General features: G+C 39.4%; 2 protein-coding genes across 3 annotated transcripts; both read left to right on the plus strand.

The window, feature by feature from the left end:
- Positions 1 to 29,944: 29,944 nt before the first annotated feature.
- On the plus strand, positions 29,945 to 58,451 carry LOC126747329 (uncharacterized). 2 transcript variants are annotated; one of them, XM_050455882.1, is made up of 7 exons: positions 29,945 to 30,121; positions 51,663 to 51,897; positions 52,004 to 52,143; positions 52,734 to 52,859; positions 57,316 to 57,359; positions 57,799 to 58,085; positions 58,126 to 58,451. In XM_050455882.1, exons 1-7 carry the CDS (start codon positions 30,047 to 30,049, stop codon positions 58,338 to 58,340), a joined length of 1,122 nt encoding a protein of 373 aa, XP_050311839.1. In that variant the 5' UTR covers positions 29,945 to 30,046; the 3' UTR covers positions 58,341 to 58,451. The 2 variants fall into 2 exon arrangements, with proteins under 2 accessions (XP_050311839.1, XP_050311840.1); XM_050455883.1 differs by having other exon boundaries at positions 29,949 to 30,121; positions 58,141 to 58,451.
- On the plus strand, positions 35,216 to 37,191 carry LOC126747327 (uncharacterized). The gene is made up of 2 exons (XM_050455880.1): positions 35,216 to 35,926; positions 35,986 to 37,191. The coding sequence occupies exons 1-2, from the start codon at positions 35,255 to 35,257 to the stop codon at positions 37,063 to 37,065; spliced, it is 1,752 nt and encodes a 583-aa protein (XP_050311837.1). The 5' UTR covers positions 35,216 to 35,254; the 3' UTR covers positions 37,066 to 37,191.
- Positions 58,452 to 72,089: the final 13,638 nt, after the last annotated feature.

The following is a 72,089-nucleotide window of genomic DNA, read 5'->3' on the forward strand; positions in this document are numbered from 1 at the left end:
ATGGCTGTCTGATGCACGTCGTCAGTCTACTGTGTGTCTGTGCGGTTAAAAACGATGGCTGTCTGATGCATGTCGTCAGTCTACTGTGTATCTCTGTGGTTAAAAACGATGGCTGTCTGATGCACGTCGTCAGTCTACTGTGTGTCTCTGCGGTTAAAAACGATGGCTGTCTGATGCACGTCGTCAGTCTACTGTGTATCTCTGTGGTTAAAAACGATGGCTGTCTGATGCACGTCGTCAGTCTACTGTGTGTCTCTGCGGTTAAAAACGATGGCTGTCTGATGCATGTCGTCAGTCTACTGTGTATCTCTGCGGTTAAAAACGATGGCTGTCTGATGCACGACGTCAGTCTACTGTGTGTCTGTGCGGTTAAAAACGATGGCTGTCTGATGCATGTCGTCAGTCTACTGTGTGTCTGTGCGGTTAAAAACGATGGCTGTCTGATGCACGTCGTCAGTCTACTGTGTATCTCTGTGGTTAAAAACGATGGCTGTCTGATGCACGTCGTCAGTCTACTGTGTGTCTGTGCGGTTAAAAACGATGGCTGTCTGATGCATGTCGTCAGTCTACTGTGTGTCTCTGCGGTTAAAAACGAAGGCTGTCTGATGCATGTCGTCAGTCTACTGTGTATCTCTGTGGTTAAAAACGAAGGCTGTCTGATGCATGTCGTCAGTCTACTGTGTATCTCTGTGGTTAAAAACGATGGCTGTCTGATGCATGTCGTCAGTCTACTGTGTGTCTCTGCGGTTAAAAACGATGGCTGTCTGATGCACGTCGTCAGTCTACTGTGTATCTCTGTGGTTAAAAACGATGGCTGTCTGATGCACGTCGTCAGTCTACTGTGTGTCTCTGCGGTTAAAAACGATGGCTGTCTGATGCACGTCGTCAGTCTACTGTGTGTCTCTCCGTTTAAAAACGATGGCTGTCTGATGCACGTCGTCAGTCTACTGTGTGTCTGTGCGGTTAAAAACGATGGCTGTCTGATGCACGTCGTCAGTCTACTGTGTGTCTCTCCGTTTAAAAACGATGGCTGTCTGATGCACGTCGTCAGTCTACTGTGTGTCTCTCCGTTTAAAAACGATGGCTGTCTGATGCACGTCGTCAGTCTACTGTGTATCTCTGTGGTTAAAAACGATGGCTGTCTGATGCACGTCGTCAGTCTACTGTGTGTCTCTCCGTTTAAAAACGATGGCTGTCTGATGCACGTCGTCAGTCTACTGTGTGTCTCTCCGTTTAAAAACGATGGCTGTCTGATGCACGTCGTCAGTCTACTGTGTGTCTCTCCGTTTAAAAACGATGGCTGTCTGATGCACGTCGTCAGTCTACTGTGTGTCTCTCCGTTTAAAAACGATGGCTGTCTGATGCACGTCGTCAGTCTACTGTGTATCTCTGCGGTTAAAAACGATGGCTGTCTGATGCACGTCGTCAGTCTACTGTGTATCTCTGCGGTTAAAAACGATGGCTGTCTGAAGCACGTCGTCAGTCTACTGTGTGTCTTTGCGGTTAAAAAGGAAGGCTGTCTGATGCACGTCGTCAGTCTACTGTGTGTCTGTTCAGTTAAAAACGATGGCTGTCTGATGCACGTCGTCAGTCTACTGTGTGTCTCTCCGTTTAAAAACGATGGCTGTCTGATGCACGTCGTCAGTCTACTGTGTATCTCTGTGGTTAAAAACGATGGCTGTCTGATGCACGTCGTCAGTCTACTGTGTGTCTCTCCGTTTAAAAACGATGGCTGTCTGATGCACGTCGTCAGTCTACTGTGTATCTCTGTGGTTAAAAACGATGGCTGTCTGATGCACGTCGTCAGTCTACTGTGTGTCTCTGCGGTTAAAAACGATGGCTGTCTGATGCATGTCGTCAGTCTACTGTGTGTCTCTCCGTTTAAAAACGATGGCTGTCTGATGCACGTCGTCAGTCTACTGTGTATCTCTGTGGTTAAAAACGATGGCTGTCTGATGCACGTCGTCAGTCTACTGTGTGTCTCTCCGTTTAAAAACGATGGCTGTCTGATGCACGTCGTCAGTCTACTGTGTATCTCTGTGGTTAAAAACGATGGCTGTCTGATGCACGTCGTCAGTCTACTGTGTGTCTTTGCGGTTAAAAACGATGGCTGTCTGATGCATGTCGTCAGTCTACTGTGTGTCTCTGCGGTTAAAAACGATGGCTGTCTGATGCATGTCGTCAGTCTACTGTGTATCTCTGCGGTTAAAAACGATGGCTGTCTGATGCACGTCGTCAGTCTACTGTGTATCTCTGCGGTTAAAAACGATGGCTGTCTGAAGCACGTCGTCAGTCTACTGTGTGTCTTTGCGGTTAAAAAGGAAGGCTGTCTGATGCACGTCGTCAGTCTACTGTGTGTCTGTTCAGTTAAAAACGATGGCTGTCTGATGCACGTCGTCAGTCTACTGTGTGTCTCTGCGGTTAAAAACGATGGCTGTCTGATGCACGTCGTCAGTCTACTGTGTGTCTCTCCGTTTAAAAACGATGGCTGTCTGATGCACGTCGTCAGTCTACTGTGTGTCTCTCCGTTTAAAAACGATGGCTGTCTGATGCACGTCGTCAGTCTACTGTGTGTCTCTCCGTTTAAAAACGATGGCTGTCTGATGCACGTCGTCAGTCTACTGTGTGTCTCTCCGTTTAAAAACGATGGCTGTCTGATGCACGTCGTCAGTCTACTGTGTGTCTCTCCGTTTAAAAACGATGGCTGTCTGATGCACGTCGTCAGTCTACTGTGTGTCTCTCCGTTTAAAAACGATGGCTGTCTGATGCACGTCGTCAGTCTACTGTGTGTCTCTGCGGTTAAAAACGATGGCTGTCTGATGCACGTCGTCAGTCTACTGTGTGTCTCTGCGGTTAAAAACGATGGCTGTCTGATGCACGTCGTCAGTCTACTGTGTATCTCTGTGGTTAAAAACGATGGCTGTCTGATGCACGTCGTCAGTCTACTGTGTGTCTGTTCAGTTAAAAACGATGGCTGTCTGATGCACGTCGTCAGTCTACTGTGTGTCTCTGCGGTTAAAAACGATGGCTGTCTGATGCACGTCGTCAGTCTACTGTGTGTCTCTGCATTTAAAAACGATGGCTGTCTGATGCACGTCGTCAGTCTACTGTGTGTCTCTCCGTTTAAAAACGATGGCTGTCTGATGCACGTCGTCAGTCTACTGTGTGTCTCTCCGTTTAAAAACGATGGCTGTCTGATGCACGTCGTCAGTCTACTGTGTGTCTCTCCGTTTAAAAACGATGGCTGTCTGATGCACGTCGTCAGTCTACTGTGTGTCTCTCCGTTTAAAAACGATGGCTGTCTGATGCACGTCGTCAGTCTACTGTGTGTCTCTCCGTTTAAAAACGATGGCTGTCTGATGCACGTCGTCAGTCTACTGTGTGTCTCTGCGGTTAAAAACGATGGCTGTCTGATGCACGTCGTCAGTCTACTGTGTGTCTCTCCGTTTAAAAACGATGGCTGTCTGATGCACGTCGTCAGTCTACTGTGTGTCTCTCCGTTTAAAAACGATGGCTGTCTGATGCACGTCGTCAGTCTACTGTGTGTCTCTGCGGTTAAAAACGATGGCTGTCTGATGCACGTCGTCAGTCTACTGTGTGTCTCTGCGGTTAAAAACGATGGCTGTCTGATGCACGTCGTCAGTCTACTGTGTATCTCTGTGGTTAAAAACGATGGCTGTCTGATGCACGTCGTCAGTCTACTGTGTGTCTGTTCAGTTAAAAACGATGGCTGTCTGATGCACGTCGTCAGTCTACTGTGTGTCTCTGCGGTTAAAAACGATGGCTGTCTGATGCACGTCGTCAGTCTACTGTGTGTCTGTTCAGTTAAAAACGATGGCTGTCTGATGCACGTCGTCAGTCTACTGTGTATCTCTGTGGTTAAAAACGATAGCTGTCTGATGCACGTCGTCAGTCTACTGTGTGTCTCTGCGGTTAAAAACGATGGCTGTCTGATGCACGTCGTCAGTCTACTGTGTGTCTCTGCGGTTAAAAACGATGGCTGTCTGATGCACGTCGTCAGTCTACTGTGTGTCTCTGCGGTTAAAAACGATGGCTGTCTGATGCACGTCGTCAGTCTACTGTGTGTCTGTTCAGTTAAAAACGATGGCTGTCTGATGCACGTCGTCAGTCTACTGTGTGTCTCTGCGGTTAAAAACGATGGCTGTCTGATGCACGTCGTCAGTCTACTGTGTGTCTGTTCAGTTAAAAACGATGGCTGTCTGATGCACGTCGTCAGTCTACTGTGTGTCTGTGCGGTTAAAAACGATGGCTGTCTGATGCACGTCGTCAGTCTACTGTGTGTCTGTGCGGTTAAAAACGATGGCTGTCTGATGCACGTCGTCAGTCTACTGTGTGTCTCTGCGGTTAAAAACGATGGCTGTCTGATGCACGTCGTCAGTCTACTGTGTGTCTGTTCAGTTAAAAACGATGGCTGTCTGATGCACGTCGTCAGTCTACTGTGTGTCTCTGCGGTTAAAAACGATGGCTGTCTGATGCACGTCGTCAGTCTACTGTGTGTCTGTGCGGTTAAAAACGATGGCTGTCTGATGCACGTCGTCAGTCTACTGTGTGTCTCTGCGGTTAAAAACGATGGCTGTCTGATGCACGTCGTCAGTCTACTGTGTATCTCTGTGGTTAAAAACGATGGCTGTCTGATGCACGTCGTCAGTCTACTGTGTGTCTCTGCCTTTAAAAACGATGGCTGTCTGATGCACGTCGTCAGTCTACTGTGTGTCTCTGCGGTTAAAAACGATGGCTGTCTGATGCACGTCGTCAGTCTACTGTGTGTCTGTGCGGTTAAAAACGATGGCTGTCTGATGCACGTCGTCAGTCTACTGTGTGTCTCTGCGGTTAAAAACGATGGCTGTCTGATGCACGTCGTCAGTCTACTGTGTGTTTCTGCGGTTAAAAACGATGGCTGTCTGATGCACGTCGTCAGTCTACTGTGTGTCTGTGCGGTTAAAAACGATGGCTGTCTGATGCACGTCGTCAGTCTACTGTGTGTCTCTGCGGTTAAAAACGATGGCTGTCTGATGCACGTCGTCAGTCTACTGTGTGTCTCTGCCTTTAAAAACGATGGCTGTCTGATGCACGTCGTCAGTCTACTGTGTGTCTCTGCGGTTAAAAACGATGGCTGTCTGATGCACGTCGTCAGTCTACTGTGTGTCTCTGCGGTTAAAAACGATGGCTGTCTGATGCACGTCGTCAGTCTACTGTGTGTCTGTTCAGTTAAAAACGATGGCTGTCTGATGCACGTCGTCAGTCTACTGTGTGTCTGTGCGGTTAAAAACGATGGCTGTCTGATGCACGTCGTCAGTCTACTGTGTGTCTGTGCGGTTAAAAACGATGGCTGTCTGATGCACGTCGTCAGTCTACTGTGTGTCTCTGCGGTTAAAAACGATGGCTGTCTGATGCACGTCGTCAGTCTACTGTGTGTCTGTTCAGTTAAAAACGATGGCTGTCTGATGCACGTCGTCAGTCTACTGTGTGTCTCTGCGGTTAAAAACGATGGCTGTCTGATGCACGTCGTCAGTCTACTGTGTGTCTGTGCGGTTAAAAACGATGGCTGTCTGATGCACGTCGTCAGTCTACTGTGTGTCTCTGCGGTTAAAAACGATGGCTGTCTGATGCACGTCGTCAGTCTACTGTGTATCTCTGTGGTTAAAAACGATGGCTGTCTGATGCACGTCGTCAGTCTACTGTGTGTCTCTGCCTTTAAAAACGATGGCTGTCTGATGCACGTCGTCAGTCTACTGTGTGTCTCTGCGGTTAAAAACGATGGCTGTCTGATGCACGTCGTCAGTCTACTGTGTGTCTGTGCGGTTAAAAACGATGGCTGTCTGATGCACGTCGTCAGTCTACTGTGTGTCTCTGCGGTTAAAAACGATGGCTGTCTGATGCACGTCGTCAGTCTACTGTGTGTCTCTGCCTTTAAAAACGATGGCTGTCTGATGCACGTCGTCAGTCTACTGTGTGTCTCTGCGGTTAAAAACGATGGCTGTCTGATGCACGTCGTCAGTCTACTGTGTATCTCTGTGGTTAAAAACGATGGCTGTCTGATGCACGTCGTCAGTCTACTGTGTGTCTCTGCCTTTAAAAACGATGGCTGTCTGATGCACGTCGTCAGTCTACTGTGTGTCTCTGCGGTTAAAAACGATGGCTGTCTGATGCACGTCGTCAGTCTACTGTGTGTCTGTGCGGTTAAAAACGATGGCTGTCTGATGCACGTCGTCAGTCTACTGTGTGTCTCTGCGGTTAAAAACGATGGCTGTCTGATGCACGTCGTCAGTCTACTGTGTGTCTCTGCCTTTAAAAACGATGGCTGTCTGATGCACGTCGTCAGTCTACTGTGTGTCTCTGCGGTTAAAAACGATGGCTGTCTGATGCACGTCGTCAGTCTACTGTGTGTCTGTGCGGTTAAAAACGATGGCTGTCTGATGCACGTCGTCAGTCTACTGTGTGTCTCTGCGGTTAAAAACGATGGCTGTCTGATGCACGTCGTCAGTCTACTGTGTATCTCTGTGGTTAAAAACGATGGCTGTCTGATGCACGTCGTCAGTCTACTGTGTGTCTCTGCCTTTAAAAACGATGGCTGTCTGATGCACGTCGTCAGTCTACTGTGTGTCTCTGCGGTTAAAAACGATGGCTGTCTGATGCACGTCGTCAGTCTACTGTGTGTCTCTGCGGTTAAAAACGATGGCTGTCTGATGCACGTCGTCAGTCTACTGTGTGTCTGTTCAGTTAAAAACGATGGCTGTCTGATGCACGTCGTCAGTCTACTGTGTGTCTCTGCGGTTAAAAACGATGGCTGTCTGATGCACGTCGTCAGTCTACTGTGTGTCTGTGCGGTTAAAAACGATGGCTGTCTGATGCACGTCGTCAGTCTACTGTGTGTCTCTGCGGTTAAAAACGATGGCTGTCTGATGCACGTCGTCAGTCTACTGTGTATCTCTGTGGTTAAAAACGATGGCTGTCTGATGCACGTCGTCAGTCTACTGTGTGTCTCTGCCTTTAAAAACGATGGCTGTCTGATGCACGTCGTCAGTCTACTGTGTGTCTCTGCGTTTAAAAACGATGGCTGTCTGATGCACGTCGTCAGTCTACTGTGTGTCTCTGCGGTTAAAAACGATGGCTGTCTGATGCACGTCGTCAGTCTACTGTGTGTCTCTGCGGTTAAAAACGATGGCTGTCTGATGCACGTCGTCAGTCTACTGTGTGTCTCTGCATTTAAAAATGATTGCTGTCTGATGCACGTCGTCAGTCTACTGTGTGTCTCTGCATTTAAAAACGATGGCTGTCTGATGCACGTCGTCAGTCTACTGTATGTCTCTGCATTTAAAAACGATGGCTGTCTGATGCACGTCGTCAGTCTACTGTGTGTCTCTGCATTTAAAAACGATGGCTGTCTGATGCACGTCGTCAGTCTACTGTGTGTCTCTGCGTTTAAAAACGATGGCTGTCTGATGCACGTCGTCAGTCTACTGTGTGTCTCTGCATTTAAAAACGATGGCTGTCTGATGCACGTCGTCAGTCTACTGTGTGTCTCTGCGGTTAAAAACGATGGCTGTCTGATGCACGTCGTCAGTCTACTGTATGTCTCTGCATTTAAAAACGATGGCTGTCTGATGCACGTCGTCAGTCTACTGTGTGTCTCTGCGTTTAAAAACGATGGCTGTCTGATGCACGTCGTCAGTCTACTGTGTGTCTTTGCGGTTAAAAACGATGGCTGTCTGATGCACGTCGTCAGTCTACTGTGTGTCTCTGCATTTAAAAACGATGGCTGTCTGATGCAGGTCGTCAGTCTACTGTGTGTCTCTGCATTTAAAAACGATGGCTGTCTGATGCACGTCGTCAGTCTACTGTGTGTCTTTGCGGTTAAAAACGATGGCTGTCTGATGCACGTCGTCAGTCTACTGTGTGTCTCTGCATTTAAAAACGATGGCTGTCTGATGCACGTCGTCAGTCTACTGTGTGTCTCTGCGGTTAAAAACGATGGCTGTCTGATGCACGTCGTCAGTCTACTGTGTGTCTCTGCGGTTAAAAACGATGGCTGTCTGATGCACGTCGTCAGTCTACTGTGTGTCTCTGCGGTTAAAAACGATGGCTGTCTGATGCACGTCGTCAGTCTACTGTGTGTCTCTGCGGTTAAAAACGATGGCTGTCTGATGCACGTCGTCAGTCTACTGTGTGTCTCTGCGGTTAAAAACGATGGCTGTCTGATGCACGTCGTCAGTCTACTGTGTGTCTCTGCATTTAAAAACGATGGCTGTCTGATGCACGTCGTCAGTCTACTGTGTGTCTCTGCGGTTAAAAACGATGGCTGTCTGATGCACGTCGTCAGTCTACTGTGTGTCTCTGCATTTAAAAACGATGGCTGTCTGATGCACGTCGTCAGTCTACTGTGTGTCTCTGCGGTTAAAAACGATGGCTGTCTGATGCACGTCGTCAGTCTACTGTGTGTCTCTGCATTTAAAAACGATGGCTGTCTGATGCACGTCGTCAGTCTACTGTGTGTCTCTGCATTTAAAAACGATGGCTGTCTGATGCACGTCGTCAGTCTACTGTGTGTCTCTGCATTTAAAAACGATGGCTGTCTGATGCACGTCGTCAGTCTACTGTGTGTCTCTGCATTTAAAAACGATGGCTGTCTGATGCACGTCGTCAGTTTACTGTGTGTCTCTGCGGTTAAAAACGATGGCTGTCTGATGCACGTCGTCAGTCTACTGTGTGTCTCTGCGGTTAAAAACGATGGCTGTCTGATGCACGTCGTCAGTCTACTGTGTATCTCTGTGGTTAAAAACGATGGCTGTCTGATGCACGTCGTCAGTCTACTGTGTGTCTCTGCCTTTAAAAACGATGGCTGTCTGATGCACGTCGTCAGTCTACTGTGTGTCTCTGCGGTTAAAAACGATGGCTGCCTGATGCACGTCGTCAGTCTACTGTGTGTCTCTGCATTTAAAAACGATGGCTGTCTGATGCACGTCGTCAGTCTACTGTGTGTCTCTGCGGTTAAAAACGATGGCTGTCTGATGCACGTCGTCAGTCTACTGTGTGTCTCTGCGGTTAAAAACGATGGCTGTCTGATGCACGTCGTCAGTCTACTGTGTGTCTCTGCGGTTAAAAACGATGGCTGTCTGATGCACGTCGTCAGTCTACTGTGTGTCTCTGCATTTAAAAACGATGGCTGTCTGATGCACGTCGTCAGTCTACTGTGTGTCTCTGCGGTTAAAAACGATGGCTGTCTGATGCACGTCGTCAGTCTACTGTGTGTCTCTGCATTTAAAAACGATGGCTGTCTGATGCACGTCGTCAGTCTACTGTGTGTCTCTGCATTTAAAAACGATGGCTGTCTGATGCACGTCGTCAGTCTACTGTGTGTCTCTGCATTTAAAAACGATGGCTGTCTGATGCACGTCGTCAGTCTACTGTGTGTCTCTGCGGTTAAAAACGATGGCTGTCTGATGCACGTCGTCAGTCTACTGTGTGTCTCTGCATTTAAAAACGATGGCTGTCTGATGCACGTCGTCAGTCTACTGTGTGTCTCTGCATTTAAAAACGATGGCTGTCTGATGCACGTCGTCAGTCTACTGTGTGTCTCTGCGGTTAAAAACGATGGCTGTCTGATGCACGTCGTCAGTCTACTGTGTGTCTCTGCATTTAAAAACGATGGCTGTCTGATGCACGTCGTCAGTCTACTGTGTGTCTCTGCATTTAAAAACGATGGCTGTCTGATGCACGTCGTCAGTCTACTGTGTGTCTCTGCGGTTAAAAACGATGGCTGTCTGATGCACGTCGTCAGTCTACTGTGTGTCTCTGCGGTTAAAAACGATGGCTGTCTGATGCACGTCGTCAGTTTACTGTGTGTCTCTGCATTTAAAAACGATGGCTGTCTGATGCACGTCGTCAGTCTACTGTGTGTCTCTGCGTTTAAAAACGATGGCTGTCTGATGCACGTCGTCAGTCTACTGTGTGTCTTTGCGGTTAAAAACGATGGCTGTCTGATGCACGTCGTCAGTCTACTGTGTGTCTCTGCATTTAAAAACGATGGCTGTCTGATGCACGTCGTCAGTCTACTGTGTGTCTTTGCGGTTAAAAACGATGGCTGTCTGATGCACGTCGTCAGTCTACTGTGTGTCTCTGCATTTAAAAACGATGGCTGTCTGATGCACGTCGTCAGTCTACTGTGTGTCTCTGCATTTAAAAACGATGGCTGTCTGATGCACGTCGTCAGTCTACTGTGTGTCTCTGCATTTAAAAACGATGGCTGTCTGATGCACGTCGTCAGTCTACTGTGTGTCTCTGCGGTTAAAAACGATGGCTGTCTGATGCACGTCGTCAGTCTACTGTGTGTCTTTGCGGTTAAAAACGATGGCTGTCTGATGCACGTCGTCAGTCTACTGTGTGTCTCTGCGGTTAAAAACGATGGCTGTCTGATGCACGTCGTCAGTCTACTGTGTGTCTCTGCATTTAAAAATGATGGCTGTCTGATGCACGTCGTCAGTCTACTGTGTGTCTCTGCGGTTAAAAACGATGGCTGTCTGATGCACGTCGTCAGTCTACTGTGTGTCTCTGCATTTAAAAACGATGGCTGTCTGATGCACGTCGTCAGTCTACTGTGTGTCTCTGCATTTAAAAACGATGGCTGTCTGATGCATGTCGTCAGTCTACTGTGTGTCTCTGCATTTAAAAACGATGGCTGTCTGATGCAGGTCGTCAGTCTACTGTGTGTCTCTGCGGTTAAAAACGATGGCTGTCTGATGCACGTCGTCAGTCTACTGTGTGTCTCTGCGGTTAAAAACGATGGCTGTCTGATGCACGTCGTCAGTCTACTGTGTGTCTCTGCATTTAAAAACGATGGCTGTCTGATGCACGTCGTCAGTCTACTGTGTGTCTCTGCATTTAAAAACGATGGCTGTCTGATGCACGTCGTCAGTCTACTGTGTGTCTCTGCATTTAAAAACGATGGCTGTCTGATGCATGTCGTCAGTCTACTGTGTGTCTCTGCATTTAAAAACGATGGCTGTCTGATGCAGGTCGTCAGTCTACTGTGTGTCTCTGCGGTTAAAAACGATGGCTGTCTGATGCACGTCGTCAGTCTACTGTGTGTCTCTGCGGTTAAAAACGATGGCTGTCTGATGCACGTCGTCAGTCTACTGTGTATCTCTGCGGTTAAAAACGATGGCTGTCTGATGCACGTCGTCAGTCTACTGTGTGTCTCTGCATTTAAAAACGATGGCTGTCTGATGCATGTCGTCAGTCTACTGTGTGTCTCTGCATTTAAAAACGATGGCTGTCTGATGCACGTCGTCAGTCTACTGTGTGTCTCTGCATTTAAAAACGATGGCTGTCTGATGCATGTCGTCAGTCTACTGTGTGTCTCTGCATTTAAAAACGATGGCTGTCTGATGCAGGTCGTCAGTCTACTGTGTGTCTCTGCGGTTAAAAACGATGGCTGTCTGATGCACGTCGTCAGTCTACTGTGTGTCTCTGCGGTTAAAAACGATGGCTGTCTGATGCACGTCGTCAGTCTACTGTGTGTCTCTGCATTTAAAAACGATGGCTGTCTGATGCACGTCGTCAGTCTACTGTGTGTCTCTGCATTTAAAAACGATGGCTGTCTGATGCACGTCGTCAGTCTACTGTGTGTCTCTGCATTTAAAAACGATGGCTGTCTGATGCATGTCGTCAGTCTACTGTGTGTCTCTGCATTTAAAAACGATGGCTGTCTGATGCAGGTCGTCAGTCTACTGTGTGTCTCTGCGGTTAAAAACGATGGCTGTCTGATGCACGTCGTCAGTCTACTGTGTGTCTCTGCGGTTAAAAACGATGGCTGTCTGATGCACGTCGTCAGTCTACTGTGTGTCTCTGCGGTTAAAAACGATGGCTGTCTGATGCACGTCGTCAGTCTACTGTGTATCTCTGTGGTTAAAAACGATGGCTGTCTGATGCACGTCGTCAGTCTACTGTGTGTCTCTGCGGTTAAAAACGATGGCTGTCTGATGCACGTCGTCAGTCTACTGTGTATCTCTGTGGTTAAAAACGATGGCTGTCTGATGCACGTCGTCAGTCTACTGTGTGTCTCTGCGGTTAAAAACGATGGCTGTCTGATGCACGTCGTCAGTCTACTGTGTGTCCCTGCGGTTAAAAACGATGGCTGTCTGATGCACGTCGTCAGTCTACTGTGTATCTCTGTGGTTAAAAACGATGGCTGTCTGATGCACGTCGTCAGTCTACTGTGTATCTCTGTGGTTAAAAACGATGGCTGTCTGATGCACGTCGTCAGTCTACTGTGTGTCTCTGCGGTTAAAAACGATGGCTGTCTGATGCACGTCGTCAGTCTACTGTGTATCTCTGTGGTTAAAAACGATGGCTGTCTGATGCACGTCGTCAGTCTACTGTGTGTCTCTGCGGTTAAAAACGATGGCTGTCTGATGCACGTCGTCAGTCTACTGTGTATCTCTGTGGTTAAAAACGATGGCTGTCTGATGCACGTCGTCAGTCTACTGTGTGTCTCTGCGGTTAAAAACGATGGCTGTCTGATGCACGTCGTCAGTCTACTGTGTGTGTCTGCGGTTAAAAACGATGGCTGTCTGATGCACGTCGTCAGTCTACTGTGTATCTCTGTGGTTAAAAACGATGGCTGTCTGATGCACGTCGTCAGTCTACTGTGTATCTCTGTGGTTAAAAACGATGGCTGTCTGATGCACGTCGTCAGTCTACTGTGTGTCTCTGCGGTTAAAAACGATGGCTGTCTGATGCACGTCGTCAGTCTACTGTGTGTCTCTGCGGTTAAAAACGATGGCTGTCTGATGCACGTCGTCAGTCTACTGTGTGTGTCTGCGGTTAAAAACGATGGCTGTCTGATGCACGTCGTCAGTCTACTGTGTATCTCTGTGGTTAAAAACGATGGCTGTCTGATGCACGTCGTCAGTCTACTGTGTATCTCTGTGGTTAAAAACGATGGCTGTCTGATGCACGTCGTCAGTCTACTGTGTGTCTCTGCGGTTAAAAACGATGGCTGTCTGATGCACGTCGTCAGTCTACTGTGTGTGTCTGCGGTTAAAAACGATGGCTGTCTGATGCACGTCGTCAGTCTACTGTGTGTCTCTGCGGTTAAAAACGATGGCTGTCTGATGCACGTCGTCAGTCTACTGTGTGTGTCTGCGGTTAAAAACGATGGCTGTCTGATGCACGTCGTCAGTCTACTGTGTATCTCTGTGGTTAAAAACGATGGCTGTCTGATGCACGTCGTCAGTCTACTGTGTATCTCTGTGGTTAAAAACGATGGCTGTCTGATGCACGTCGTCAGTCTACTGTGTGTCTCTGCGGTTAAAAACGATGGCTGTCTGATGCACGTCGTCAGTCTACTGTGTGTGTCTGCGGTTAAAAACGATGGCTGTCTGATGCACGTCGTCAGTCTACTGTGTGTCTCTGCGGTTAAAAACGATGGCTGTCTGATGCACGTCGTCAGTCTACTGTGTGTCTCTGCGGTTAAAAACGATGGCTGTCTGATGCACGTCGTCAGTCTACTGTGTGTCTCTGCGGTTAAAAACGATGGCTGTCTGATGCACGTCGTCAGTCTACTGTGTGTGTCTGCGGTTAAAAACGATGGCTGTCTGATGCACGTCGTCAGTCTACTGTGTATCTCTGTGGTTAAAAACGATGGCTGTCTGATGCACGTCGTCAGTCTACTGTGTATCTCTGTGGTTAAAAACGATGGCTGTCTGATGCACGTCGTCAGTCTACTGTGTGTCTCTGCGGTTAAAAACGATGGCTGTCTGATGCACGTCGTCAGTCTACTGTGTGTGTCTGCGGTTAAAAACGATGGCTGTCTGATGCACGTTGTCAGTCTACTGTGTATCTCTGTGGTTAAAAACGATGGCTGTCTGATGCACGTCGTCAGTCTACTGTGTATCTCTGTGGTTAAAAACGATGGCTGTCTGATGCACGTCGTCAGTCTACTGTGTGTGTCTGCGGTTAAAAACGATGGCTGTCTGATGCACGTCGTCAGTCTACTGTGTGTGTCTGCGGTTAAAAACGATGGCTGTCTGATGCACGTCGTCAGTCTACTGTGTGTCTCTGCGGTTAAAAACGATGGCTGTCTGATGCACGTCGTCAGTCTACTGTGTGTCTCTGCGGTTAAAAACGATGGCTGTCTGATGCACGTCGTCAGTCTACTGTGTGTGTCTGCGGTTAAAAACGATGGCTGTCTGATGCACGTCGTCAGTCTACTGTGTATCTCTGTGGTTAAAAACGATGGCTGTCTGATGCACGTCGTCAGTCTACTGTGTGTCTCTGCGGTTAAAAACGATGGCTGTCTGATGCACGTCGTCAGTCTACTGTGTGTGTCTGCGGTTAAAAACGATGGCTGTCTGATGCACGTCGTCAGTCTACTGTGTGTGTCTGCGGTTAAAAACGATGGCTGTCTGATGCACGTCGTCAGTCTACTGTGTGTCTCTGCATTTAAAAACGATGGCTGTCTGATGCACGTCGTCAGTCTACTGTGTGTCTCTGCATTTAAAAACGATGGCTGTCTGATGCACGTCGTCAGTCTACTGTGTGTCTCTGCGGTTAAAAACGATGGCTGTCTGATGCACGTCGTCAGTCTACTGTGTGTGTCTGCGGTTAAAAACGATGGCTGTCTGATGCACGTCGTCAGTCTACTGTGTGTCTCTGCATTTAAAAACGATGGCTGTCTGATGCACGTCGTCAGTCTACTGTGTGTCTCTGCGGTTAAAAACGATGGCTGTCTGATGCACGTCGTCAGTCTACTGTGTGTGTCTGCGGTTAAAAACGATGGCTGTCTGATGCACGTCGTCAGTCTACTGTGTGTCTCTGCATTTAAAAACGATGGCTGTCTGATGCACGTCGTCAGTCTACTGTGTGTCTCTGCATTTAAAAACGATGGCTGTCTGATGCACGTCGTCAGTCTACTGTGTGTCTCTGCGGTTAAAAACGATGGCTGTCTGATGCACGTCGTCAGTCTACTGTGTGTGTCTGCGGTTAAAAACGATGGCTGTCTGATGCACGTCGTCAGTCTACTGTGTGTGTCTGCGGTTAAAAACGATGGCTGTCTGATGCACGTCGTCAGTCTACTGTGTGTGTCTGCGGTTAAAAACGATGGCTGTCTGATGCACGTCGTCAGTCTACTGTGTATCTCTGTGGTTAAAAACGATGGCTGTCTGATGCACGTCGTCAGTCTACTGTGTGTCTCTGCGGTTAAAAACGATGGCTGTCTGATGCACGTCGTCAGTCTACTGTGTGTCTCTGCATTTAAAAACGATGGCTGTCTGATGCACGTCGTCAGTCTACTGTGTGTCTCTGCGGTTAAAAACGATGGCTGTCTGATGCACGTCGTCAGTCTACTGTGTGTCTCTGCATTTAAAAACGATGGCTGTCTGATGCACGTCGTCAGTCTACTGTGTGTCTCTGCATTTAAAAACGATGGCTGTCTGATGCACGTCGTCAGTCTACTGTGTATCTCTGTGGTTAAAAACGATGGCTGTCTGATGCACGTCGTCAGTCTACTGTGTGTCTCTGCGGTTAAAAACGATGGCTGTCTGATGCACGTCGTCAGTCTACTGTGTGTCTCTGCGGTTAAAAACGATGGCTGTCTGATGCACGTCGTCAGTCTACTGTGTGTCTCTGCATTTAAAAACGATGGCTGTCTGATGCACGTCGTCAGTCTACTGTGTATCTCTGTGGTTAAAAACGATGGCTGTCTGATGCACGTCGTCAGTCTACTGTGTATCTCTGTGGTTAAAAACGATGGCTGTCTGATGCACGTCGTCAGTCTACTGTGTGTCTCTGCGGTTAAAAACGATGGCTGTCTGATGCACGTCGTCAGTCTACTGTGTGTGTCTGCGGTTAAAAACGATGGCTGTCTGATGCACGTCGTCAGTCTACTGTGTGTGTCTGCGGTTAAAAACGATGGCTGTCTGATGCACGTCGTCAGTCTACTGTGTGTCTCTGCATTTAAAAACGATGGCTGTCTGATGCACGTCGTCAGTCTACTGTGTGTCTCTGCATTTAAAAACGATGGCTGTCTGATGCACGTCGTCAGTCTACTGTGTATCTCTGTGGTTAAAAACGATGGCTGTCTGATGCACGTCGTCAGTCTACTGTGTATCTCTGTGGTTAAAAACGATGGCTGTCTGATGCACGTCGTCAGTCTACTGTGTGTCTCTGCATTTAAAAACGATGGCTGTCTGATGCACGTCGTCAGTCTACTGTGTGTCTCTGCATTTAAAAACGATGGCTGTCTGATGCACGTCGTCAGTCTACTGTGTGTCTCTGCATTTAAAAACGATGGCTGTCTGATGCACGTCGTCAGTCTACTGTGTGTCTCTGCATTTAAAAACGATGGCTGTCTGATGCACGTCGTCAGTCTACTGTGTGTCTCTGCGGTTAAAAACGATGGCTGTCTGATGCACGTCGTCAGTCTACTGTGTATCTCTGTGGTTAAAAACGATGGCTGTCTGATGCACGTCGTCAGTCTACTGTGTGTGTCTGCGGTTAAAAACGATGGCTGTCTGATGCACGTCGTCAGTCTACTGTGTGTCTCTGCGGTTAAAAACGATGGCTGTCTGATGCACGTCGTCAGTCTACTGTGTGTCTCTGCATTTAAAAACGATGGCTGTCTGATGCACGTCGTCAGTCTACTGTGTGTCTCTGCATTTAAAAACGATGGCTGTCTGATGCACGTCGTCAGTCTACTGTGTGTCTCTGCATTTAAAAACGATGGCTGTCTGATGCACGTCGTCAGTCTACTGTGTATCTCTGTGGTTAAAAACGATGGCTGTCTGATGCACGTCGTCAGTCTACTGTGTATCTCTGTGGTTAAAAACGATGGCTGTCTGATGCACGTCGTCAGTCTACTGTGTGTCTCTGCGGTTAAAAACGATGGCTGTCTGATGCACGTCGTCAGTCTACTGTGTGTCTCTGTGGTTAAAAACGATGGCTGTCTGATGCACGTCGTCAGTCTACTGTGTATCTCTGTGGTTAAAAACGATGGCTGTCTGATGCACGTCGTCAGTCTTCTGTGTGTCTCTGCCTTTAAAAACGATGGCTGTCTGATGCACGTCGTCAGTTTACTGTGTGTCTCTGCATTTAAAAACGATGGCTGTCTGATGCACGTCGTCAGTCTACTGTGTGTCTCTGCATTTAAAAACGATGGCTGTCTGATGCACGTCGTCAGTTTACTGTGTGTCTCTGCATTTAAAAACGATGGCTGTCTGATGCACGTCGTCAGTCTACTGTGTGTCTCTGCATTTAAAAACGATGGCTGTCTGATGCACGTCGTCAGTCTACTGTGTATCTCTGTGGTTAAAAACGATGGCTGTCTGATGCACGTCGTCAGTCTACTGTGTGTCTCTGCGGTTAAAAACGATGGCTGTCTGATGCACGTCGTCAGTCTACTGTGTATCTCTGTGGTTAAAAACGATGGCTGTCTGATGCACGTCGTCAGTCTACTGTGTGTCTCTGCGGTTAAAAACGATGGCTGTCTGATGCACGTCGTCAGTCTACTGTGTGTCTCTGCATTTAAAAACGATGGCTGTCTGATGCACGTCGTCAGTCTACTGTGTGTCTCTGCATTTAAAAACGATGGCTGTCTGATGCACGTCGTCAGTTTACTGTGTGTCTCTGCATTTAAAAACGATGGCTGTCTGATGCACGTCGTCAGTCTACTGTGTATCTCTGTGGTTAAAAACGATGGCTGTCTGATGCACGTCGTCAGTCTACTGTGTGTCTCTGCGGTTAAAAACGATGGCTGTCTGATGCACGTCGTCAGTCTACTGTGTATCTCTGTGGTTAAAAACGATGGCTGTCTGATGCACGTCGTCAGTCTACTGTGTGTCTCTACGGTTAAAAACGATGGCTGTCTGATGCACGTCGTCAGTCTTCTGTGTGTCTCTGCCTTTAAAAACGATGGCTGTCTGATGCACGTCGTCAGTCTACTGTGTGTCTCTACGGTTAAAAACGATGGCTGTCTGATGCACGTCGTCAGTCTTCTGTGTGTCTCTGCCTTTAAAAACGATGGCTGTCTGATGCACGTCGTCAGTCTACTGTGTGTCTCTGCCTTTAAAAACGATGGCTGTCTGATGCACGTCGTCAGTCTACTGTGTGTCTCTGCGGTTAAAAACGATGGCTGTCTGATGCACGTCGTCAGTCTACTGTGTGTCTCTGCGTTTAAAAACGATGGCTGTCTGATGCACGTCGTCAGTCTACTGTGTGTCTCTGCGTTTAAAAACGATGGCTGTCTGATGCACGTCGTCAGTCTACTGTGTGTCTCTACGGTTAAAAACGATGGCTGTCTGATGCACGTCGTCAGTCTACTGTGTGTCTCTGCCTTTAAAAACGATGGCTGTCTGATGCACGTCGTCAGTCTACTGTGTGTCTCTGCCTTTAAAAACGATGGCTGTCTGATGCACGTCGTCAGTCTACTGTGTGTCTCTGCGGTTAAAAACGATGGCTGTCTGATGCACGTCGTCAGTCTACTGTGTGTCTCTGCGGTTTAAAACGATGGCTGTCTGATGCACGTCGTCAGTCTACTGTGTGTCTCTACGGTTAAAAACGATGGCTGTCTGATGCACGTCGTCAGTCTACTGTGTGTCTCTGCCTTTAAAAACGATGGCTGTCTGATGCACGTCGTCAGTCTACTGTGTGTCTCTGCCTTTAAAAACGATGGCTGTCTGATGCACGTCGTCAGTCTACTGTGTGTCTCTGCGGTTAAAAACGATGGCTGTCTGATGCACGTCGTCAGTCTACTGTGTGTCTCTGCGGTTTAAAACGATGGCTGTCTGATGCACGTCGTCAGTCTACTGTGTGTCTCTGCGTTTAAAAACGATGGCTGTCTGATGCACGTCGTCAGTCTACTGTGTGTCTCTGCGTTTAAAAACGATGGCTGTCTGATGCACGTCGTCAGTCTACTGTGTGTCTCTGCGTTTAAAAACGATGGCTGTCTGATGCACGTCGTCAGTCTACTGTGTGTCTCTGCGGTTTAAAACGATGGCTGTCTGATGCACGTCGTCAGTCTACTGTGTGTCTCTGCGTTTAAAAACGATGGCTGTCTGATGCACGTCGTCAGTCTACTGTGTGTCTCTGCGTTTAAAAACGATGGCTGTCTGATGCACGTCGTCAGTCTACTGTGTGTCTCTGCGTTTAAAAACGATGGCTGTCTGATGCACGTCGTCAGTCTACTGTGTGTCTCTGCGTTTAAAAACGATGGCTGTCTGATGCACGTCGTCAGTCTACTGTGTGTCTCTGCGTTTAAAAACGATGGCTGTCTGATGCACGTCGTCAGTCTACTGTGTGTCTCTGCGTTTAAAAACGATGGCTGTCTGATGCACGTCGTCAGTCTACTGTGTGTCTCTGCGTTTAAAAACGATGGCTGTCTGATGCACGTCGTCAGTCTACTGTGTGTCTCTGCGGTTTAAAACGATGGCTGTCTGATGCACGTCGTCAGTCTACTGTGTGTCTCTGCGTTTAAAAACGATGGCTGTCTGATGCACGTCGTCAGTCTACTGTGTGTCTCTGCGGTTTAAAACGATGGCTGTCTGATGCACGTCGTCAGTCTACTGTGTGTCTCTGCGTTTAAAAACGATGGCTGTCTGATGCACGTCGTCAGTCTACTGTGTGTCTCTGCGGTTTAAAACGATGGTTGTCTGATGCACGTCGTCAGTCTACTGTGTGTCTCTGCGTTTAAAAACGATGGCTGTCTGATGCACGTCGTCAGTCTACTGTGTGTCTCTGCGGTTTAAAACGATGGCTGTCTGATGCACGTCGTCAGTCTACTGTGTGTCTCTGCGTTTAAAAACGATGGCTGTCTGATGCACGTCGTCAGTCTACTGTGTGTCTCTGCGTTTAAAAACGATGGCTGTCTGATGCACGTCGTCAGTCTACTGTGTGTCTCTGCGGTTTAAAACGATGGCTGTCTGATGCACGTCGTCAGTCTACTGTGTGTCTCTGCGTTTAAAAACGATGGCTGTCTGATGCACGTCGTCAGTCTACTGTGTGTCTCTGCATTTAAAAACGATGGCTGTCTGATGCACGTCGTCAGTCTACTGTGTGTCTCTGCGGTTTAAAACGATGGCTGTCTGATGCACGTCGTCAGTCTACTGTGTGTCTCTGCGTTTAAAAACGATGGCTGTCTGATGCACGTCGTCAGTCTACTGTGTGTCTCTGCGTTTAAAAACGATGGCTGTCTGATGCACGTCGTCAGTCTACTGTGTGTCTCTGCGGTTTAAAACGATGGCTGTCTGATGCACGTCGTCAGTCTACTGTGTGTCTCTGCGTTTAAAAACGATGGCTGTCTGATGCACGTCGTCAGTCTACTGTGTGTCTCTGCATTTAAAAACGATGGCTGTCTGATGCACGTCGTCAGTCTACTGTGTGTCTCTGCGGTTTAAAACGATGGCTGTCTGATGCACGTCGTCAGTCTACTGTGTGTCTCTGCGTTTAAAAACGATGGCTGTCTGATGCACGTCGTCAGTCTACTGTGTGTCTCTGCGTTTAAAAACGATGGCTGTCTGATGCACGTCGTCAGTCTACTGTGTGTCTCTGCGGTTTAAAACGATGGCTGTCTGATGCACGTCGTCAGTCTACTGTGTGTCTCTGCGTTTAAAAACGATGGCTGTCTGATGCACGTCGTCAGTCTACTGTGTGTCTCTGCGGTTTAAAACGATGGCTGTCTGATGCATGTCGTCAGTCTACTGTGTGTCTCTGCGGTTTAAAACGATGGCTGTCTGATGCACGTCGTCAGTCTACTGTGTGTCTCTGCGTTTAAAAACGATGGCTGTCTGATGCACGTCGTCAGTCTACTGTGTGTCTCTGCGTTTAAAAACGATGGCTGTCTGATGCACGTCGTCAGTCTACTGTGTGTCTCTGCGTTTAAAAACGATGGCTGTCTGATGCACGTCGTCAGTCTACTGTGTGTCTCTGCGTTTAAAAACGATGGCTGTCTGATGCACGTCGTCAGTCTACTGTGTGTCTCTGCGTTTAAAAACGATGGCTGTCTGATGCACGTCGTCAGTCTACTGTGTGTCTCTGCGGTTTAAAACGATGGCTGTCTGATGCACGTCGTCAGTCTACTGTGTGTTTCTGCGGTTAAAAACGATGGCTGTCTGATGCACGTCGTCAGTCTACTGTGTGTCTGTGCGGTTAAAAACGATGGCTGTCTGATGCACGTCGTCAGTCTACTGTGTGTTTCTGCATTTAAAAACGATGGCTGTCTGATCCACATCGTCAGTCTACTGTGTGTCTCTGCCTTTAAAAACGATGGCTGTCTGATGCACATCGCCAGTCTACTGTGTGTTTGTGCGGTTAACAACGATGGCTGTCTGATGCACGTCGTCAGTCTACTGTGTGTCTCTGCCTTTAAAAACGATGGCTGTCTGATGCACGTCGTCAGTCTACTGTGTGTCTCTGCGGTTTAAAACGATGGCTGTCTGATGCACGTCGTCAGTCTACTGTGTGTTTCTGCGGTTAAAAACGATGGCTGTCTGATGCACGTCGTCAGTCTACTGTGTGTCTCTGCGGTTAAAAACGATGGCTGTCTGATGCACGTCGTCAGTCTACTGTGGGTCTCTGCCTTTAAAAACGATGGCTGTCTGATGCACGTCGTCAGTCTGCTGTGTGTCTCTGCGGTTAAAAACGATGGCTGTCTGATGCACGTCGTCAGTCTACTGTGTGTTTGTGCGGTTAACAACGATGGCTGTCTGATGCACGTCGTCAGTCTACTGTGTGTCTCTGCGGTTAAAAACGATGGCTGTCTGATGCACGTCGTCAGTCTACTGTGTGTCTCTGCGGTTAAAAACGATGGCTGTCTGATGCACGTCGTCAGTCTACTGTGTGTTTCTGCATTTAAAAACGATGGCTGTCTGATCCACATCGTCAGTCTACTGTGTGTCTCTGCCTTTAAAAACGATGGCTGTCTGATGCACATCGCCAGTCTACTGTGTGTTTGTGCGGTTAACAACGATGGCTGTCTGATGCACGTCGTCAGTCTACTGTGTGTCTCTGCCTTTAAAAACGATGGCTGTCTGATGCACGTCGTCAGTCTACTGTGTGTCTCTGCCTTTAAAAACGATGGCTGTCTGATGCACGTCGTCAGTCTACTGTGTGTTTCTGCATTTAAAAACGATGGCTGTCTGATCCACATCGTCAGTCTACTGTGTGTCTCTGCCTTTAAAAACGATGGCTGTCTGATGCACGTCGTCAGTCTACTGTGGGTCTCTGCGGTTAAAAACGATGGCTGTCTGATGCACGTCGTCAGTCTACTGTGTGTTTCTGCATTTAAAAACGATGGCTGTCTGATGCACGTCGTCAGTCTACTGTGTGTTTCTGCATTTAAAAACGATGGCTGTCTGATGCACATCGCCAGTCTACTGTGTGTTTGTGCGGTTAACAACGATGGCTGTCTGATGCACGTCGTCAGTCTACTGTGTGTCTCTGCCTTTAAAAACGATGGCTGTCTGATGCACGTCGTCAGTCTACTGTGGGTCTCTGCCTTTAAAAACGATGGCTGTCTGATGCACGTCGTCAGTCTACTGTGTGTTTCTGCATTTAAAAACGATGGCTGTCTGATCCACATCGTCAGTCTACTGTGTGTTTCTGCGTTTAAAAACGATGGCTGTCTGATGCACATCGCCAGTCTACTGTGTGTTTGTGCGGTTAACAACGATGGCTGTCTGATGCACGTCGTCAGTCTACTGTGTGTCTCTGCCTTTAAAAACGATGGCTGTCTGATGCACGTCGTCAGTCTACTGTGTGTTTCTGCATTTAAAAACGATGGCTGTCTGATCCACATCGTCAGTCTACTGTGTGTCTCTGCCTTTAAAAACGATGGCTGTCTGATGCACATCGCCAGTCTACTGTGTGTTTGTGCGGTTAACAACGATGGCTGTCTGATGCACGTCGTCAGTCTACTGTGTGTCTCTGCCTTTAAAAACGATGGCTGTCTGATGCACGTCGTCAGTCTACTGTGGGTCTCTGCGGTTAAAAACGATGGCTGTCTGATGCACGTCGTCAGTCTACTGTGTGTCTCTGCGGTTAAAAACGATGGCTGTCTGATGCACGTCGTCAGTCTACTGTGTGTTTCTGCATTTAAAAACGATGGCTGTCTGATGCACGTCGTCAGTCTACTGTGTGTTTCTGCATTTAAAAACGATGGCTGTCTGATGCACATCGCCAGTCTACTGTGTGTTTGTGCGGTTAACAACGATGGCTGTCTGATGCACGTCGTCAGTCTACTGTGTGTCTCTGCCTTTAAAAACGATGGCTGTCTGATCCACATCGTCAGTCTACTGTGTGTCTCTGCCTTTAAAAACGATGGCTGTCTGATGCACATCGCCAGTCTACTGTGTATTTGTGCGGTTAACAACGATGGCTGTCTGATGCACGTCGTCAGTCTACTGTGTGTCTCTGCCTTTAAAAACGATGGCTGTCTGATGCACGTCGTCAGTCTACTGTGTGTTTCTGCATTTAAAAACGATGGCTGTCTGATGCACATCGCCAGTCTACTGTGTGTTTGTGCGGTTAACAACGATGGCTGTCTGATGCACGTCGTCAGTCTACTGTGTGTCTCTGCCTTTAAAAACGATGGCTGTCTGATGCACGTCGTCAGTCTACTGTGTGTTTCTGCATTTAAAAACGATGGCTGTCTGATCCACATCGTCAGTCTACTGTGTGTCTCTGCCTTTAAAAACGATGGCTGTCTGATGCACATCGCCAGTCTACTGTGTGTTTGTGCGGTTAACAACGATGGCTGTCTGATGCACGTCGTCAGTCTACTGTGTGTCTCTGCCTTTAAAAACGATGGCTGTCTGATGCACGTCGTCAGTCTACTGTGGGTCTCTGCGGTTAAAAACGATGGCTGTCTGATGCACGTCGTCAGTCTACTGTGTGTCTCTGCGGTTAAAAACGATGGCTGTCTGATGCACGTCGTCAGTCTACTGTGTGTTTCTGCATTTAAAAACGATGGCTGTCTGATGCACGTCGTCAGTCTACAGTGTGTTTCTGCATTTAAAAACGATGGCTGTCTGATGCACATCGCCAGTCTACTGTGTGTTTGTGCGGTTAACAACGATGGCTGTCTGATGCACGTCGTCAGTCTACTGTGTGTCTCTGCCTTTAAAAACGATGGCTGTCTGATGCACGTCGTCAGTCTACTGTGTGTTTCTGCATTTAAAAACGATGGCTGTCTGATCCACATCGTCAGTCTACTGTGTGTCTCTGCCTTTAAAAACGATGGCTGTCTGATGCACATCGCCAGTCTACTGTGTGTTTGTGCGGTTAACAACGATGGCTGTCTGATGCACGTCGTCAGTCTACTGTGTGTCTCTGCCTTTAAAAACGATGGCTGTCTGATGCACGTCGTCAGTCTACTGTGGGTCTCTGCGGTTAAAAACGATGGCTGTCTGATGCACGTCGTCAGTCTACTGTGTGTCTCTGCGGTTAAAAACGATGGCTGTCTGATGCACGTCGTCAGTCTACTGTGTGTTTCTGCATTTAAAAACGATGGCTGTCTGATCCACATCGTCAGTCTACTGTGTGTCTCTGCCTTTAAAAACGATGGCTGTCTGATGCACATCGCCAGTCTACTGTGTGTTTGTGCGGTTAACAACGATGGCTGTCTGATGCACGTCGTCAGTCTACTGTGTGTCTCTGCCTTTAAAAACGATGGCTGTCTGATGCACGTCGTCAGTCTACTGTGGGTCTCTGCGGTTAAAAACGATGGCTGTCTGATGCACGTCGTCAGTCTACTGTGTGTCTCTGCGGTTAAAAACGATGGCTGTCTGATGCACGTCGTCAGTCTACTGTGTGTCTCTGCCTTTAAAAACGATGGCTGTCTGATGCACATCGCCAGTCTACTGTGTGTTTGTGCGGTTAACAACGATGGCTGTCTGATGCACGTCGTCAGTCTACTGTGTGTCTCTGCCTTTAAAAACGATGGCTGTCTGATGCACGTCGTCAGTCTACTGTGGGTCTCTGCGGTTAAAAACGATGGCTGTCTGATGCACGTCGTCAGTCTACTGTGTGTCTCTGCGGTTAAAAACGATGGCTGTCTGATGCACGTCGTCAGTCTACTGTGTGTTTCTGCATTTAAAAACGATGGCTGTCTGATGCACGTCGTCAGTCTACTGTGTGTTTCTGCATTTAAAAACGATGGCTGTCTGATGCACATCGCCAGTCTACTGTGTGTTTGTGCGGTTAACAACGATGGCTGTCTGATGCACGTCGTCAGTCTACTGTGTGTCTCTGCCTTTAAAAACGATGGCTGTCTGATCCACATCGTCAGTCTACTGTGTGTCTCTGCCTTTAAAAACGATGGCTGTCTGATGCACATCGCCAGTCTACTGTGTGTTTGTGCGGTTAACAACGATGGCTGTCTGATGCACGTCGTCAGTCTACTGTGTGTCTCTGCCTTTAAAAACGATGGCTGTCTGATGCACGTCGTCAGTCTACTGTGTGTTTCTGCATTTAAAAACGATGGCTGTCTGATGCACATCGCCAGTCTACTGTGTGTTTGTGCGGTTAACAACGATGGCTGTCTGATGCACGTCGTCAGTCTACTGTGTGTCTCTGCCTTTAAAAACGATGGCTGTCTGATGCACGTCGTCAGTCTACTGTGTGTTTCTGCATTTAAAAACGATGGCTGTCTGATCCACATCGTCAGTCTACTGTGTGTCTCTGCCTTTAAAAACGATGGCTGTCTGATGCACATCGCCAGTCTACTGTGTGTTTGTGCGGTTAACAACGATGGCTGTCTGATGCACGTCGTCAGTCTACTGTGTGTCTCTGCCTTTAAAAACGATGGCTGTCTGATGCACGTCGTCAGTCTACTGTGGGTCTCTGCGGTTAAAAACGATGGCTGTCTGATGCACGTCGTCAGTCTACTGTGTGTCTCTGCGGTTAAAAACGATGGCTGTCTGATGCACGTCGTCAGTCTACTGTGTGTTTCTGCATTTAAAAACGATGGCTGTCTGATGCACGTCGTCAGTCTACAGTGTGTTTCTGCATTTAAAAACGATGGCTGTCTGATGCACATCGCCAGTCTACTGTGTGTTTGTGCGGTTAACAACGATGGCTGTCTGATGCACGTCGTCAGTCTACTGTGTGTCTCTGCCTTTAAAAACGATGGCTGTCTGATGCACGTCGTCAGTCTACTGTGTGTTTCTGCATTTAAAAACGATGGCTGTCTGATCCACATCGTCAGTCTACTGTGTGTCTCTGCCTTTAAAAACGATGGCTGTCTGATGCACATCGCCAGTCTACTGTGTGTTTGTGCGGTTAACAACGATGGCTGTCTGATGCACGTCGTCAGTCTACTGTGTGTCTCTGCCTTTAAAAACGATGGCTGTCTGATGCACGTCGTCAGTCTACTGTGGGTCTCTGCGGTTAAAAACGATGGCTGTCTGATGCACGTCGTCAGTCTACTGTGTGTCTCTGCGGTTAAAAACGATGGCTGTCTGATGCACGTCGTCAGTCTACTGTGTGTTTCTGCATTTAAAAACGATGGCTGTCTGATCCACATCGTCAGTCTACTGTGTGTCTCTGCCTTTAAAAACGATGGCTGTCTGATGCACATCGCCAGTCTACTGTGTGTTTGTGCGGTTAACAACGATGGCTGTCTGATGCACGTCGTCAGTCTACTGTGTGTCTCTGCCTTTAAAAACGATGGCTGTCTGATGCACGTCGTCAGTCTACTGTGGGTCTCTGCGGTTAAAAACGATGGCTGTCTGATGCACGTCGTCAGTCTACTGTGTGTCTCTGCGGTTAAAAACGATGGCTGTCTGATGCACGTCGTCAGTCTACTGTGTGTTTCTGCATTTAAAAACGATGGCTGTCTGATCCACATCGTCAGTCTACTGTGTGTCTCTGCCTTTAAAAACGATGGCTGTCTGATGCACATCGCCAGTCTACTGTGTGTTTGTGCGGTTAACAACGATGGCTGTCTGATGCACGTCGTCAGTCTACTGTGTGTCTCTGCCTTTAAAAACGATGGCTGTCTGATGCACGTCGTCAGTCTACTGTGGGTCTCTGCGGTTAAAAACGATGGCTGTCTGATGCACGTCGTCAGTCTACTGTGTGTGTCTGCGGTTAAAAACGATGGCTGTCTGATGCACGTCGTCAGTCTACTGTGTGTTTCTGCATTTAAAAACGATGGCTGTCTGATCCACATCGTCAGTCTACTGTGTGTCTCTGCCTTTAAAAACGATGGCTGTCTGATGCACATCGCCAGTCTACTGTGTGTTTGTGCGGTTAACAACGATGGCTGTCTGATGCACGTCGTCAGTCTACTGTGTGTCTCTGCCTTTAAAAACGATGGCTGTCTGATGCACGTCGTCAGTCTACTGTGGGTCTCTGCGGTTAAAAACGATGGCTGTCTGATGCACGTCGTCAGTCTACTGTGGGTCTCTGCCTTTAAAAACGATGGCTGTCTGATGCACGTCGTCAGTCTACTGTGGGTCTCTGCGGTTAAAAACGATGGCTGTCTGATGCACGTCGTCAGTCTACTGTGTGTCTCTGCGGTTAAAAACGATGGCTGTCTGATGCACGTCGTCAGTCTACTGTGTGTTTCTGCATTTAAAAACGATGGCTGTCTGATCCACATCGTCAGTCTACTGTGTGTCTCTGCCTTTAAAAACGATGGCTGTCTGATGCACATCGCCAGTCTACTGTGTGTTTGTGCGGTTAACAACGATGGCTGTCTGATGCACGTCGTCAGTCTACTGTGTGTCTCTGCCTTTAAAAACGATGGCTGTCTGATGCACGTCGTCAGTCTACTGTATGTCTCTGCGGTTAAAAACGATGGCTGTCTGATGCACGTCGTCAGTCTACTGTGTGTCTCTGCGGTTAAAAACGATGGCTGTCTGATGCACGTCGTCAGTCTACTGTGTGTTTCTGCATTTAAAAACGATGGCTGTCTGATCCACATCGTCAGTCTACTGTGTGTCTCTGCCTTTAAAAACGATGGCTGTCTGATGCACATCGCCAGTCTACTGTGTGTTTGTGCGGTTAACAACGATGGCTGTCTGATGCACGTCGTCAGTCTACTGTGTGTCTCTGCCTTTAAAAACGATGGCTGTCTGATGCACGTCGTCAGTCTACTGTGTGTCTCTGCCTTTAAAAACGATGGCTGTCTGATGCACGTCGTCAGTCTACTGTATGTCTCTGCGGTTAAAAACGATGGCTGTCTGATGCACGTCGTCAGTCTACTGTATGTCTCTGCGGTTAAAAACGATGGCTGTCTGATGCACGTCGTCAGTCTACTGTGTGTCTCTGCGGTTAAAAACGATGGCTGTCTGATGCACGTCGTCAGTCTACTGTGTGTTTCTGCATTTAAAAACGATGGCTGTCTGATCCACATCGTCAGTCTACTGTGTGTCTCTGCCTTTAAAAACGATGGCTGTCTGATGCACATCGCCAGTCTACTATGTGTTTGTGCGGTTAACAACGATGGCTGTCTGATGCAAGTCGTCAGTCTACTGTGTGTCTCTGCGGTTAAAAACGATGGCTGTCTGATGCAAGTCGTCAGTCTACTGTGTGTCTCTGCGGTTAAAAACGATGGCTGTCTGATGCACGTCGTCAGTCTACTGTGTGTCTCTGCGGTTAAAAACGATGGCTGTCTGATGCACGTCGTCAGTCTACTGTGGGTCTCTGCCTTTAAAAACGATGGCTGTCTGATGCACTTCGCCAGTCTACTGTGGGTCTTTGCCGTTAAAAACGATGGCTGTCTGATGCACGTCGTCAGTCTACTGTGTGTCTCTGCGGTTAAAAACGATGGCTGTATGATGCGCGTCGTCAGTCTACTGTGTGTCTCTCCGTTTAAAAACGATGGCCGTCTGATGCACATCGTCAGTCTGCTGTGTGTCTCTGTCTGTAAAAAGACGATGGTTGTCTGATGCACGGCGTCAGTGTACAGTGTGTCCGTACCGGATGCATTTTTATTGAATTAGTTTAAAAAAACTATATCAAAAACCGAGTATTTTATAGCTTTAGTTTATATAAAATCAATTAATTTGGAAATCCCATTGATATATCTTTCTCTCTTGCACTCATAGAGTTCTTATGGGAAGTACTAGAAGGAGTAATCGGACATGCAAGTGCGATACCTCATTTTAAAGGCAATTAAAAATACATACTAAAAATTAAAAAATCCAATATGGAGCCAATAAGAAAAAATAGAGTTCATGATGATTGAAAGAAAACAAAACGTCGGATTATTTTTTTTTTGCCTCATGTTGTAGGACAATGAAAAACTGGTTTTAGTTTTCCGAAGTCTCTTTAAATAAAGTCGGTAGAAGGTAAAAACGATTTTGACAAAATTCGATTTTTTTCGGATAACTTCGGTAAGTATCCGGAATTTTAAAATTTTTTAAACGCGATTTTATTAAGCTCCAAGTTGCGCAACTTTGCCTCCATTTAACCGACCCTGTAACTCTTACGGTTTCCGATATTCCAATGGTCACCCTGGAATTTGGGACACCCTGTACATAATATGTACATACCATATTTTTAATATTTTTTTGACTTATTGTCTTGTTTTCTTTTTATTTCAAGAATTTTAAACTGAAGATAAACTAAAGTTTTTTTTGTCTCTTTTTTATCAACATATGGCAATCACAAATTTACAAGAAATATCGAGCCATAGTAGACTCGACAGCTTTTAAAAAAATTAACATTTTGCTTAAATCCATAAAATTTTACGACGTTTTAATTACCACATCATATCCGCGATAACGCTATTAAGCACCATAAAATTACGATTGAAAATCGACGATAAAAAAATCCCCAATTATCAAGATGATTATAAACGATATCAAAAAAAAGGAAAAACACCATAGTGGCCTCCCCCTCTATCTTGGAGCACCGTTCGATTGTTTTCTCGTTACTTTATCTGTTTTTATCGCACACCGAATTGCTTTGATATGATGTTTACTCCAAAAATAATTATTCTAACGCATATTAGTCACGAACAATCGCGCTTTGTGTTGCATGTGCAGGGGTGGAAAGTGACTTTTCGCGTGGAAAAAGGGGCCCGAAAATGCCTTCCGACGGGGAGGAAAAATCAAAGGGGCTGATGCGCCCTTTGGTGCAAGTGGCCGGAGTATTGGGGATCGTAAGTAGTTTTCTTGTGGTTACACTAGGGTATGTCCTCTGCAAGTGTACTTTTCTTGAGGACTTAAAATTTTAAAAAATTATAAAAATATAAAATAATTGATGACGCAGTTAATTGTGTTTGATAATAAAAGATATGTGGAAATATATGACCGATTTTCCAGGAAGTTATGACGTAATAAGACCTTCACGCTAAGTAGGTGAATATACTTAAAGGGTGAATGAATTGCGTCACAAGAAGTTCATGATTTTTCATGTAGTACAAGTTGTAGTAGTAATAGAAGTGGGTACTCTTGAAGCCCATTCATTACCGCTGGTCTAGTGTCCCTAAGCAGACTCTAAATACATGAAAGGCCTGAGTATCAAACTTTACGTTTCCGTCAATGATGGTCCCAAAAACTTCCTGCAATGTGAAGTGCAACTTTTCATCATTGTGTTGAGTTAAAACTTTTTAATTGTAAGTGTTTAATTTTAGATGATTATAGTCTTCATGATCCAGCGTTGCCACCCTTTCTGTTTAGAAAATCGGGACAGAACTGACACAGCCAAAAATTCCAAATATTATAAAATTGATTTAAAAAAAAACTGCTCTTAAATTTGTAATCTACATTTTATTATATTTACCTAAAAGTAAAAACTAAATAATATTATTGATTAGAAATAGGATCCAAAAAGATACTTAACCTGACTACATTCTAATACATTTGCTTATTTATTTAACTACATCTAAAAAGAAAAATTAATATTTCTAGTTTACTTAAATTTAAGAAAGGTACTAGGTACACTGTACAGATCGTGTTTTTGTTCGTTACTTATAGGAAACCGCATAGAGGCGAAATTTTGCAACGTCGCGCGTGTACGAGTGCCTGCGATAGAGCACCACCCCGGCCGGCCCGAGGACGGGATTAGTAAATCAGTGTTGCCAGGTCTCATGATTTATCATGAGATCTCATGATTTTGACTTACATCTCATGATATCATGATTTTGTCTAAAAATCTCATGATTTAAAAAAAAAACAAAGATTTAAAATCGTAACTCAGAATATTAGTCGTAAAAATAAAAATAAAATAAAAATAACCTAAAACTACAACTAAATGTACACATATAAATATCATAAAGCCTTAAATAATATCCGCACAGCCCTATATAAACGGGAAATACTGACGAGTATGGGGATTCCCCGAGATTCTCGGATATTTCTACGGGCTATATTTTTCACGAAGTTTTATGCATTTGCTCGTGTATTTGGTATTGTAAAGCATTATTTGTGAGTTGAAAATAATTAAAAAATATGAGTGACAGTGATTCTAGTAGTTCTAGTAGTAGTACATCCAAGAGTATATCTCTTCCAGGACCTAGCAAGAAAAGAAAGGTTTATAAGCAAAATTTTAAAAAGGAATGGAAAAATATACCGGGTTTGCAATGGATCGAGAACAGCAAAAAGGGGACAGGCTTTGCCTGGTAGGTATTTATGATATTTTAAGTTAAGGTACTTTCTGTAAAAATAAGTGCAATTTGGATTTATTGAGTACAAAATCTAAATTCACTTATAATCAGTGGCGGCTCGTGGGTCAATCTTCAGGGGGGTCATTTTGGTTTAAAAACTTAGTTTACTCTAATAAAAAAAAAACAAATCAAACTATTGATTTTTTAAAGTATTTGAAAGAACTTTTAGCATTTATATTTTAGATAGAAAATACAGACTTAGATAAAACTCAATAATATTTATCGAGATATTTACCCTATTAAGAGGGTAAAAATAACTTTAAATGCTTTAATCGTTTTCCGAAAATTAACTTTGCCTTTTTATTAGAGTAAATATTTTAAATAAAAATATAGGAAAAAGGGTATAAACAGGTTATCGACTGATATAAAGGAATATTTATATGTGAGAAAACTCGATAATTAAATTAAAAATTATATTAATAATAAAACTGCGACGTTACGAACAACAAAAATACATGCTTTCCTAAAGAAAGGCAAAGAGTGAGTCCCCTCTAACTCGGTTCAGTCCCAAAAAGTAAAAAAATATAAAAACACTAACGTAACCATAATTTAAATTCTAAAGAAAAATAACTCTTAGGTCACTAGTAATAAACTATAGCTATTAATTAACAAATAACTTATAATAAGTTATTGCCCCGCCGACATAAGTATCCCAAAACATAAATATTGGGGCGACGATCTATGATGATGACCTAGCGTCACGTCGTCGTCACGTCGGTACTTTTTACATATATAATTAATTGTAAATTTATTAAAATGAAACTTATCTTAAATATTTTTATATTTTAAGTCAATTCTCCTATCCTTTAGTTCTGCAAAATAGTCTATGACCTTCTCATTGAAATTTGGAATGCTTTTGACAAGCGTTTTCTCGATGCTCAACATAGACAAGGCACTAAGTCTAGATTGTCCCATCGTATTACGCAGGAATGTTTTTACTCTTTTTAAAGTAGAAAAACATCTCTCACTTTCCACGGTTGTCATAGGGAGTGTGCACAAAATATTTAATAATTTCACTGCTTCAGAAAATGTTTCAGACAAATTCATGTTAATAAAAAGCTGAAGTATGGCTACTGCACCGGCACTATTGCGAAAATCCTCACGACAATATATGACTTCAAGTTCAGATTTTAGTTTGGAAATATTTACTGTGGGATAATGAGCCTTCGCCATATTTAAAATATTTTGCGGAAAGTTGGTAGTGTATGCTTCAAATTTCTCTGTGTAGAATAACTGTGAAATCATGAGATGATCATTGAAACCAAACCTGTGATTTATTTCAGATATAATAATATCACAAATTTCCAGTGCAGTTCGTCGCTTTGGATCCTCTGTAGCTGTAGTAGTTTTTCTTTTTTTTGCTGTTGATGTGCTTGGTTCTTCTGATTCCAACATAGTATTTCTAATTATTTGGATATTGTTGTTAAAAGACAGTATATAATTTTTGACAGATATGACATCAATATCTCGCATTTGCAATTGTTTAAACAATATATCAACATGGGGCATTATTTTATGGAAAAAATTTAACCAAAATAAAAAAAGCTCATCTTCCAAATGTCTTTTTAAACCAGTTGCTTGATTTATATTGTTACCATCTTGCTCCTCATCAATAATTTCCTCTAAGCAAGATTTCAAATCATCTTTATAAGTGTATACAATTTCAACACATTTTGTATTGAAAGCCCATCGAGTGGGTGCAGCTTTAGGTACCCTTACTTTAACCACTCTATCCAGAACCATCGTACGTTTTGGAGATCGGCCGAAAAAGGACGAAAATGCGTGTAAATTTGCAAAAAATATTTTTATCGGTTTATATTGACTCGCCGCTTTTTGCAGGATAAGATTAAGTTGATGGGCATAGCAGTGAATAAAGTGTGCATTTGGGTATATTTCTTTAATTTTTGTTTGTACTCCTCCCAGTTTACCGCTCATGACTGATGCACCATCGTAACTTTGGGCAATCAACTTTTCAGGTGCTTCATTAATTTTTAATAATTGAAGTTCTTCCAATATTACATTAGTTAAATGTTGTGCTGTGGTACCTGGAGGGTTAACAAATTTCCAAAATCTTTCATGTACAATACCAGTTAATACATATCGCAATATGACAATCATCTGCGTTTTATTGGAGCTGTCTGTGGTCTCATCTACTTGAATTGCCACAAAATTTGTCTGGCCAATCTCCTTAATTATATGAGTATGTACAATGGCTAACATTGATTCTAAAATATCGTTCTGAATTGTTTTTGATATTCCTTTAAATACTGTACTTTTTTCAATATGTTCTTTAAACATTAAATCCAGTTCAGAAACAAAATCGATAAGGCCCAGAAAAATTCCAGGATTATTGGAGCTGTTACTTTCGTCATGACCGCGCAATGCAATTTCGAAAACTCCGCAAAATTTTACACAGTCGATTAGTTTGTTTAAGATATACCTATTTTTAGAAACCGATTCATTAAAGTCATGCACAGATTTACGATATACACTATCAAGTTGCTGTCTTATGTTAACACGTCCTAAACTTGCGTAACTCATTGATGAATTTATATGAGTAGTGGAAGAAGCATGCTTTGTAATTTTCACTTTTAAGTGCTTAATGTCAGTTACTCCATTTTTCGCCCATACAGCGTCATTCGAAAACAATAAACACGGGTAGCAAAAAAATGCATTTCTCACACTGCAGCCACAAATCCAATCACACAAATTGTACATTGATTCTTTAAAATATCTTTGAATATCTTTACCCCTATCCTTTGTTGTTTGTTTTAAATTCATATTTGGTTTTGGTCGACCACTTTCCTTTTTCTCAAGGCGCCGTTCATAATTTAATGTTCCAGCAGATTTTAAGGCAATTATTTCGTCAACAACACTCACACTCATCTTGTTTTTTTTTTCAATCAGAAAAAAAAATCCGATAATAGTTACAAAAATAAATTACGAAATGTAAACACGCGCCACGATATATGCAATACCGTCAAAGTGCGGGCGGCAAACAACTAACTAAAACAAAACATTCATCCAGTCGGGCCGTCGACTACATTAGAGACATAGGACTGAAAGGTGACTCTCACTCCCGCTCACGAAATGCGAATCTGCCCTCTTTGTTCTATTTTACATGCATTTCTCCATAAGCCATAAGAACTGTATAGGGACAATTTAAAATACGGCCCAGCCACGGGCTTGTGTGATGAGCGCGAGGCGCGACTTTGGTAATATATTTATTTGTTTTGCCAATGCAGACTGCTTAGAGAATTTTATAATTCACAGTGAAGTTTTAGATAAAAGATATTTTTAATAAAATTTGTATTTTTATGAGATTATTTTAGGGGGGTCATTGACCAATTGACCCTAAGAAGGAGCCGCCACTGCTTATAATAATGTTAAATTGAGAATTAAATGATAATATGAGTTACTGAATCGTAACTAATTAAAATTTGCTTTAATGCGGATATATATAATTTAAGGCGAACAAAACTTTTATTTTAATGGAGGTAAACGTTTTTTTTTAAAAATTTAAGGTGCGATTACTGTAAATGTGATGTTAAGGTATCTGCAGGGAAAACCCAACTAGTAAAACATTCTGAGACTGAAAAGCATGTTAAAGCTTTGCAGAGAGCATCAATGGGCAAGCAAAGTCAAGTAAAATCAAGTCAAATGTTTGCAGAAAGTTCTAAAAAAATAAGCATTGAAGAAAAAGCGAAAGAAGGAATTATAAGAACTGCGGGGTTTCTAGCCGAACATAATCTCCCTATGAATTTGATGGAGCATTTCATCGATTATCTCTATGCTGTAGGCACTGATTCAGATATTGTCAAACAAACGAAATGTAAACGAACAAAGATGTCAAGAGTTTTACAAAAAGTTACAGGCTTGTCTCAAGAATCTTGGCTACTTGGCCTAATGAGGGATAATAAATTTAGCATTATCATAGATGAGTCTACTGATAACTCGTGCACCAAACATTTATGTTTAGTTGTAAGAATGTGCATTAATTTTGACATTGAAGACAACTTTTTGGCGTTAATCCCAGTAGTAGAGACCACAGGGGCTGCACTTTATGAAATTTTAATCAACTTCCTTACCGAAAATGGTGTTCCATATAAGTCAAACTTTATTGGCTTTGCTTCAGATGGAGCGAGCAACATGGTTGGCGTTAATAATTCTGTGGTCAGTCGATTGCGAGAAAATATTCCAGGTATATTCATAATGAAATGCATATGCCATAGCTTTCATTTGTGTGCATCATATGCATGCCACAAGTTGCCTGAGGAAGTGGAACAATTTGCGAGAGAAGTAAGCTATACGCTAATAAAATAAATGTATACTTAATTAAAAAATATAATTTTTTACAGGTATATAACTATTTTTCAAATAGTCCGAAGAGAGTGGAAGAATATAAGGAATTCCAGGAATTTGCAAATGTCTCAATATCGAAGATTTTACATCCTAGCCAGACACGTTGGTTATCTCTGGAATGCGTGGTTAAAAGGCTTCTTAATCAATATGAAGCTTTGAGGTTGTATTTCGTAGATCAGGCGTCTCTTAAAATCAGTCAAGCAAATATTATTTTAGAAAAACTAAACACGCCCGAAAATAAATTATACTTATCATTTTTATCGCATGTACTACCTATTTTTAATAGCTTAAACAAATTAATGCAAAGCGAATCGCCCAAAATTCACGTTATTTATAAAGAGGTTGCTAGAACAGTTAAAACAATTTTAGATTATTATATTAAGGACGAATATCTAAATGCCAACATTGAAAATATAGATTTTAAAGACCCTAGACTTTTTTTAAATTTAAATGACATGTACTTTTCTGCCCACATAAACTCTGCCGATCCGGAGAAAAACCGACTTGACATGGTAAAATTAAGAGGTCTAGACTTTTATATTGAGAGTGTGGAGCAAATATTGTCAAGATTTCCACTTAAAAACTCTGTGTTTCAGAAATTAGAATTTCTAGATCCTGAGGTAGTTAAATCAAGAAAAATCAGGTCTATAAGTAATGTTTCTATGTTGTTTCAAAATTTAATTCCTGCTGATATGCAAGTTATTGACAATGAATGGTTGTTACTTAGAAATTATGAAATTAATTTTACCTGGAAAGGTATTTGCGATTTTTGGGGTAAAATTGCTAAGATTAAATGTGTGGAAAATACAGAATCCCGGTTTCCCAATTTAAGTAATTTTGTGTTTAATTTATTAACTTTGCCGCATTCCAGTGCTAACGTAGAGAGGGTGTTTTGTCAGATAAATTTAAACAAAACAAAACAGAGAAATCGGTTGAAAACTCCTATGATAGCTGCTATACTGCACACCAAAAGTTTAGTGGGCAGAGAAAACCGTATTTGTTCAAATTTTCCAATAGGAAAAGATTTGCTTAAAAAATTAAATAAACAAATTTATGATTCCGATGAGTCAGAATAAAATAACGGATATTTCGGATTTTTGTTTTTCAGTTATTTACTTTAAGATTATGTACGTTTGTTTACTTTAACATATAATTTTATGTTTTTATTTAAATTTGTTAATAAAAAAGTAGATATTTTGGTACTTGTATCTTTATTTCATCAAAAAAATATTTTAATAAAAATAATGTATGTTTTTTTTTTAAATAGGGCTTAAAACGCCATCTCATGATTTTTTTTCCAAAACTCATGATTTTTGGTTACATTTTTCATGATTTCATTTTATTTCACCTGGCAACACTGTAGTAAATATCTGACTTCGTGAGAGCTGCGTCGTTTGGCGACAAAATGTCCCAAAATATTACCCGAAAATCCAGGCATTTTTTAAATATTTATTCTCATGCGGGTTTTACAGACATGACAATGCGTCTTAAAATGTTTAATATGCTGCGTTTTGCATAATGAAAATTAAAGTGTTATTCTAATAAAAAATAAAATATCAACTCTGATAAAAATATAATAAAAAATCAGAAATAAAACTCTAATAAACAAACTTAACAACATATCATTTTTTTAAATAAAATAAACCGCCTTCTTTCGCTAAACAAAAACTTAACCTTTCGTAAAAGCTATTTCGCACCTCCAAAAGAGTTTCAGGTAAAATGGAATTGGCACCTTCGATAATTTTATTTCGCAACTCCTCTAAATTTGTTGGCCTACTAAATTCATGCTTGTGAATGGTCTGCTTAAGGTAACCCCACGTTATGAGCAGGACAGCCATCTTGCTGAAAATAAACCGATCCCAGGTCTACATTAGGTAGGATTTGAATGGCAGGAAGAACTTGGTTTTGCAGCAACTCAAGGTAATTTTGGGCGTTTAAAGTGCCATCAATAAAAAATGGCCCTATAACATTGTCGCCCAAAATACTGGGTACGAAACTGAAAACTTCAGTGCTCGTTTTCCTGAGACCAATAACGAACAATGGAAGGATTGTGTTTGCCATGTAATGGAAAAGAAGATTCATCAGAAAACAAAATATTTTTTTAAAAATATTCGTTTTCATTTGCCTTTTCCATCATGGTTTCACAAAATTCCATTCTTCGCCACTGGTCTTCAGGAAATATTTCCTGAGTTTTTGAATACTTGAAACATTTATACCCATATTTTTTCCAGATACGAGCAACAGTTTTATTGCTCATTAATAATAATAATAATAATAATACTTCTTTATTTGCTCAAATACATCCAACAGCTTAGCATCGTCAAAAGGTATAGACTGTCAAACGCCAATAATACAGTGCACAAAGGGAGACATTAATCTATCAGAGTTTTACCTACATAACATAGCAAATAAAAAAAAAAATAAACAAAATACAAATTTTGGTTCGCATCAGAAATGCTCACAAGTATGTATGAAACATTTGTTATACAGGTATAAAAGTATAGTATTCGATAAATTTTGATAGACTAGGTTAAAGACTATTGTAGAATTCGTCCAATGAGTATGGACAGATCTCCAAAATCAGGTTTTTTGTTACTTGCTTAAATCTATTTAAATGTAGTTGTTTTGTGGTTTCGGGTATTGCATTAAAAAGTTTTATGGCATTAGTCATATAGCCCTTATGGGTCAGACTAAGCCTGTGTTGTGGAAGTAAAAGATTTCCCCCATGTCTGGTGTCATATAAGTGCCTACTATTTACTGTGCTAAATCTAAAAGAGTATGTTCTGGCAAATATCAGACATCGGTGAATGTATAGGACAGGCATTGTCATGATTTTTAAATTTTTGAATAAAGGTCTACAACTATCTGTTGGTTTTTTGTTTCCTAGAATTCTGAGTGCCGATTTTTGCAACTTAAATGCTCTCTGCCAGTCAGCCGAGTTACCCCAAAATAACAGTCCTTATGACAACTTTGATTGAAAAAGTCCCATATACGCCGTTCTACATACTACTGGAGGCGCCAATTGAACAATTCTGCGCAATAGAAAAAGAACCGACGAGAGTTTTTTTGCCAGATCTATTATATGGTGCTTCCATGATAATTTATTATCTAGATAAACACCCAGAAATTTGATCGCGTCTATTCTCTGATGTCTTTCCCTTAAAGAGAAATTAACCACCTCTGTTTTATTTAGATTCAAGCATAGATTATTGTCAGCAAACCATACTATTAACTTGTGAAGAGTTGCACTAGTTCCATTCTGTAGGGAAATCAGATCTGAATGCTGACTAAGAAGAGTTGTGTCATCCGCATATTGTACAGATATCACCTCTGAGAAGTGGGCGGGTAATTCATTTACATAAAGTAAAAACAGAAGAGGACCCAAGATTGATCCTTGAGGCACCCCTGTTGTTATTCGAAGTATGGAGGATGTTCTTCCTCCACAAGTCACCATCTGCTGAAGCTCACAAAGGTAGGACTGGATAAGTTCTAGGCAAATACCCCGGATACCATAAAAAACCAACTTGCTCAACAAAATACTATGCGAGACACAGTCGAACGCTTTTGAGAGGTCGCAGAAAATTGCACTCACTGTCTTGCGCCCCTCAAATGCATCAACCAGGTAGTCTACCATTACCCTGAGTGCATCAGCAGTGGATCTTCCTTTTCGAAAGCCAAACTGCGCTGGTGAAAGTAAATTATGTTTATCAAGAAAAGATATGAGACGTTGGTTTAGACAGAGCTCAATGGGCTTGGATAATATCGGTATTATTGATATTAGTCGATGATTTCCTGGATCATCCATATTACCCTTTTTAAATATAGGAACAACTTTACTTATTTTAAGCTTTTGTGGAAATGTACCAGATGAAAAACATTTGTTTATTATTAGAGATAGTGGTAAACCATTTGCAAGTTGTTTCAATATTTTATTGCTCAAACCAAAGATGTCTTGAGCAGAACTATCACTTAAACTTTTTAATAGATCAATGACTTCTATTTCGGTAACAGGTGAAAGAAATACTGTTGAATTGTTATGTACATATTTTGCTGTAAATTGTACGGGATCATTGGATTTTTGCAGGGTATTTGTAATTGAGTCAGCTATATTCACAAAGAATTTGTTAAACTCATCGGGAGTTACATTACATTTCGAATTACTAGGATCATTATTTTTTGTTTCTTTAATGATGTTCCAGATGGTTTTGGATTTGTTATGACTATTTCCTATTTTGTTTGTATAATACGAGTGTCTTGCTTGTTTTATTTTAGTTTTATATTCCTTGATACGAATTTTTAGCCATTCTGAGAGATCTAGAGTACTGTTATGTTTATTTAAGGTAGAAAAGAAGTTTAAGTTATCTCTCAATCTTTTCAGTTCATTATTAAACCATTTTTTTTCTTTATTTGTGGTGAGAATTGTTTTAGTTTTTTTGGGAATATAAAAGTCTATAATAGACATTAGAACATTGAGAAATATTTCAAAAGAATTGTCAACGTTACAATTATCAAGTACCAACAACCAGTCAACGTTTAGTAATGAAGTAACACAGCCGGAAAATCTCTCTCCACAATACGGTCTGAACTCTAAGACCGTTGTGTGGGTGTTTTCAGTAGTTTCATTTATTGATTCATATGTATTAATAATAGCCATATGATCTGACATATAAGTGTCCCATAGAGTACATTTACAATTAATTGCACAATTTGTTATGCAGTTATCAAGGCAACTGCTTTTTGTGGTTTTTGAGATTCTAGTTGCGCTATTTACCAGGAATTTAAAGTCATATGTGCTGACAAGTTGGGTGAACTCTGCTGAAGTGAGGTTATCCTCTAGAAGATCTATATTAAAATCACCATAAATAAAGGTACATTTGCGTCTATGGAATAAGAAATTTAGAACTGTATCAAGACTCTGAAAGAACACGTCTAATTTACCTGATGGAGATCTGTAGACACTCAAAACTACAACCTGCAAGGCTTCAATCTCAGTCGCAACGACTTCAAAGTGTGTCTCTATTGACATGTTGTCTATAGTTGGGATCTTCTTTACAAGAAACGGTTCTCTGGTGTAGATAAGGACTCCACCTCTTCCTGCTTCAGTATGGCTGAAACTGTTGGATAGATGGTATCCAGGCAGAGAGTAACTTTCTACTGCTTGTTGAGGAAGCCAATGTTCTGATAGACATATTATATCAAAATTCTTGTTTTCAATCTGGATTTCCAACTCATCCAATTTTTTTGTCAAACTTCGAATGTTAAGGGACATCATTTTGAGATTGGAAGTCGGGTGTATGCGGGCAACTCCCTCTAATTCAGATTCTGGTTCAGATTTTTCCGTCCATCTAAAAAATTCCGTCCAAGTGAGAAGTTAAACCTTTCAAATGCAACATTCTTTGGCCAGAAGGAATTGCTGTAGATAGTATCCTTTAGTTCTGGAGTCACTCCTACCATAAACTTTTTTTTGTCTGATTGGTTTTGTTTTGGGATACACTGTTTAACGTAGACATCAGTGCAGTTGCTATGTTTGGTAACATAATTTTTTATATCCAGTTCCTCTCCAACACTTCTAGTGGACCGTGTCTAATCAAGTTCTAGGGTACTGCAAACCATTTCTTCCCGCCGTTCTATATCCTGGATCACTTCAACAGGTGGTTCTTGACGTTTTGTGTAGCATTTTTTACAATCTTGAAGACAAAAAGATGTATCAAAATTTGTAACCCCATTTAAAACCGTTTTTGCACAAGGACTCGGTCTATTCTCAAATATCACTGAAAACAAATCTCATTGTACTGCCGAATTGTCTCCATAAAACCATTTAATTACTTGATCTCTTTCGGAAGGGGGATAAACAGCCATAGTGAAAAAAACACGAAAATAACGCTCAAAAATTATTAATGCAACGTGCAGTAACCAGTGGCGAAGCATGAACTTTTTTTTCGGGTAGACAAACAATAGAAATCGTTAATTAGAAAAAAATGTGTATTCAATATAATTCATTTTAATGAAATAGAGAATGAAAGCGCATGAAATATTAACTTAAAGAGAAAAATTATGTAGTGATATTTTTATTTTTATTTTATAAAATTTACGGGATTCTTACATAATAGATAACTTAACCTAGTGATATATATATATATATATATATAGAGATGTGATATATATATATATATATATATATATATATATATATATATGTATATTAATAAATATTTAATACAAACATAGTGGTATTAGATATATTGGATGTTATGGACAAAAATAGCGATTTTTCAGAAGAATTTTATCAAATCCGTAGTTATCGAGTTTAAAAACTAGGTATGTAAATTCCGTGTCAATTTTTTTAAGTGCCGATATTTTCTCCCTTTTGTAAACAGAATCGTATATGATATACGTATATTCTATAGTTTAATAAATATACCTTGACCATATACGGTTAATGAATATACCAAAACTAAAAATTTACTAAAAAATCGTTGAACAAATATCTATTTAACGGTAATAATATATGGATGTGTTGCTTAGGGTGTATTATCCATTGATGGTACCGTAGCTCGATGATCAGTCTTATAATTCAGCTTCTGTTTTGAGTTAGTATTGATGCAGTTCATACTCTATTTTTGAGAGCCAGTTTTGTTCATTGCACTACTTTTTCCTGTCATATTTGTTAATGCTTTCAATGTTCTCTCTAGATTTTTCTAAGATTAAAGTTTCAATAATATATCATAGTAGAGGATCCCATCATACTACGACCTTCATCCATAACGTTACGGGATGAAACGTATGTTTTCATAAAATGTAGTATATTTTAAAATGTATTCCGCAAAGGTTGCCTGAGAAATCTTGTGCAAAATATTAATTATTAATTATCATTTGAATTTTCTCTTTCTTTTTGTAAGCGTTTTAATTTATATATTATTTGTGTTTATAGGCCACCTGCAGGAGATATTGCTATGTTTCTGGACAAACTTGAATCTCTTTTATCCCAGTTGTCCCTACACTATAAGGTTATATTGGCTGACTTTAATATCAACTACACTGATGAAACCTTGCCACGTACTTCTCTTTTAAGTATTTTAAATTCTTACGACTTGAAAATGCACGTTCTTTCTCCCACACGAGTAACTTCTTCATCTGCAACTACAATTGACTATTTCTGTACAAATTTTGATGACGTTTTATGCGCAGTACTCCCATCTGGTATTTCCGACCATGAAGCTATTCTTGCTAAAATGCCATATAATACTGTATCATCTTCATCTCATTATATGGGAAGAATTTTCAGCAGGAGAAATTTCAGTGCTTTTTCTGCTGCTACAGCTTCGGTAAATTGGAATGCACTTGAAACGGCTTCTGACCCACTTACTTTATTTTTTCAAGTACTGTGTGATAAGATCAATCAGTGCTCTCCTAAAATGAGGCTTAAAACTAAGAAACGAAAACCATGGGTTACAAGAGGCCTTAGAATTTCAGCTAAAAACCTCTGTTTGACAAATGAAAATATCCTTGTATATCATCAGAAATACCGTAGTCTGTACAGGAAGACAATTAAAGCAGCAAAATCTAATTATTATAGGGATCGCTTAAATATGTCATCAAATAGGCAAAGAGAGTGTTGGTCGATTATTAATGATTTTAGATATTGCCATAGAAAATTATCTGAACCAGAGTTAAGACCTGACATTTTAAACGACTATTATTGTGATATACCTAATATCTTGCTCAAGGGCATTCGTAGTAACATTGATCCCTTGCACTTCAACAAGTGTCGGTTGAGCATTCATTTTTCTTTCATCCTGTCGATCTTACCGAAGTAAAAAATGAAATCAAACGCCTAAAAAACCATAAATCATCTGGAGCTGATGGGATATCTTCGAGGTTGTTACTCTTTTTGCCTGATTCAGCCTTAAATGCTTTAGTTTCTGCCATAAACAATTCTTTACATATTGGCATTTTTCCTTCATGTTTAAAAGAGGCAGTGGTTATCCCTCTTCATAAGGGTGGAGATTTGGATCAGCCTTGTAATTTCCGTCCCATTTCTATTTTGTCTACCCTCTCTAAGATAGTTGAAAAACTTGCAAAAAGCAGAATTTTGTCCTTTTTACATCATAATTTTGTCTGCAAATCAGTTTGGATTTCAAGCCGGTAAAGGGACTCATGATGCTGTTTTTAGCTTTTTAGAAAGCGTCTATGTGTCCTTAAATTCTGGAGAGTCATCGGCGGCAGTGTTTTGTGATCTATCCAAAGCATTTGACTGTGTGGATCATGGAATACTGTTATCTAAGCTCGATAAATATGGTTTTAGGGTCGTAGCGTTGCGATGGCTTGAGTCCTATCTATCAAATCGTACTCAGAAGGTTACAGTGTCTGGGCGTTTGTCTGCTTCTAGATCCCTGAAATGCGGCGTTCCCCAGGGTTCAGTGTTGGGACCACTGTTATTTTTACTATATGTGGATGACTTGAGTTCATTGAAACTGCAGGGTAAGGTGGTTCAGTTTGCTGATGATACCACCATACTATGGAGCCATAAAAATTCTGATTATATTAAGACTTGTATCCTTAAAGACCTTCAGATTTTATCAGGGTGGTGTGCTTCCAACAGGCTCGTGTTTAATGTAAAAAAGACGTCTATTATGGGGTTTAAGTGCGATGTTCAGGGTCTGATATTTGACGAAAATTCCCTCTTGCAGAATAAAGAGTGCTGCAAGTTCCTAGTAATTACCATTGATGGTTGCCTTCGGTTTGAAGATCATATTTTACATTTAGCTGGGAAATTGTCTTCTGGATGTTTTGCAGTAAGAATGGCAAAACAAGAGCTGGGAGGGGTGGTTGCACGTTCAGTGTACTTTTCACTTATTGAATCTCATATTCGGTATGGCTTGCCTTTTTGGGGTTTAACCAATAAGGGGCTACTTAACATCGTCTTTGTTATTCAAAAAAAAGCAGTTATACTCTATTTCAGAAGTGTATAGAGCAATAAACTGGGGAATTCCGTTCTGTTTGGCTACATTTCGTGGTAGTTCATAGGCGCAGGTACTTATAATATTTATGAATTTAATTTTCACGGATTAAATGCCTTTATTTTGAAAGAGATTAAATACTAAATAAATACTTTTAAGCCTTTTGTATAGGTACCTATCTTTTAACGCTTTGTAACATGCAAAAATGGGGTCAGGTAATATATACAGACTATAAATACTTTTAAATCATATTCTAAACGTTAGTAGTCACTGCTACGCTGTAGTGTAATCACAATATTATTATCCCAATATTTAAAAAATGGAGGTATTCAGTCCAACGAAAAGATGTACTAAAAATTCTCCACTATCGCTGAGTGAAAAAGTTATTATTTTAAATGTACATGATTGCATAAAACACGATTACCCTAGTTTTACTGTGCAAGAAATTGTTGAAAAATGTTCTCGAATGAGTGAAATTGGAAAGTCCACCATTTTCAAATTGTTGCGGGAAAGAAAAGTAGCAGGTCAAGTGGAATCTCCCAAGCAAAAGCCAGGACGACCTACAAAAGTCCTTGATGAAAATGCTAAATGTATAATTCGAAGAAAAGTTCACTCTTTTTATTTTAAAAAGGAAATACCCACCCTAGACAAAATTTTAATGGAGCTTGGCCGAGATGACAGTATTCCGTTGATAAGTAGAAAACTTTTATGGAAAACTTTAAAAAATATGGATTTTGCCTGGGAAAAGCATAACCGCAAAGCACTTTTACTGGAGAGCGACGAAATTGTTTGTTGGAGACGACAATACTTGAGAAGTATCAAGCAGTACCGCAGGGAGCAAAAGAAAGTTTTTTATCTTGATGAGACGTGGATTAACGAAGGTTATATAGTCCAAAAAATGTGGCAAGACAAAAATATAACCAGTGCTCGCCAAGCTTTTATAGAAGGCCTGTCTACGGGTATTAAAGTACCTTCGGAAAAAGGAAAAAGACTTATAATCACACATATTGGAAGCGAAGAGGGATTTTTAAAAGAAGGTCTGCTAACCTTTGAGTCGACTCGCACAGGAGATTACCATGAAGACATGAACTCAGACGTTTTCGAGGACTATTTTGGTGAAATGATAAAATTTCTTCCGGCTAATTCGGTGGTGGTTATGGATAACGCAAGCTATCATTCACGGCGAATAGAGAAGACGCCAACTTCAAGTTGGAGAAAGCAAGAAATTATCGATTGGCTGACTGCAAAAGGTATTGCGTTTGAAGCAAATTTGATAAAAAAAGAACTGCTGGCAATAGCAAACTTACACAAAACTCGTTTCATGAAATACGCCGTGGAAGATATAGCCGAAAAATATAATATAACTGTACTGCGCTTACCGCCATATCATTGCGAACTAAATCCTATAGAACTGATATGGGCGCAGGTAAAAGGATTTGTAGCAAGACAAAACACGACTTTTAAAATGAAAGATACTGTTTGATCAAGCCATTACGGAAGCGACACCAGAGAATTGGCGAAAAGCAGTTCAGCATGTAATTAAGCAAAAGGACAAAATGTGGGATCTTGATAACCTCATCGATCAGACAGTCGATCCTTTAATTATAATGTCAAGAGATGACAGTTCGTCAGATGACGAAGAAGACTACAATCTATTATAATTTAAAATTGTTATACACTGTTCAAAAAGTGCCAGATCCAAAAGTGACATTTTCAACTGTTTTACTCTACATATTATGTTCAATAAATTTGTGAAAAAAATATATTATTCCATTTAAACAAAAGTAACTTTCTAAAATAAAATAGCATTTAAGTACATTAATTATAAGGTAAAAAACAAGTCCCAGTTGCACGCCTTTGGCGAACCGTTTTCAATGTTTATCAGTGGGTAACAATGGGCATAACTCATAAATTGACCCAAAACCGGGTGGCACTACCTGCAATCAACGAAAAGAAAGAATTTTACATTGAAACTAATACCCAACTAAGGTAGTGGCATAAAATATTGGTGGATTCAGGTACCACTTTTGCATACCTAATGAGGTTTTATTGCTCTACACACTTCTGAAATAGGGTATAGCAAATAAAGTGCAAGAGATCAAAAAATATGTTACGAATGTAATAAAAAAATTAAACATTATTTTCTAATACAAAAAAAACAGGGGCGTACCATTTTTTTATTTACAAAAGTATTCAATTCACAGCCTACATGCACATACTAATATGTGCATGCAAACTTAACCACCCTGTAGCTCAACATTTTTTTAATGCGTTTGGGACCTATGTTTATACGAACTTTTTTTTGAGTAACTATATAATAACAGGTTTTGAATTTTGTCGCAATATTAAGATTACTTACTTTAATGTCTAGAAAAATGGTTGTTTTCTTTTTCAGAGCTGCCGCACAATATTTTTAATGAAACCCCTAATACGCAGTATTTACATTATCTGGGCACTCTTCAAACGGGACCAAGGCAACCAATATTAGAGAAATATCCATCAACAAAAGTTGGGAATCAAAATCGAAGTTTTTCATCGAAATATTTTAAAATAAGAATAAAATAATTTTAAAAACAGTACACCTGGGTTGAATACAGCACACATGGCGATGCAGTATTTTGCTTTTGCTGCCGGTTGTTTGCGAATAAGGACGATGTGGAAGCAACTTTTACTAAAACAGGCTTCAGAAATTGGAAGAAACTTGCTGAAAAATTATCCAAACATGCTCGAGGAAAATCACATATTGAAAATAATCATAAATATGTAGCTTATAAAGATCATTATCATTAAAAACAGGTTCTGTCGTGACACAAATATCTTCTGCATATAGAGAACAGGTTAATAAAAATAGGGAATATTTCAAAATAATTACGGATATCTTAATTAACTTACCTTATGTCGCCAGGGTGTTGCCCTAAGGAACAGAAACTGTCTATTTGTGTAAGGTATATTAAGGGATTAGAAACTGAAGAGAGATTTTTGGGGTTTGTAAACTGTTCTCAAGAACGTGATGCTACAAGTCTTTGCAACATTTTAATAAATTATCTTAGAAATGCCGGATTAGAAAATATTCCAATTATTGCCCAATGCTATGATGGTGCAAGCGTTATGTCTGGTAGGGTTGGCGGTCTACAAGCGAAAATTAGAGAAATTCATCCATCAGCTATATATATACATTGTATGGCTCATCGTCTAAATTTAGTGGTAACAGATTTGTGTAAGGAAATTGATTTTATAAGAGACTTTTTTAACACACTTGAAGCACTTTATATACATTTTGCTTCGCCATCTACCCACAATGTTCTAGTTGATATTCAAAAGGAACTAAATCTTACTAAAGTTGATCTATGGCGCCTCTCAGATACCCGGTGGACTTGCCGAAGTTCAAGCTGCCAAGCCGTAAAAAAAAACTTGTGTGCCATAATTAAAGCTCTCGAGTTCGAGATTCAGCAGAAGTCCGACAAAAATGCTGTTGAAGCAATCGGTTTACTTAATAATATAAAAAGTTCAAAATTTGTAGTAAGTTTAATAGTTTTAGATGATATATTGAAAATAATGAACATTATAGCAAACAATTACAGTCTGAAAAGGGCACTTTAGCAGAATCTACAAATATTATAAACGGTACCATTGCAGCACTGGAGAAAAAGCGTGATGAAAAAATTTTCGCACAATTATGGCTAGACATAGAAAACTTAGCAAAACAAAATGACATATGCCTCGATATACGGTCTTCAAAACGTAAAAAAACAGAAAGTATAAGACTTAAAGAATATGTGGTTGAAGCTGCCACTTCCGCAGTACACGAACAAACGTTCTTAAATTCACCTTTGATAAAAAATGAGGCACAAAAGTTTTGGCTAATATCAATTTATTATAGGTCTCTCGACAATATAATAAATCATCTAAAAGTAGGATTTTCTTCCGAAAGTCAGAAATTAGCTAAATCTGTCTTCAATTTTTTGCAGATGGATTTTGATGGTAGTTTGGAATTCATTAAATTGTATGGAGATACCTTTTTAATCGATAAGGAGCTATTAAAAGCTGAAATTACTGTTATTGGGAATTGCATAAATAAAAGCCAGAGCCACAACATTACCATTTCTGATATTAAAGATGTATTAAGGAAAGAGACTTTTCCAAATTCATATACCCCTATGCAAATAGCATTAGTTTTTCCAATTTCTTCAGCGTCCTGCGAACGATCTTTCTCGACAATGAGAAGAATTATAAATTGGTTTAGGTCAACGATGGGTCAGGATCGATTTATCAGTATTAAAAGTGATCTAACAAAGTCATTGGCGCCAGATGAAATTTTAAAAGAGTTGTAAAAAAAGGAAATCGAAAACTTTTAATAGAGTAGTTATAAGATAATTTTACTGGATTTAATTTTATTTAAGGACATTTTAAATAAATGTTGCTTTTACTATTTTTGAAGAATTATTGCGTTTTATTAAAGTGATATTGGTTTTGAATGTGGCAGACAATGGAGAAGTAATATCTAATTGTCGGATTTGCATTGTCTTAATTAATTTAAACAAAGTTAAACACGACGTTTTGGTTGGTATATATCTCCAACCATTATCAAGTGTAAACTGCTAGTTTACACTTAATATAACATTTTAATATAATATTGGTTGGAGATACTTACCAACCGAAACGCCGTGTTTAACTTTGTCTAAATTAATTAAATCCGACAATTAGATATTAAAATGATATTATTTTGAACTTTGAAATTTTTCTTGAAAGTTTAAAATTTTTTTAAAAACTAGCGACTTTTGACTTTTGCTGTGTATGCAATATACTCCAATACATATACAGAATCGTTCATACATTATGGATATTGCAATAAAATTTAGAAATGTGTTCCTTGGATGAAACCTAATATGAAAATAAAAGTAAAACAAATTCATGATATTATGTATACTGTATAGCAAATTGAATAGAAGCTGTTTAAGACTATTTTTTTTTTAATAATTTTAACGGCTTATAAGTGAAAATGAAGGTGCCCACCAAAAAATTTGTTACCTCCGGCGGACTTTTCTTTGATGGCCACCCCCTCACCTCTTCGTGTAACTCTGCCTCTGGATGGGGGCTTTAGCCCCCCCCATTTTTGAGTCTCTATCTTCGCCCATGTTTGGGATAATTATTTTGTGTTAAAATATTTTTAATGATATCTTTTTCAGTTGTTAAATATTGATTATTACAATACCTTGATTATATACGGTTGATAAATATACCAATGGTTTTAATTTAAAAACTGAGGTATTTTTGAACCTAGATAATAAAAACCAAAAAAATCTGAATTTTTTTCAAAACTCAATGACCTGTGTCAAAAATACTAAGAATTTCCACTTATTTGTGATAAAAAATTGCACAGCGACTGCAATTTTCATAGCGATACGCCTTGCTTTCGAGAAATAAAATAGAGTTTTTCCCCTTTTTTTTTTCGAAAACCTTAAGGTTATGTGAGAAAAATATATATACAAAAACTTTAGATTTCTTATCACCAATAATTTTCTTAAAAAGCCTTTTTCAATTCAGGCAATAATTTTCTGCAAAAAAAAACTGTTTTTCATTAACCTTACCCTTAACCCCCCACCCACCCCACACAACTTATCAGTAAGAAATTATTTCCAAAAATCGTTGTTTTTCAAAATTTTATGCATGAATAATTATTTATTTAAATTTGATGTAATTGTATATATGTATACTAATAAATATTTAATACAAAAACAATGCTATTAGATTGGATATTATGGAGAAAAAACAGTGATTTTTTTTTTTAATTTCTTTCTGGCCAAGTGTTTGGGGTGGGTGGGGGGTGAGAGTTGTGTTGATAAAAAACAATGTTTCTGCAGAAAATTTATATTCAATATTTAATCTAATAACACTGTTTATTTAAATTTGATATAATTTTATATTTAAATACTTAGTATAAAAACAGCGTTAATAGATTTGATAATATGGACGAAAAACAGTGATTTTTCAGAAGAAATTCATGAAATATATGATGTTTAAAAAGTAGATATGTAAAACTAGTGTCATTTTTTCTAAATACCGCAATTTTCTCCCTTGTGTAAACAGAATCGTATATGATATACGTATATTTTACAGTTTAATAAATATACCTTGACCATATAGGATTGATAAAAAGTCATCCGAAATTATATTTTCTTTACTCTCTATTACCTCCACAACCCCAGATATTCATTGAATTATTTTAACCAAATTATTTTATGTCAACATTTTTGTTCTCTTTTAATTGCATTATTAGTGATATTACCTAAAGATTATAGCACGGATTGTCTTTATATAGGAGCATGCGCATTATAAATACTACTCACGCATAAGGCGTTTTCAGTACAACTTATCAAAAGGTACATTCTGCTGTGTGTACTTAGAAGCCAGAAAATTATTTATTTTTATTGAAACCTTTTTTCTTCTTTGTCACACACATGACAACCTTAACCCCTTTTTCTTTTTTTAAATAATTAACAGTTAAATTTACCAAAAAAAAAAACTGAAATAGAAGTGCCACGTCACATTTTTTTAACTCCTCCCCCATTGTGACATTTGGTGACGTATCGCCAGATCCCCCTCTCCCTTGGAGCATTTGGTAATTATTTCGAGAAATTTAAGTACACAGAGGACCATCCTGTATATACCTTATATGCCTCTCCAAAAAGAATAATTCATAATTATTTTTTAAGATTCAAGGGTTTGTGTGGACTCTGCTAAGTATCGCGGCCATTTTGTTTTACTACATGGATTTGGCGCCATCTACAGGGAAAGAAATAAGTCACAAGATATATACAGAATATTTTCATGATTCTACGGGAAGTAAGAATGGTTTCATAATAAACCCAAACTCATTGAGCTACTGTTCCTATGTTTATTTGATCCTGAGCTTCGGCTGGTTCCTGATCTCTTGTCTTTTGTATTGGGGTAAGTTAAAAAGAGATGAAGTAGGTAAATTTTCAAATATTCAGACAATTTTGAACTAAAAACAATTTGAAAGTCACCCCTTATAAACTCGTTCTTTAATTTTTAGGGGTCGTAAAGAAAAGCAGCAACGAACAATTTTACGATTATTCAATATTAGGCTGGACTATTGCCGCATCATTAGTATCCATTTTAGACCTGATCATGCTAGCCTTGTTTGCCCACGATTACAACAAGGTCTCTACTAGTGTAAGTGAAATCCTTTTTATCCCTGTTTAGTTGTACTCCAAGTCTGTGAAGATTTAGCATTTGCTGTCAAACTTGTCAAATGTCAAAAGATCATAGGCATGCTTCTCACATCATGAATTGGGTTGGTTTATCGCAACGACGTTTGCTTACTCAGCTTTGTCTCTTAATATCTCGGTTAATACTGATCTTATGATGTTAAGCATAATAATCAAAGTTGTAGTATTAAATGAGTTTTACAAAATTAGTAAGAACGATTTTTCTTGTGAGGATGATACTTTTCGAGATACAGCTCCTGGAAGTTTGCTCCGATGCAAATTTTTGTCATAAAATTACTGTCTTGATCCATGACATTCAGGCAATATTGACAGATGACAGTTGGTTTTCTTGACTAATAGAATCAACGTCAAAATGCCCTACACCTCACGACTTTAAAAAATGCACATTTTACGCTTAACTTAAGGGCGAATAACATCAAACAACTGAAGCCGCCTTCAATGTTTGTCACCAAAAAAACGATATTTTGGCTTCAATCTAATGTTGTACAACTAAACAGTAGTTAAACTAGAAAAAACTAATAAAGGATATTTTAGGATACGATACTGTTAGTAGTAGTAGGGATAATGATGACGTTGGCCGCCAGAGGGTTCGTCCTATGGGTGATCAATGTCCTGTTTGCGGTTATTTTAGGGATGCATTACTACAGAAGATATAATGAGGTACGTACTAACAGAGCATATCACTCTTTCACACTTTCTTTTTCTCCTTTTGTGGTCGTTTCTTTTAAACAGGGCGTGGCAGGAAAATGGCGGACGGGTATCAGTGCTCAAGTGCCTTCAAGAATATTTTTATTTCTTTCAGGCAATTGAGTGCACTTAATCATTGGACAGAAATAACAATACATTTGATTACCTCATAGAGAGAGAAAGAGACTCTAAATCAGCTGCTTGGGAAACAAATTATATTTCTTTCAGGCTGTTGAATGCATTCGATCATTAGATAGGGAGAGAAAGAAGAGGAAACGAGAGTAAGATGCTCTAAAGAAACTGCCTGGAAGAATATTTTTATTCCTTTCAGGCAGTTGTGTGCACTCAATCATTGGACAAAATGAAAATGAATTTGATTACCTGACAGAGAGAGAAAGAGATTCCTAATCAACTGCTTGGGAGACAAACTTGAATTTCTTCAATGCAGTTTTTCAATGCATGACAGAGAGAGAAAGAATACGAAAGTCAGGCACTCTTAATCAACTGCCTAGGAGAATATTTTTATTCCTTTCAGGCAGTTGTGTGCAGTCAATCATTGGACAGAGATGAAAATGCATTTGATTACCTGACAGAGAGAGAAAGAGATTCCTAATCAATTGCTTGGGAGACAAACTTGTATTTTTTCAGGGCAGTTCAATGCATCCAATTATTGGACAGAGAGAGAAAGGAGACGAAAGTCTTAAGGCACTCTTAATCAACTGCCTGGGAGAATATTTTTATTCATTCCAGGCATTTGATTGCCCTGAATTATTTGACAGAGATGAAAATCCATTTGATTACCTGACAGAGAGAGAAAGAGACTCTAAGTCAGCTACTTTGGAGACAAATTGTATTTCTTTTAGGCATATGAATGCATTCAATCATTAGACAGAGAGAGAAAGAGACTTTAAAGAGTTGTATCAATACTTCAAATGCAAAGGCCTCTACGGTTTAGACATGCTGATATCTGAATCAATATGACAGCTGACAAATGACGTTTCATTGACAAAAATGTATCACATAATCACGGTTAATTGTCATTTAAGGCTTATGACAGATGTGGCTATTTTACAAAGGTTATTTTTATTACTGTAATCGCAGAGCTTATCACTTTTTCATCCTTTCTTTCTCTCTCACCTCTTTTGTCGTATCTTATTAAATTGGGCGTGGCAGGTAAAGTATTTGTTGTCGTAAAAATGACAATTTGAAGCTTGCGCACTTTAACACCCGTCCGCCATTTTCTTTTGATAAACTAATAATTTCAGGTAAAATTAAAATCCTTCAGTCTCCCTTCACTTATTTATTAAACATTTAGTTAACTTAAAATTCCCTACATGTTTCGGACACAGTGGTGTCCATCATCAGGGGGTCAAAGGTTTAAAATTGGTAACAGACACACGCCCCAGGGTTTGATTACATATCAAAAACCCTCCATTTATTATTTTTTTTTTAAATTTTAATTTTTTATTTTTATTTGTTTACATTCTGTTGTTAAACAAATAAAAATAGATGTAAAGGCCTGTTAGCTTTAGACATGCGCGTTATTGCATTAGAACAGCTGATATCTGACTTAATTTGACAGCTGACAAATGACATTACGTTCCCAAAAATAGAAGAAGATGATAGATTTTTACACTATTGTCCTACGACCATATTCATTTTGCCAAATATGACATTTCAATGTCAAATGACATTCGTTGAAAGTAACTAAAGGAAATCCTTTGTGTCAATTTTATTGTCATACGGTTGCCATATTTCGCCCTTAACATTTCTTCCAGGCAGTTGAGTGCACTCAATCATTAGATAGAGATGAAAATACATTTGATTATCTGACAGAAAGAGACAGAGACGGTAAATCAGCTGTTTGGAAGACAAATTGTATTTCTTTCAGGCAGTTGAATGTATTCAATTATTGGACAGAGACATAAATATATTTGATTACCTGACAGAGAGAGAAAGAGACTATTCAACTGCTTGGGAGATACATTGTATTACTTTCAGGCATGTAAATACATTCAATCATTAGATAGAGAGGGAAAGAAGAGTAAGATACTCCAATTCAATTGCCTGGAAGCATATTCTCATTTTCTGCAGAGAGAGAAAGAGACTCTTAAGAGTTGTATGAATATTTTAGGTGCAAATGCCTCTTGGGTTTTGACATGCGCTTTATTGCATTAGAACAGCTGATATCTGACTTATGACAGCTGACAAATGACATTTCATTGACAAAAAGTTAACACATAGCCTCGGTTAATTGTCCTTTAAAGATTATGATATATGTGACTATTTTACAAAAGGTCTTTTTAATACTGTAGTCAGGGACGTACTAATAGAGCTTATCACACTTTCTCTCTCTCTCTCTCTCTCTCTCTCTCTCTTTCTTTTTATGGTTTCTGATTAAATTGGGCATGGCAGATACAATATCTGTTGACGTAAAAATGACGATTCGAAGCTTGCGCACGTTCAGCATTTTCTTTTGCTAAACGAATAATTTCAGGGTTGCATCAATACATTAAGATGCAAACACCCGTTGGGTTTAGACATGCGCATTATTGCATTAGAACAGCTGATATATCACTTAATCTGACATCTGATAAGTGACATTACGTTCTAAAAAATATAAAGAGAGGATAGATTTTTACACTGTTTTCCTACGACCCCATACATTTTAACAAATATGACTGAAAATTGTCAATGTCAAATGATATACGTTGAAACTAGCTAAAAAAATTATTTGTGTCAATTTTGTTATCATACGGTTGTCATATTTCACCCTTAACATCTCAGCACACAAGTCCACTGCTTGGAAGATTATTATTATTTCGTCCAGGCAGTTGAGTGCAGTCAATCATTGGATAGAGATGAAAATGCATTTGTTTATCTGACAGAGAGAGAAAGAGACTCTAAATCAGTTGCTTTGGAGACGAATCGTATGTATTTCAGGCCTTTGAATGCATCCAATCATTGGACAGAGAGAGAAAGGAGAAAAAAGGATAGTGAGAGACTTAAAATCAACTACCAGGGAGAGTATGTTTATTTCTTTCAGAAGGTTGAGTGCACCTAATTATTAAACAGAGATTAAAATGCATTTGATTACCTGACAGAGAGAGAAAGAGACTCTAAATCAGCTGTTTGGAAGACAAATTGTAATTCTTCCAGGCAGTTGAATGCATTTAATAATTGGATAGAGAGAGAAAGCAGAGGAAAGGAGAGTAAGACAATCTAAACAAACTGCCTGTGAGAATATTTTTACGCCTTTCAGGCAGTTGAGTGCACTCAATCATTGCACAGACATAAAAGTGCATTGTACTATTTGATAGAGAAAGAAAGAGACTTTAAATCAATTGCTTGGGAGACAAATTGTATTCCTTCCAGGCATGTGAAGCCAATCAATCATTGGACAGAGAGAGAAAGGAGAGGAGAGTAAAACACTTAATCAACTGCCTGGGAGAATATTTTTATTTCTTCCAGGCAATTGAGTACACTTAATCATTGGACAGAGATGAAAATTCATTTGATTACTTGACATAGAGAGAAAGAGACCCTAAAGCAGCTGTTTGGGAGACAAATTGTAATTCTTCCAGGCAGTTGAATGCATTCCATCATTGGACAGAGAGAGAGAAATGAGAGTAAGATACCTCAAATCAACTACCAAGGAGAGTATGTTTATTTCTTTCAGAAGGTTGAGTGCACCTAATTATTGAACAGAGATGAAAATGCATTTGATTACCTGACAGAGAGAGAAAGAGACTCTAAATCAGTTGCCTTGGAGACAAATTGTATTTTTTACAGGCAGTTGAATGTATTCAATCATTGCACAGAAAGGAGAAAGAGATAAAAGAAGAGTTTATTATTTTCATGTGATAAACAATATCAGGGTTTATTATATACTATATCTGACAAATGACATCTCATTGACAAAAATTTGACACATAACCTCTGTTACTTGTCATTGAAATTGTTTTTTATTACGTCATTCTTGTAAAGAATTTACATTGATTGTCATTGAATCATAAATGAAGAGGATATATTTTTACCCTGTTTTCCTACGACCACATTTATTGTCTTTTCTTGTTTGGCCCAATTGAACTAAATGACAAATGACATATGTTAAAGCCAATATAAAAAAAGCTTTTTGTCAATTTTCTTGTCATCTCATCGTACGTAGATGCGCAACCTGTATATTAAACCTGAATATAAGGCGCATTCCATGCGCAGTAACATTGTGCGCTGTTTCTAGCGTTTTTCTTATCTACAGGTTGTGTAAACTACATATTAAGGTGTTCTCGTTCTCTCTCTGATTATCCTGTGTGGAAATTTAGATATTTAAAAAGTGTGGCTACTCTGGGGCTTATGGTAGAGGCTTATAATGGAAGTGGTCGCACGGAAATGCATAATTTTTATAAAATTAATTGTTTTTTTTTTTTAGTTAGCTCCAACCAGCAGTCAGTCAGCTATAGATGCCTATTCAGAGTAAGTTGTCTCACTTTAGCTACTCTTTAAATCCAGTTAATTTTGTGAGAGTAAATCTCTGCCATGCATATAAAACGTAAATTTTCATTATTTAATAAAAATTAAAATAATAAAAATTACAATAATAAATTTACCACTACCAGAGACTGAGGGTTCCTCCAGGCGAGAGTTCCTCTAGGGATTTGAGCCACTTGGAGTGCTTGGAATAGACTTCTCAGTATTGTGACAGTTGTTCCAGATAATTCACACAATATAGTATAAAGTATATGTTATGCAAATTATGCATTAAATATTTTTTACACATTTGTTTCAACAAAATTGTACAACAACGACCTATGCATGGCCAGAAGCTAAAAAATATTCAATAAATATTTTCAATTTCAGTCAAAAATTGTAAAATCACAACAAATCCCCATATAATTAATAAACGTATTTCTAGCCCCCTTCCATGGCTCCAAGGACCCGCAGCCTTTGACGACCCCCACCCAAAGACCTACGACAATAAGGGCTACCAACCCGATAGGGAGGAAGCCCCCATCAGGTCCAACCCTCCCTCCATCCACCAATTTCCTGTAACAGGAATTAACAGAGATTCCGCCAGGAATAACTACGTTAACCCCAGGAGCAACTTAAGTCAGGAACCTCCTCCGAAGATCATCAAGAGGCCCGTGTTAAATCATAATAATAACAATGACAGTTCTTGGATACATAGGAATGCGAATTATAGTAAGTGAAGCATTGTGGGAGTATTTTAGGAGCATTTTAGAGCGTTTTGTTCCAGATAACAACTACGTGAGTCCCCTCAGGCCCCAACCGGAGCCGGGGCTGTTGAGGACTGCGAAAATCGGGAAACAGGGAGGCCAAAGGAGCCCCCCGTTGATTGTTAACGCCCCCAGTATACCCGAGCCGGATTACTCGCCTCCCAGCTCGCCTGTTCTCAGGGGAGTGTTGAAGCCCAGAAGTAACTACACTATGTATTAGAACTGGTAGTTTTTTTTGTGTGTATGACTCTCTCTATCTCTTTTTTTGTTTTTATGGTTGTATATACATTTTTCTTTTGGTAAGATCAATAAATTTTAGAAGAGTAGGAAAGTGTTTTGTTTCTGATGGTTTCAAAGTGAAAGGAGAAAGAGGAGTGAGGAAACACTGGTTGGAGGTTGTTCGGAATTTCAGTGAAATGAATTGCTGACTTCACGGGTAGAATAAAAATAACATTCGCGTGCTCATCTTTTATAAAACAATTTTATTTGAACAACATTGAGCAATGAATATATAACATATGTGTGCGTTTAAATATTTACTGTTATCAATGACTCTAATCAGAACAAATAATATACAATCATTTGTAGAGGAGAGTATAAAAGTACGAAGTGATTGTTTGATATCAACCGATTTAAAAACCAACTATTTCTCAACGTTTGCACGTAGTTAATTTCATCCTGTACAGAATAAAGCAGTATTAACAAATTGAAGCGTTCATCCCTCATTGTTGTTAACATCTCAGCGCACAAGTCAACTGCCTGGAAAATTATTATCATTTCTTCCAGGCAATTGAGTCCACTCAATCATCGGACAGATAAAAATGCTTTTGATTACCTGTCAGAGAGAGAAAGAGACTATAAATCAGCTGCTTGGGAGACAAATTGTATTCTTTTTAGGCATGCCAATGCATTCAATGATTGGACAAAGAGGAAAATATAGACGAATAATTTCAAGCTTGCATCAATACTTAAAATGCACGTGACTGCGGGCTTTAGACATGCGCGTTATTGCATTTGAACAGCTGATATCTGACTTAATTTGACAGCTGAAAAATGACATTACGTTCTCAAAAATAGAAGGAGAGGATAGATTTTTACACTGTTTTCCTACGACCACATTCATTTTGACAAATATGGCATTTCAATGTCAAATTACATACATTGCATACAATTTTATTGACACCAAAGTTATAGTTTTTAATGAGATTTACAAAAAAAATTAGAAGTGTTGTTTCATGTGGGAATTATACTTTTGGGAGTATATAGTCCCTGAAATTTTGCTCAGATGCAAATTCGGCCTTAAATTGCTAACTCCCTTTTATCCTTTAATACCTCGGTTAGTACTGATTTTACGATGTTAGGGCTTATTGACAAAATTGTAGCCCCGAATGAAATCTACAAAATTAGGAAGAATGATTTTTCTTGTGAGAATGATACTTTTTGAGATACAGCTCGTGGAAGTTTGCTTCGATGCAAATTAGGCCTTGAACTTCTCACTTACAATTACTATTGATCTGACCATTGACTGACTTTTTTACTTTAAAAGAAAATTTCGACCACACCCAATATTTTCTCACATTCTTCTCACTCTCTCCCTCTTGCTGCCCAGGACCGACTATCCCTTTTCTGTTTTTGCAAATATCAAAAACAAAACATATAGGAGCACATTACTACTCACGGCTTAGATGTTCTTTAATAAGATGAAGAAAAAGAGGAAGGAGAAGGTGAAGAAGCCTCTATCACTAAACCAAGGAAATCGCATTTACCGTAAATGCACTCATATCTACATCAAGAAAAAAAATTAAAATAATTGATAAATCCACAAGAATATTTAAAAACAATGTTTGTAACAAAAAGTTCATCTTTAAATCATCCATGGCCTTCATGAATTTTCATGGAGCAGAAGAATGAGTTGGATTTTTCTTGCGAGGATGTTAGTTTTTAAGATACAGCACCTGGAAGTTTTCTTTGAGGCATACTAGACTGGGAACTGCTCACTCACACTTATCCCTTAATATCTTAGTTAATACTGACCTGACCATTATAAGGGTTATTGTCAAAGTTGTATTTTTTAATGAGATCGTAGTCGTCGAGGTGCGAGACGGTTTACACGTATGATAGGCGGTCTACCATTTGTTGCGTGTTTACAATAAATTAAGTAAACGTATAAGTGTACCAAGGTGTGACCGTATTTTAAACTTTTATTGTATAAAATTTCTGTTTTGGTAAAAAGAGTGAAAAATGACCGGTGGGGCTATGGTCTTCGATGGAGATCCCTCAGGTTTTTGCGTAAAATGCAAACAACAGTTTGAGGATATAAAAAATATTATTCAATGTACGGGGTGTAAAAAGTACTACCATGGGAAATGTGGAAATGTTGATATGCGCGGCTTTCACATGAAAAAGGCCACTATGTCAGTACAAGTATGTGCACAAGTATGTGAAGTACGGTCAAGTGAGGGAAGTAGCAAAAGTGAGCGTACAAGAAAAAGAAGCCGTGTTGACGATATTCTGGATCAGGATTTTGCCAGTGAAATCAGCAATACCTTGCAGTTTTTGGTGGCAAAGACCAAGGAGCTTACCGAAAAAGTAGACATGTTACTAGTGGAAAATAAGAGCCTTAAGGATGAAATTGTATCATAAAAGGGGATCAAAGTACCAACACCTATTTTAACTAATGGGAAGCCAGGTACATCGTATGCCAGTGCCTTAAATAACAGCAAGGTTTTGGTTGTAAAACAAAAAGAGGCAGAAAAAAATGTAAATCAAGTGAAGGAGGACATTAGAAGCAAGGTGAACCCAACGGATATAGGGGCGGGATTATCATTAGGAAAAGCCACCAAGAACGGTGGAATTATAGTCAATTGTAGTAACGAAAAGGACCTTACCAGCATTAGGACTGAAATACAACAGAAAATGGGCGACAAGTACACTGTAGATGTGCCAAAAAATTTGGAAAGGCGAATTAAAGTGGTCGGAATAAATGAAAGTGAACATTCTTTAGGCGATGAAGAAATAGTATCCAAAATCGAAAAGCAGAATAATATATAGAGGCGTCCTGATACAAAAGTTAAAGTACTACGAAGAACAACAGTGGTAAATAAAAAGTTTAACTTAATCCTAGAAGTTGACCCAATTATATATGGACTTTTCATTGAAAGGGAAAAAATGAATATTGGATGGAATCGTTGCGTGGTGTTTAATGACTACAATATTAAGAGGTGTTTTAAGTGCTGTCGGTATGGACATATGAACAAAGAGTGTCAACAAAGTAAAGTATGTGGTAAATGTAGTGGCAATCATGACGTAAAGGAATGTAACGCTGAAAGGGTTATTAAGTGCGTAAATTGTGTCTTATCAAACCAGAAATTTGGCCTTAATTTGGATGTTGGTCACGTGACATGGAATGTAGCTAAATGTGAGTCATATAAGAGAATCGAAGAAATCCAGAGCAGAAGGTATATAAAATAGCAATTAGATCTAAATATAGCTTTAAATTCTAATATAGTCTATTTTAACTGTCAAGGCTATCTTAACAACAAAGATGGTATTACCTTATTACTAAATGATTGGAGACCTAAAATTCTTTTATTAAGTGAAACTCATGTGTCAGAAGAAGTAGAACCTTGTGAACTTAAGATAGAGGGGTATAAAATAGACCAAAGTACCATAGATAATAATAGAACTGGCGGAGTATTGGCGCTTGTAAGGAGTGATATTAAATACAGAGTTAAAACTGCACAATGCATTAACAATTATGTGTGGTTGTTGTCTTTGGAGATTTCTTCAGGCAATAATAAACTGTTATGTGGTGTTATATATCACCCACCGCAAAAAAATGACGCAGATTTCATCAAATTTTTTAATGAATACCTGGACCGGATTAGCGAATTTAATGGGACAATTATTATCACAGGTGACTTTAACTTTGATTTGCTTAAGTACTCCTATTATGCAAATAAAATAAAAAACGACATATATTCCTACGGTTTTACACAAATTGTTAAAACACCCACCAGGATCACAAATAGAAGCCAGACACTAATTGACTACATCATCACAAATGACAAACATCTCCAGCATAAGGTACACTTAACTCCAAAAATTAGTGACCACTCGATTTTGACTGTAACGGATGGCCAGCAAAGGCAGAAAAATGTTAATGTAACCACATACAAGAGAACCATGCGTAATTATAATAGTGCCATTTTACAACAAGATTTATTACAAACAACTTGGAACAACAATATTTACAACGTAAATTTACTAGCAGAGTCTTTTGTCACGGATATTTGTACAATTCTAAATAAAATGTATCCCGTGGTAAAAAATGCCATTAAACAAAAATATGTAGATAAGAAGTGGATTACGCACGATATTAAAGTTATGATGTCTGAAAGAGACGTTTTATATAAAAAGGCTGTTTTTAGTATAACCGAAGCTACTTGGAAGGCATATAAAAGGAAACGAAATGACATAGTCAATAAAATCCGATAAGAGAAGGAAAAATATTTTGCAGAGGCCATTGACCAAAATAGAAATAACCCAAAGGAGCTATGGAAACATCTTAAAACTCTCCTACCAGGAAAAAATCAATTATTACCCAGCGAAATTATTTTTGATACAGAAGTAGTAACCAATGAAAAAAATATAGCACAAAAATTTACCCATTTAGCGGAGTAAATAACGGGTTAAAATGTTTCAATTTTTTTTTCCGGCTTAGAACCAGATGAAACCTTTACCAAATCATTAGTTTCGTTATTGCACATACGAAATGGGTAATTACGACTTTTTTTAATGGTACCGAGTTTTTTAAAATCAGAATTTAAAAAAAAATGGTTTAATTCAAAAATGTTACCATTATACATTAAACTGCAAATATCTCCGAAACTAATTCATATAGCTAAATTTTGTTTTTTTTTTGCATAAAGGGCATATATAAGCGCTAACAACTGCAGTAAAATAATTGCAGAAAACTTATATTCCTGTTACTAAAAAACATGAAAATTATAAAATTTATATTGTTGGTATTGAATTTTTCAGCAAACGATAAACTTTTTTATTATGATGAATTTTGCCCTACATGCTACGAATGAAATGTAGAAAAAACCATAAGAAAGTTTTTAAAAAAAGCCACAGGTTTCTATCCGAAATAGTTTTTGATATATGAATTTTTAAAGTAACGCGTAGGTGGAAATTGCCGCGCTCTATACCGTTGCCGACCGAACGTACTTCCAACTGCCGCCATTTATTAACCATCTACGAATAATTTATAAATGAAGTTGGTGAATAATAATAACTTAAGATACAGTTACATTCGTTATAACACTTTAAGCCCTGGGATACACATATACACTTTCTAGTGTTGCAGTTTCCATCGAAACATCGAAGAACTAAAATTTTCTGTAGTTCCTTTGGGACGGGATCCTGTGTCGCAAATATTGGAGTGCATATATTAGACTCTCTATCATTTGTCCATCCATATTTTCTTGGGTCTTCAAAATTCATATATGGTATGTGACTGTTATACCAAATTTTTAGTTGATATATGGACCTAAAATAAGAAATAAATTGTAATGTGTCCATATACTCATTTATGTCCTCAGGAATGGGAAATTCTTTCCGCTTGGATTGAAATTAGCGCATTTGATTCTTTTATATTCTAGCCGCTCTGTGTAAGATATGAACTTTATTTTCTTGAAAATATGGCTCATGATCTAAATAATTTAATTCAGATTCACTCGTTGAATCTGACTTCTCCGCGGAATTATCTTGTTTCGTTGGGGATTATTTTTTTGGTGATAACAGAGTTTTATTTCCTAATTTTAATTGTTTGTTTCTAAATGCCTGAATATTCTTTTTTGATATATAGTGACTATAGCATCGTTTATGATATTTGGCATCATAAGCAAATAAATCCTCGTATCCACATAGCTTTGAAATCATAGAAATATCTTCCCGTTTTTGTGCTGCATTAATATTTTTTTCGTGCGTACCTTTTCCTGTTCCTAGAATAAAAAGTTACACGTGTAATTTACTAAAACTCATCTAAAAGGAGGATATTAATAAATGTATTAAGTATTTTAAAAACTGCACTAGCTAACTCTAAATGGTCAAACTTGTCACATCCCATGTGATAATTAATTGATATACCATGGATAGAGTTACAGAAAACTTTAGTGGTCGTATTACATCGCCCACCACATTCAGTTAAAAGTTAATTTAAATTCGTTTAATCAATGTAATAAAAACCAAACTTGTCACTGCTATTAGTTAAAAGATGTTGCATACGGCGGAAAATATTTATAAATTTATCCAATTTTAACCTTTTGCACCCACTAAGAGTTAATTTAAAAAATTACTTTTATGTATATTTTTCTCAACTTTTTAATATAAAAAACTTTTCGTAGGTATAATTAAAATTTTATACTAACCTGTTTGTACGGATGTTAATTTTTCTTTATTTTTAGTGCCTGATTTGCCACATTTTAAACACATTCTTCGTATATCAAACGTACTACCCCTGCGAGTGGCCGTGCTTGTACTTGGCTGTGTGTCGTCGGTTTGGTCAAATTGTTTACATATTTGTTTACTTGTAAATTATTTTCTGCAAGATACATGGTACACAACTGTCAAAGTGCCGTTTAACATTTGCTCCTTTTTCTCCAAAATATTACGGCTAATAGGGTCATTTCTTTTCTGAGCAAAGTTTATTATCATACGTAGACCTTTTTGTGTTGGTTTTTTTACAATACAATCATCATTGTTCAATAATTGTTCACATAAGAGGCACTTCATTGTTGCTATTGTTCATATGAAACAGAAACAAACACATCAACAAAACTTTCATAAAACATAAACACACACCAACGCAATAAAAACGTGTTTTAACGCACAAAAATCAAGAGCGTTACGATACAGCTTTAGTGGTTATGATATGATCAGAGACAACCAAATTTAAAGATTTAAGACAAAAAAGAAATAAAGAAGTTTTAAAAGAAAAGAAGTTTTAAAGAGAAAAAAGTTTTAAATAGACAACCAGAGAAAAACAAATTTGATTGTCTCTGATATGATGAGTCACGCGTCTCCCGCGAACGTCGGCGACTGTTGTTTAACTCGCTAATCTGGCACAACTTTGCAGGTGAATTTCTCGCAATCTAGCTAATATATCCGATTGCAGTTACTTTTAAAAACTTCGTAACCGTTTTGTCTACCTTTTATTCGCAGATTGTATGGAAAAATGTTTTCAAATAAAAAAGTTTCTCGCTTGCTCAAAAATTCATTGCAGAAAATATAATTTTAATGATTTTTAAATGTTATATTAATAAATAGAAACGTTTTTTGGATTTATTTTATCGCAGTTTTCAGCGCTTATGTATTCTTATTAAAATAAAAAAAAATATCTTTTGAATATGTTAAAAAGTTCCAGAGATATTAAAAGGTTAAAGTTAAAAAGCACTTTTTTTTAATTCCTGCCTTTTTGCAATATTCTCCATTTTATAAAACTCGGTACCACTAAAAAAAGTCGTAAATGCCCATTTCGTATGTACAATAACCTAATTAATGATTTGGTAAAGGTTTTATCTGGTTCTAAGCCGATTTTATTTTTTTTTAAGAAGGGAGCTACTTTTATTGTCTTTTTTACTCCGCTAATTATTTTGTTGAAAGTGTTGACCTAATTGTTCAAAATATGCCGCAGCCCAACATAATTCAGATAAACCCCGAGATTCCAACAGCTAATAATTTCTTTACAGATTTTAAAAGAATATCTATGGCCAAGATGAAGGAAATTCTTAAAAGTGGAATAACTAAACAAGTTCTATCTGATGCATTTTATGTTATTGGTGACCGACTTTTGGACATTGTCAATACATCACTGAGTAGTGGTGTTTTTTCCGGAGTCATGGAAAGTGTCAACTGTCATTCCAGTTCCCAAAGTGCAAAACACAAAAAAACATAGTGAATTTCGACCTATTAACACAGTTCCGATCTACGAAAAGCCACTAGAAGTATGCGTTAAAGACCAATTAGTGCAGTTTTGTGACAAAAACCAAATAATAGTGCCCAACCAATCAGGTTTTCGTGAAAATCACTTTTGCGAGTCTGCAGTTGTAAATATTTGGGATGAATTTCTTAAAGCTATAGATTCTGACAACTACGTTTTGGCTGTGTCTCTGGACTTTAAAAGAGCCTTCGAGACCATAAATAGGGATATTTTGTTAAAAAAATTAAAAAGCATAGGTGTAAAACACAAAGCTCTAAAATGGTTTAAATCTTATTTGTCCAACAGAGTTCAAAAAGGAAACATCTTGTCGAACTTGCATTGTCTTATTTATTTAATGTAACACGACGTTTCAGTCAGTTTACACTTGATAACGGTTGGAGATACTTACCAACCGAAACGTCGTGTTACATTAAATAAATAAGACAATGCAAGTTCGACAAGATGTTTCCACTGTACCATTGTCTACCACCTTCAAAAACAGAGTTCAAAAATTTAAATATAATAATTTTTTATCTGAACATCTAATAGTTAATTACGGCGTACCACAGGGAACAGTGTTGGGCCCATTACTGTTTTTGTTGTACATAAATGACATAGTAAGACTAACAAAAAAATGTTCTATAGTTTTATTTGCAGACGATACCATGTTATATATTATTGGTAAAAACTTAAAACAAATTATAGCGGACATAAATGATGAACTTAAAAATCTATTTTGCTGGCTTTGTAAAAACAAATTAAGTTTAAATACCACTAAATCTAAATTCTGCATATTCGCAAAAAAATCCAAAACAAGTTCATTAGATGTCCAAACCATTGCTATAAAAATAAACGGTGAAAGATTGATGTACGACGAAAATATTAAGTACTTGGGAACAATTCTTGACTCAAATTTAAATTTTCATTCACACGCTGATTACATTATGAGGAAGTTTTCAAAAAAGGTCGGATTTATAAACAGAGTATGCCAAAATTTATCACTTTATGCTAAACTTTCTTCATACAATGCCATTGCACTTCCTCATTTACAATTTTGTTCAACATTATTAAGTATATTGTGACACCAGTACTTTCTTTGGGGGTTGTAGCTTAATTAATACTACTGTGTTGGGCTTTAATGAACAGATGGTATATTGAGTTGCCTAGATGTTATAATTCTGGTGTCTACGTGACAACTAATTATTAGTACATTTTATTAGCTATGCAATTACAATAACACACTATGCTGAGTCGTTGTTTCCCAGCCCACGCGCGCTTCGGATGTCTAGCTCGTACAGGGTGGTCTCTCAAATAGGTGGCCTGTCGTCACACACCCCCTTCTTGAAAGAAAAACGTCGACCTCGACGTTTCATGAGCATCGACCTCTCGTCAGCGTTTGTGTTCTGGACTGCAACGATCAACATCTATAACAAAAAGAAAAAAAAACAGCAGTATACTTCTTTAAAACACACAAAATAAAAAAAAGAAACAATAAACTTATTTCATAACTTAAACCTAGTTTGACTTTTCCCTAACGTCTGGGTAGCCACGGACGACTGAGAAGCGCTCAATGAAATCCCGGTCATTTCATTAATCGTATCAATTTCCTCCGTGTTACCTTTCGTTTCTCTTAAACGTCTATCTTTCACATATTTAAAGCAAGCCCAAAAAATAAAAACAATTATCAATAAAATTAGAACGGCAGCGTTTACATCATTTAAAATTACACTTACTTCGCTCATTGCCGTTGCTACTGGAGTATACCCTAAACCTAATAAATATGGATTTCTTATAATTACTACAAAAAACAAAGCGGTTGTTATAACATTTATAATCGTAAGCAAATTCCCAGTATAATGATACCTAAAACTATACATTTTATCACTACCTATATACTTAGCTTCCAGCATATCTGGCATTATTTTGCTTATATTTGGATTTTCAAAAGTTGGTAAAGACTGCTTCCAATTATCGTTTAAAATTACTCCAGTCATCTTACTAAGCAGCTTTAATAAATTCATTTGTATTATTTTAAATACAAATTACAAAACTCAATAATAATTACCTTATTGTTATTTCAATAATTGCTTCCAATCAGCATAAATAAAAACTACTTATAATACGCCATAATTATGATTTCAACATAACTAAAATAAAATTTTATGCTTACTTTAAACGTAAATGACCTGTACTATATTTACACCTAATTATGATCGATCTACATATTTCTTCATGCGCTCCACGTGGATGGTATCTTGTACATTTTTATTATTCTTTTTAATTTTAATCTGATAATTGACGTCACTTATTTTGTTTATCACTTCGTAGGGTCCAAACCACCGATGTAATAATTTTTCAGATTTGCCCTTTTTTCTTATTGGGGTATATACCATAACCATATCCCCTTTTTGATAAACAACTTGTCTTTTGCCTTTATCAAATCTTTCTTTTTGTCTTTGTTGTTCTGTTGCTATTCGCCTAAGGGTTTCCTCCCTCGTACTCTGAATTCTTCGTAATAACTCTTGAACATCCTCATCCCTACTATTTTCGACTCCTAATGCAACGTCAATTGGCAACCTCGCTTCTCTTCCATAAACTAAAAGAAATGGCGAGCATTTCGTTGTTTCCTGAGGAGCGGTGTTATACGCAAAAGTTACCAAATTTACATATGTGTCCCAGTCTTTTTGGTTCGTACTCACATACCGTCAAACGGGGTTAAGTGAATCATAGTGGGTAAAATGAATTAATCGGGTATTTCCGCAAAAAAGTCGATCCCGTCGCAGACCTGCCCCATATAGTGACATTATTGCATCGAGATGACCTCGTTAGTATCAATTCTAGTTATTAATATATTATCTATGGTTAGTATGTCTTTGTATGTGGTAGGGTTTCGCTGCTCAAAAAAATACACGTGAGTACCATAACGACATGTTCCGGTTAAACGATTTTTTTGTATTTTACAAAACTTTGGAAACGATTGGTTGCGGAAGTGATCAATATTAATATTTATTTACTTGAATGTAATTAATGTGTTTATTAGACATTAATAAACAAATTTGTGCTTAATTTTTGGTAAATTTTTTTTTTGTTGAATTTTAGCATTTTTTTTTTCTAAGATGGTAACTTTAATGGGTAAAATGAATCATTTAAGTGTCGCTGTAAATTTATGATTAAATTTTTTAGAACTTTTTTTTTAAATAATTTTTTATATAAGAAATATTTTTTTATTAGTTTTGGTCTTTTTAGCATGCCGAGAATTTACAAAAAAAAATTGGGGCCGCAGGGAAAATGTAACTACGACCAAGAATATGTTCGTCGAGCAGTGGCAGCGGTTAGACGAGGTGATATGTCCATGAGACAAGCATCTGAAAGATTTGGTGTACCTTTCAGTACCATTCAAAGAAGATATCATGGCAAACATTCTTTAAAATATGGTCGACAGCCTGTACTAAGTGGTGAGCAAGAGCTAAGACTAAAGGAGACAATCAAAATTTGCGCCGACTGGGGATTCCCATTAAAAAGTACAGATGTTAGAGCAATTGTGCAACAATATCTAAATAGACTAGGAGTAAGGGATTTCAGATTTAAAGAAAATATGCCAGGGATGGACTGGTTCAAAAGTTTTATGAGCAGAAATAAAGACCTTACCGTTAAGTTGGCTGAAAATACAAAACGCGTTAGAGGTGCATTAACCCGCGAGGTTATTCAAAAATATTTTGAAAACTTGCAGGTCACGTTGAAAGACGTCCCTGCTCAAAATATTATCAATAACGACGAGACCAATTTTGTGGATGATCCCGGGTCGGCTAAAGTAATTACAAAAAGAGGTGCAAAGCATGCCCATAGGTTAATAGACTCCTCAAAGACCAGCACAACTGTGATGTTTGCAATAGCCGCTGATGGAACATTACTGCCTCCATATACGGTATACAAGGCAAAACATTCCTATGATGGTTGGACAGAGGAAGGAATTGAAGGAGCAAGATATAACAGAAGCATGAGTGGATGGTTTGACTCTGATATATTTGAGGACTGGTTTAAGACAATTGTCATGCCTTATTTTCGAAAGCTTGCTGAGCGTAAAGTTTTAAAAGGCGATAACTTAAATTGCCACATTACCACTAATGTCGTACAGCAATGTGAGAATAATGAAATTGATTTTGTCTTACTCCCTCCCAATTCAACTCATTTGCTTCAACCGCTCGATGTCGCGTATTTTAGGCCTTTAAAAGCTGCATGGAGATCCACCTTGGAACAATGGAAACTAAAACACCGTGGAGTCATTCCTAAAACGGAGTTTCCAAGGCTGCTGAGACAGAGTGTGGAAAAGGTTGGCATAAAGTCGAAAGAAAATTCCATTGCTGGTTTTAAGGCATGTGGAATTTTTCCGCTCGATCCCAACAAAGTTTTAAATAAAATTCCACGAAATTTACACATCGATGAAAATGGTGAGAATAATGATCAGGCCTGGAGTAACACAATAATCAGTCACCTAAAAAATTTAAAAACTACCCCGAATCAATCAACAAAGAGAGGAAAAAAAATTATTATCGAGGCTGGCAAAAGTGTGTCAAGTCAAAGTTTATTATCAACGATAATAGATAAAACACCCACAAAAAAATCATCTAAAAAAAACATGAAAAAAACGAAAGAAGAGCCCTGGAAATATCGGATGATGAGTTAGATCGAGAGTTAGATAAAGAATTTTCCCTAAGTGATTTCGAAAATATTGTTGAAAACTTTGACGAGTTTGATCCAAATCCGTCGACATCGAATGATGATACTTACATGATCGACACAGACTTATCCATGGAGCCAAGGATTGGGGAGTTTATTATTGCAAAGTTTCCAACCGAGAAACGAGATCGATTGTTTGTTGGCAAAATCGAGAATTGTTCAAAAAAAAAAGAATTTACTATAAATGCCATGAGAAAAAAGGGAAACTCGGAAAAGGGGTATTTTGTTTATCCAGAAATACAGGACCTTTGCCTAATAAGCCAAGACCTAATTATTAGAAAACTGCGTCAAAAGTCTTTCAAGAGGGGTAAATTTGTTTTTAACTTAGACAACGACGAATTTAAAAAGTTGGAGTAATTTCTTTTTTGTTAATTTTCCTATGTTTTGTATGTAGACTTAAGTTTTTTTTACCAAGAGTGCCATTTTTGTTTAAAGAAAAGTTCCTAAGTTTGTTGTTTTTATAAAGCCTTAATATTCTGTGATAGAATGTGTTATAGAATAAGACTTTGTTACTTAATCTTACTTTTGTTACCTTTAGAATAAAGAACTTGTTTTTTTTAAAGTGTTTTTTTCCGTTTAAATCTTCTTTTTTTATTTTTTGTTGATTCATTTTACCCACATTATGTTTAAAGTGAATTTTACAGCACTTCTAATACATGATTCACTTTACCCCAAACCGGAGGGTAAAGTGAATCAGACTTTATCAAAAAAAATGGAGGACTTCCCATGCTTAAATGCTTACAAGTTTTAACAAAATCTTTTAAGACGTTTACCAGAATCTACAATATTTTTTACATATTTTTTAATTTAACACTTTGGCAGAAAAACGAAAAAAAACACTTATTTTGATTCACTTAACCCCATTTGACGGTACATTGCAAGCATGTTCGCTAACGTACCATTGTAGTGTTCGCATAACCCATTGGTACGTGGGTGGTAGGCCGTGGTTGTGGAGGGATAACTGCCTATTCCTCGTAGCAGTTCGGTTACTAATTGGGATGTAAAACATTTTCCTCGATCTGTTATAATTTGATACGGGCATCCATGCTGACAGATGATGTTGTCTAACATAAAATTTGCTGTATTATTTTGCATTGGTTTTGCTATAGCCCATTTTGTTGCGTAACAAATTGCAGTTATAATAACCGTATTGCCCAAATTACTTTTTGGAAACGGTCCCAAGATGTCAATACCTATTTTAGAGAATGGTAATCCTACTTTTATAGGTTGCATTAACCCTTGAGCCGC

The sequence above is a fragment of the Anthonomus grandis genome, chromosome 19 (genome assembly GCF_022605725.1).
Source record: "Anthonomus grandis grandis chromosome 19, icAntGran1.3, whole genome shotgun sequence".
In the NCBI taxonomy this organism is placed as follows: Eukaryota; Metazoa; Arthropoda; class Insecta; order Coleoptera; family Curculionidae; genus Anthonomus; species Anthonomus grandis.

Coding starts and splice junctions, on each gene's coding strand:
- LOC126747329 (XM_050455882.1), top strand. CDS start 30,047: ATGCCTTCCGACGGGGAGGAAAAATCAAAGGGGCTGATGCGCCCTTTG. Junction 52,144..52,733: donor ACAACAAGGTCTCTACTAGT/GTAAGTGAAATC, acceptor AGGATATTTTAG/GATACGATACTGTTAGTAGT. Junction 57,360..57,798: donor GCTATAGATGCCTATTCAGA/GTAAGTTGTCTC, acceptor ACGTATTTCTAG/CCCCCTTCCATGGCTCCAAG.
- LOC126747327 (XM_050455880.1), top strand. CDS start 35,255: ATGGGCAAGCAAAGTCAAGTAAAATCAAGTCAAATGTTTGCAGAAAGT. Junction 35,927..35,985: donor TGGAACAATTTGCGAGAGAA/GTAAGCTATACG, acceptor AATTTTTTACAG/GTATATAACTATTTTTCAAA.